The following is a 72,089-nucleotide window of genomic DNA, read 5'->3' on the forward strand; positions in this document are numbered from 1 at the left end:
TGTCAGCACATGCCTGTAAACACGTATATTTCCCCAACACCCGTGAGGCATTGGCCAGCAATATGCAACAGTTCCACCAAATAGCAGAATACCCTGAGGTAGTGGGTGCTATAGACTGCATGCACATATGCATCAAAGCACCACCCGGTGAGTGGGATAGGGTCTACATCAACCGCAAGGGCTTCCACTCCATCAACTGCCAGGTTGTGTGCGATGCCCAGGGCATAATAATGAATGTGTGTGCTGGCTGCCCTGGAAGCTATGATGCAGCTGTACCAGAGATTTGCCAGTGGGGACATCCTTTATGGTCACCTAGTGGGGGATGCTGGTTATGCACTGGAGCTGTGGCTGATGACACCCATCAGAAATGCACACACATGCATAGGTTCATAGGTAGATACTAGGCTATCTGCCCTAGGGCATTTATAAGCCTAGTCAGAGTGTATTTGGCTTCCGCCTCCCTATTAGATTAGCCTACTGTGCCTCTGTAAAGTAGGTCACAGAAGGTACCCTTTTAAGATTAGTTTACTGTGCCTCTGTCTAGCAGGGACACAGGAGAGATCCCAGGGGTGAATTTGCGATTTCCCATCCACGCATCCAAATTTCGCTTGAAGAGGGTCAGTGAAGGGCTATGTCTAACATGAATTGGGATTCTATTCCAGAGTGAGGGGAGCCTTTGGGAAATGAATCTGTCCCTCCAGCATGTCCTATTTATTTTTGTGCTGAGGTTTAGGTCCCCGGAGCATGTAGCTCTAAGGGACTTGGATTTTTTTGAGGTGGAGCATGTCCATTAATTCTGGGTTTGACATGGCTTTGTACGTCAGGCATAGATCGCCTCTGAGTAGGTGGTAAGCAACTGAGTAGAGCTGGAGTTTCTTTAGTCGAGCTGCATAGGACATCTGTTTGTAGCCCATGATCCTCTTGGTGAGGTACTTTTGGGGTCTCTCCAGTTGCTGCAGGTGTCGGGTAAGGTACATCCCAAAAGGGGCATTGTATTCAATTATGGGCCTGATGAGTGATGAGTAGAGGGGCACAATGACCTCTCTTGATCTAGATGCGAACCCTTTTGTGATAAGGTGGGCTATATAGAAGGTCTTTCCAACCACTTTGGCAACGTGATTATCAAAGGAGAGATTACTATCTACATTGGTCCCCAAATCTCTAATTACTTCTTCCGCACTTAATGGATTACCACCTATGTGGTAATTTGTGGGCACCTTGTTTTTCCTAAAAGGGATGACTATGCACTTTTTAGCATTTAGCTTGAGGCCGTGGCTCTGGCACCGAGCATCCATCTCTGTGAGACCCTTTTGGAGGATGCTTGTGTCAGCTGGAGATTCAATTATGGCCCCCAGTTTGTAGTCATCTGCGAACTTTGTCAGCCATAATCCCCCCGTGCTAGCCTGAACCTCAGAGAAGTATATACCGAACAAGAGAGGTCCCAGAACTGCACCCTGTGGGACGCCACTTGTAACTTATTTGGATTCGGACATGGCACCTGCGATTCTGACCATGTGGGTTCTATCTCTGAGCCAGTTTGCAACCCATCTTGTGATATAGGGGTTGATATTTAAGTTGGTAAGCTTATTTATGATGCCCGAGTGGGGTATTGTTTCGAAGGCTTTTGCGAGGTCCAGGTAGGCTGTGTGGACTACCTTGCCCTCATCTATGGCTTTGGTAACTGTTTCAAAGAAATCAACTAGGTTTAAGAGGCAAGATCTGCCCTTAACAAAGCCGAATTGGGTAGGGTCCAGTGTCTGGAGGCTTCCAATGTCTTTGTTTATGAGTTCCATGATAATACGCTCCATAGCTTTACAGACCAGACTAGTCAGGCTTATGGGGTGATAGTTTCAGGGGTCCGTTGTGGCACCACCTTTGTGGAGTGGGACCACTGTAGCTGTACGCCATTCTTTGGGTACATATCCTGTAGTAAGGCTAAGTTTGAACAGTGACTTAATGTGAGGGTTCAGTTCTTCTTGGAGCTCGTGTAAGACACAGCCTGAACATGAACAAGAACTCCATAATGAGGCACACGCACAGACCAGAATTATAATAGATCATGTGTTTGGGATGCTCAAGTCACAGTTCCAGTGCCTGGACACATCCAGTGGAGCCTTGCAATACTCACCAGCTACATGTACCCAAATTTTCATCGTATGTGCCATGCTACACAATATGGTCTTGCAGAAACAGCTGCAGCAGGAAAAGCACGGGGCAGGGCCACACAGCCCCCCACCATTGCCAAGGCCTGCACACGCAGAGTGACTCAGAGGAGGATTAACCTGAGCCTGCCCCAGTAGGCAGAAGGAGGCATGCCCAGTATGCCCTGGCCTTGGCAAAGAGGCAATGCATAGCACATACACTGACACAGGAGGGACCGAGGGAATGAAACGTCTCTCTGCCTCGCACATACAGTAAAAGGGATGCTAAACATGACATTACCTGTGCTCATAGAACCAAAAAACGAACCAGCACAATGGGGAAAAGTGCTAAAATATTATTTATTCGTGGCAAAGTTTAATCCATATAACCCATGTGTTGCAAACCGGTTTCAGCTATCTTTAGCCTTCTTCAGTGCATAAAGAGAAAGTAGTATGTTAACAGCACATCCTGGTAAACGCTTATATACCAAATAATTTAAAGGTGTATATACACCAAAAAACTTTTCTCATTTGTTAGGAATTAGTTCATAAAACTCTAAGCTTGTCTTGGTCTTCAAAAGATAATAACATCAATCTTAACAAATATAAATATAAAGATGTATGACAAAAGATGCATGAAAGAAGAAGCTGACAAAGACTACTCTATTTCATTTAAACCAGGTTTGAAAAGTGCCCCTTACCTGGTAATCCATGAGGATTCCATATTATTTAATTTGTCATGCCAGCCTGCTTTAAAGTTTCTATGCAAAACAATTTTGTCAATAATCACAAATTTGAACTGCACAGTTTGATGAGTTATGGTATGTTTATATAGAGCATTGGAAATGTTTTGATTTCTAATGGCACTGAGATGTTAACTTATCCTATGTCTCAGTGGTCTGGATGTTTGGCCCACATAGAAGGAGGAACATGTACAAGTGGCCAGATAGATCCCCCAATCCGTACTGCAATTGCCAAAAATTCTAATCTGGTATACCTTAGGGGTATTACTGCTAGAAAATTCTTTGGTCTTAGAAATATGTCTGCAAGCACTACAGTGATTGCAGGGAAAACATCCTACCAAAGGGTCACCAAATAAGGTGGTTTGAATAGATGTAGATGGCTTATATCTTTTATAGTGTGCGAAATGAGACTGGATCGTTCTGCCCCTGCGGTATGAAAAAGCACATTTATCAGGTAATATTTCATTCAAGTGTTCATGGGCCTTCAAAATATCCCAATGGTTATTAATAATATCTCTGAATAAGGATGTGTTGCTGCCAAATGTAGTGACAAATCTAATGGGCTGAGATATAATAGGTTTATCATCATCTTGTGAGTGTTTGTATTGTAATAATGTAGATTGGGGTACATCTTTGATCTGATTAATAGTTTGAATCATATGATATGTCTGATATCCTCTGCTTATGAGTCTACTAGACAAGTCCTGTACACATTCAGAGTGGTTTTCTTCGGATGAACAAATACGTTTCATCCATAAAAATTAGGATTTTGGGATGTTGTTGATGATGTGGCGGGGATGATAGCTGGATACATGTAAGAGTGTATTGTATTGTGGAAATTTTCTATGTACCTTGGTTGCCAAGGTGAGTTCAGCTTGTCGAAAAACTATCACATCCAAGAATCTCGACAAGCTGAGCACACCTTGGCAACCAAGGTACATATAAAATTTCCACAATACAACTATCACATCCAAGAATACAATTTCTTCATATTGTTGATTTAAAGTAAACTGAATGTCCCATGGATTGTTGTTCAAATATTTTACAAAATCCTGTACCCGTATACTATCACCCCACCACACCATCCAACAATCATCCAAGTATCTTCTCCAAATGTCTAAATGTTCCATGTAGTGATTATTGCAAGAATCATATATAAATTGTTCTTCAAAGAATCCCATAAATAAGTCTGCATATATGGGAGCAAAGGATGCTCCCATAGCAGTACCTCTGACCTGCCAATAAGCCTGTCCCTCAAAATAGAAAATGTTATTAGTTAACACATATTCTGTTAGTCTGATGAGGAAATTCTTAAAACCAGTGGTGTACAATTGAGATCTGTCTAACCAATAGGAAATGGCTGATATACCTGCATCATGTGGGATGCTGGTATAGAGGGAAGAGATATCCAATGTGCATAGCCACCAATCTGATTCCAGTTGCGTATCCTGAATTATATTTAGAAATTCTGTAGTGTCCTGTAACCTCGATCTTACCATAGGTAATAGAGGTTTAAGATAATATGTAAGGAAGGCCGATAAGCGTTCCGTAAGGGAACCTCTCCCAGAAACAATCGGCCTACCGGGGGGATTAGTAGGATGTTTGTGAATCTTGGGAATTAAGTATAGGTATTGAGCAATTGGTTCAGCAACTTTTAGTTGTTTGCATGTTTGTTTATCAATAATCCCCTCCTCTATAGCTAAATCCAAAAAAGAATCAATATGTGTTTTGAAGTTAGGTGGTGGATCAAGGACCATGTTGATATAGAACTGGGCATCAGACAATTGTTTGTGGGCTTCGGCTTGGTACATAGAATAATCCATAATTACAATGCCCCCTCCCTTATCAGCTGGTGTAATCACTATATCATGGTTGGAACTAAGTTCCTGTAGTGCTTGTTGTTCCTCCAAGGTTAGATTGTGTTTAACAGGTTGGTAGCCTAGAGAAAAATGTAGATCTTTGATGACACATTCTTTGAATATGGCTACGTTTGTCCATTGGTGGTTGAAAATCAGATTTACCAAATTTAAACCCAGTGGATCTTTGAGAGTTGTCACCATCTGAAAAAAATATTTTGAGGTTAATCAATCTGCAAAAGTCATTAATTTCATTAACCAATGTATGTTCAGGAACAAATGAAGTCGGTACAAAGTTTAGACCCTTGTTTAACAATTTATTGTGAACAGATGACAATTCAAAAGAAGATATATTGTGCACATTGTTTATTAGCTCACAATTTTCTGTAGTAGCAGTTGTAAACTCTGTGTGCCTGTGTTTGTGTTTTCTACCACCTCTACGTGTCCTGGGTCTAAAGGGTCTGATGGTCTCCTCTTAGCCATTGGGGACGCCTGGTTGGAAGGGTAATCATAGTCTGTGGCTGAAGATGTGTCATCTTCGAAAGTGCCACTTGTTGTTTGATTGTTCTTTCTTAAAATAGACCTAGGTCTTTTTCTCCTATTACTAGTGTTATTATTAGAATCGAAAAACCTAACATTTTTCTGTGTGACAAATGGTTTCCCCTTTTCATAATCAGTAATATCCTGCTGAAATTTATATGTTTTCTTTTTGATTAGTTGTTGTTGAAGTGTTGCTAGATCTTTAGCCAAGTTTGCTAAATGATTTTTTAACACTCCTCTGACTCACAGATATTAGCCTCAAGACAATTGTTGTGGATCTCAACAATCTGTGATTCAATTATACGCTCATAATAAGAGATCAAAGTATCAACAAATAGCATGGAAGCTTGATGTTGGGCATCTGCCCAATCTTTAGAAAGTTGGGAGTCAATCAGACTCACTAGGGGTTGGATACGAATCCTTAATCCCTGGGGTGTGATATTTTTCGATTTGTATGCCTTGAATAGCTTCAAATGCCAGATGTTGGTTCTTAGCGTTTTCATATTTCTGGTTATCTTTTGAAACAGTATACCACAGCAATATTTGGCATCTCCATTATTAATATGAGAATCACTAGGGCCAACTGAATTAAGGCCAAAAGCTTCCAAATTATCTTTGTCTGCCGATAAACCTTGTAAGATGCCTTTTAAATCCACAGCACTGTTCATTTCTGCAAGTAAGTCTAGCACAAAATGGACCAAAATTGTATATATATATATGTGTATAACAGGTGTTATTATATGTATGACTTGCCAACTAATTGAGAGTCGACTGTCATGAAAGACCAAAAAACATGTGTATACCAGGATATAACCTGTACGTCTTATTAAATTTATGAAGTGTAACAAAAAGGTCCACCTATCTATGATAATATTCAGAACCAAAATTGAAAAAAAGAGGGAAAAAGGAAAAGAATTGTAAATACTTACTTAAACAGCATTGTATTGTAAGTAGTCGAACTTCATCTCAACTACTATACTTTAGATAAATTTCCTATATATTTTGAGATGTCACTTATATAATGCTATTGGCAGACCTTCGTCTCAACCATCCTATGTAAAAATAAAGACTGCTGGCCAACCTACGTTTCAACCAGTATCTTATACCATAAAAGACAAGTCTAATTAGAACTTGCCCAAGGTTGGTATTCATCAAATACGCCAATCCTGGTAGTATTTAAATAAGATGACTATTTGTGACTGAAATATAAACAAAAGAATCTTTTTTATAAAAATGATAAATGGAAAGTTTACATATGTGATTTGGTCAAGGATTGTCAAATAAAATTAAATATATGTTTATATAGATATATATATTTATATATATATATATATATATATATATATACATTGTGTCAGAAGTCCTGCGAATGCTTTTATAGTTCAAATTAAAGCCACAGGAGTGAACCATAAGTCCAAAACAAAATAAAAGTTCTAGTTCAATTCAATCTTGTAGATGGCACCCAAAAGCTGTAAACCTGTTTGAGCGAAATAAAGTTCCTAGTTCAATTCAACTTTCTAGATGGTGCCCAAAAATAGTAGAACAAAGTCTGACTGCAAAAAAAAGTTAGTTAATTGAGGAAAAAGTATATCTTAAAGGTCCCCTTAAGGCACCCTAGAAATGTAAATAAGTCTATATTATGTAATATAATGATCAATAAATAAAACTTAATGTATCCTAGGAAAGTAAAGTATTGACCAACCACCAACCCAACAGCCTACTTTACTTCTGCACTGTATTTTTCGTTGCAATGGGGAAAAGTGCTAAAATATATTTATTCATGATAACACCAATCTTAACAAATATAAATATAAAGATGCATGACAAAGATGCATGAAGAAAAGAAGAAGCAGACTACTCCATTTTCATTTTAAACCAGGTTTTGAAAAAGACCCCTAACCTGGTAATCCATGAAAGTTTCTATGCAAAACAATTTTGTCAATAATCACAAATTTGAACTGCGCAGTTTGATGAGTTATGGTATGTTTATATAGAGCATTGGAAATTTTTTGATTTGGTAGGATGTTTTCCCTGCAATAACTGTAGTGCTTGCAGACATATTTCTAAGACCAAAGAATTTTCTAGCAGTAATACCCCTAAGGTATACCAGATTAAAATTTTTGGCAATTGCAGTACGGATTGGGTGATCTATCTGGCCACTTGTACATGTTCCTCCTTCTATGTGGGCCAAACATCCAGACCACTGAGACATAGGATAAGTGAACATCTCAGTGCCATTAGAAATCAAAACATTTCCAATGCTCTATATAAACATACCATAACTCATCAAACTGCGCAGTTCAAATTTGTGATTATTGACAAAATTGTTTTGCATAGAAACTTTAAAGCAGGCTGGCATGACAAATTAAATAATATGGAATCCTCATGGATTACCAGGTTAGGGGCTCTTTTCAAACCTGGTTTAAATGAAATGGAGTAGTCTTTGTCAGCTTCTTCTTTCATGCATCTTTTGTCATGCATCTTTATATTTATATTTGTTAAGATTGATGTTATTATCTTTTGAAGACCAAGACAAGCTTAGAGTTTTATGAACTAATTCCTAACAAATGAGAAAAGTTTTTTGGTGTATATACACCTTTAAATTATTTGGTATATAAGCGTCTACCAGGATGTGCTGTTAACATACTACTTTCTCTTTATGCACTGAAGAAGGCTAAATATAGCCGAAACCGGTTTGCAACACATGGATTATATGGATTAAACTTTGCCACGAATAAATAATATTTTAGCACTTTTCCCCATTGTGCTGGTTCATTTTGTGGTTCTATGGTCACTTTGGTTTGAACTGTGCACTCAGTCTTTCGTGCGTGGAACTTGGTTTGGTCCAATTACCTGTGCTCAACCATGTGTAGGGAGTGCACTATGTGCATCCAACATAGGTTGCCCTGCAGCACCACCCTCAATACTAGGACACCCACAAGGTAAGTCACTCAACCTACCAATTGCCGAATGGAGTCGAATGTGTTGTTACCTGTATCTGTGATATGGATGTGAACATGCAAGGGAATCTAGTGGGTGAATGGTATGCCATCAGATAGTAGATACCTATAGTGGCATCATGAGATCTGTAACAAATACTGGTGTCATCATAGTAGCCAGTACTATACAGAGCAACAAAACCCACTGCAAGAAATGTGCTGGGCCACATGAGTATCCATATGACACATACATGCCAGTCAGGAAGGTTCACATACCCAACAACAGTCTCAGCCAGCAGGACAGGTGTAGACAAACATAAACAAAGGCTGTGCTATTGCATCTGAATGATGGCTATGGGTAACCTCCCCCCCAGGCCTATACAGACAGACTACAGCAGGTCTGGCAGTGGGATGTTAGTTCTGAAGGGTAGGAAGTCATAAACTAATATGTAGGTCAATCAAAGCTAAGACCTGTAGTACACTGATATGCCTCTAGTCAGCATGATAGATTAGAATACAGAATGACATGGAGTACCTGACATGCCACTACAGTCATAGCAAATGTGTACAAGTGTCAGGTGTGCCCTCCCATCCTATGTAGAAATGTAGAAACAGTCAGGTGTGCCCCCCAATCCTATGAAGAAATGTAGTAACAGTCAGTTGTGCCCCCATCCTGTGTAGAAATGTAGAAACAGTCAGGTGTGCCCCCCCAATCCTGTGAAGAAATGTAGAAATAGTCAGGTGTGCCCCCCCCCAATCCTGTGTAGAAATGTAGTAACAGTCAGTTGTGCCACCTCCTAACCACTGTGTCGAAACGGAGAAACAGACAGGTGTGCCTCCTCCCCCAATCCTGCATAGAAATGTAGTAACAGTCAAGTGTGCCCACCTCCCCCCAATCCTGTGTAGGAATGTAGAAACAGTCAGGTGTGCTCCCTCAACCCAACTTAGAAATGTAGTAACAGTCAGGTTTGCCCCCCAAACCTATTTAGAAATGTAGTAACGGTCTGGTTTGCCCCCCCAATCCGATGTACACACTTTGAAACAGTCAGGTGTGCCCCTCACAACCCTATGTAGAAATGTAGTAACATTTATGTGTAGGCATAATAACAGTGGAGAACAGATGCCCAGAGGTGGCCAAGGTAGCAGGATAGGTTGTAGCACTTGCACAATATGCAGGTATGTGTGTGTTGGGTTGGTGTTTGTTTCATATTGTGTGAGAGTGGTCAGTATGTATGTATGTTGAGGTAAGACCTGGTGGCCATTGCCCACTACTGCTGATGACAGGGACAAGTCCTCACAACTGCAGTGCCAAAGACAATTCCCACCAATATAACACATGCTAGCAGTAAGCCATTGTAAATGTATGGTGGTAATATGTGTAACCATCTGAAAGATTGACATGGCATGGCTGTTGGGCTAGCTACACAAGCAGTACACAGGGGAAAGTACCCCAGACATACAGTATATATTGTGTCACTGTGAAATGGAGACACCCCTGGAATTGTACATACAGGTATGCATCACATTATCTTATTTATTATTATTATTTATTTATTTAAATTTGTTGACCGGGAGTGTCCGACTGGACGTAGGTCCATTTTCAGCGGAGAAAAGCTCCACAGTTAAAATAAACAGACAGTATATACATTGGATTACATAGTGAATAACAATTTACATAGCAATTACTTACAACATATTTACAGATGAAGAACATAGTACATCAATAGACAACTAGAATCTTTATCTGTGAAGTGCATACCAGACATCAACAAATGTTACAAGAAGAAGTTTGTGCTGTATAATAAGTACTGGCTTATGAGCATCTGAGCTTGCTATAATCAAAGTAGTTAGTGGATTGGAAAGAAAGGTAGTGGTTGGATGGGGTGGATGATATTAGAGTGGGAGTTGCAAGGGCATAGCCAGCATGTTTTTAGTTGCGCTTTTAGTAAAGTTTTGAAGTGGGTGCATGATGGTATGGAGGTAATTGTGGGTGGGAGTGAGTTCCATAATTTGGCTATGGCACAAGAGAATAGTGCTTCACCAGCAGAGTTATTGGCTTTAGTGATCTGCAAGTGATTTTTGCTGCTGGATCTTAGTGGTCTGGTGGTGTGATAGGGTTGGAGTAGATTCTGGAGGGATGGGACATTTAGTGGATGGGTTACTAGTTTGTGGGCAAGTGAGAGTCCTGTAGTAGGGGATACTGGTGTTGTCTGCCCGAACACATGCAGATCACAAAGGAGGTAGGACGGATGTATTTGTTAACACCTGTTGTAACTGCACATGCCAGCATAACTGGAATGCCGCATGCATATCTGTGTGTCAGATGTAAGTAGTGTCAAAGCACACATGCACCCAGCTCACACAAACACCACCCACAGGTACCTCTGTGGTCGTATCCCTGCTGTGGGGAATGGGTACAATATGACCCCACCTGTATATGGCAATAGTGAAGGAATGCAGCATGCAGTGCAGGTGTCCTATACAGGTGTGTCACTAGCCATAGGTAGCACCCTGCCAGCATCCACATCACCTGATTAAGACTGATAGAAGGTATTGGCATGAACACCTAGTGCACCTACCCTGTCACCCCAGGAGAATATACTGTATGGCAGTCTGAGACTGTAGGACTGACAGAATGCAACGGCCTGTCACATCTGGCCTGCAGCAACACCTAATGGCCCACAGGCCTCTGCCAAAGGCCTGTGTCTCACACGTACTGCCAATGCATGTTATGTCATGGACACCCAAATAAAAATATAACACATTCCACATAAGCCATATGCAAGGCCATGTGGACATACCTCAGTAACATATGCACCATGTCCCACTGCATGAACTGTGGGCCAACACCAACACACAACTGTGATGGGGTGATAACCTTAGGGAAAGTATCAGAGAATGTATGCATAATGTATGTAAGAGGATAGAATAACAGAGGGTGGGTGGGTGGGAGCATGGGCAGCATGTAATGTGCAAGGTCCAACACAAAGCTGTGTGCACACACTACCCCTGGCTGCAAACACATAAATGGGTGGCTACATACCTGCCCATACACCACAATAGGGGTAATGTCCTGACTCATGGCCCCTGCCTCTGGGTAACCTGTGCAAAGCTGTACAGCTGTGAGGTATTGCCACAGCAAGATAAGGCCGTATTGTCATGTCAATGGATGTACACTTATGGGATCCTCTGCCAGCACTGTACCAAGGTGCTGAACTGGATACACAGACCCAGCAGCAAGTGTCTCCAGCTCTGTGGACCAACACCAACACACAGCTGTGATGGGGTGATAACCTTAGGAAAAGTATCAGAGAATGTATGCATAATGTATGGAAGAGGATAGAATAAAAGAGGGTGGGTGGGAGCATGGGGAGCATGGAATGTGCAAGGTCCGACACAAAGCTGTGTGCACACACTATCCCTGGCTGCAAACACATAAATGGGTGGCTACATACCTGACCGTACACCACAATGGGGTAATGTCCTGACTCATGGCCCCTGCCTCTGGGTAACCTGTGCAAAGCTGTACAGCTGTGAGTTATTGCCACAGCAAGATAAGGCCATACTGTCATGTTGATGGATGTACACGTATGGGATCCTCTGCCAGCCCTGTACCAAGGTGCTGAACCGGATACACAGACCCAGCAGCAAGTGTCTGCAGCTCCCCCTCCAGAATGGCATAACTTACCATGAATATGTAGTCATCTCCCTACAATACTGGAGACAGCTGTAGCCACCCTTGTCCCCCAAGGCATCACTGTGAGCAAGAATGTCCACCTGACAGTACATGAGGACAGAAAACATCACAGTGTATAACAGTATACATATCTGAATATCTCTGCTAACAGCAGTACCATGCAGCTGAAGCAGCACAGACACAATCACCTACAGTACACATTATCTCCTGCTGTTTGTCCACATATTGCCAAATGATCGACGGATACCCTGCAGAAAGAGTTTGCTACCTGTTGGTGTACAACACAAAAGTCTGCACTGGAGTACAAACTACCTGGAATTGATCCACACATCCAATAAAAAGGGCATACTGGGCATGCTCACACACAGAGAAATTAAGGCAATATCAGACAAGAACATACTGAAAAGTCATACTGGGCATGCTCACACACTTAAACAAATGAAGCCCATGTCTGCAAACAACAGTGGACCATACATATCTGTCAGTTGCAGATGTTAGTGCATACACTCCTCAGTATGCACCAGTCATGTGTTGCACACACAGTAGATAGGAATACAGACATATATCCAAGGACAACACACTATAATAAGCCAAAATTAGACATACATAGATGTGTGGAAGAGAGTAATTGTGACAAGGAGCCATCCATTATGAGGCCTGTCCCACCCAGCACACAGCCAAATGGCTACAACCACATGAGGTGTAAATGTCACTCACTGTAGACATTAGCCACCAGTATCCATCAGCATTACAGACTATGTGGTGCAAGCGCTAGTGTACAACATGACTGCACAAGGAAGTAGACATCTAGCAGCTGTATGCACGTACTTGTGGAATTTAACTCTGAGTATGCCCACATGTGGTGTGTCAACCTCTAGATGAATGGGTTATTGCTCATGCACACACACTGCCCTCCCCAAAGCCCTACTATGACAAGCCTGCTAAGGTTATCCACTTTGAATTACACCTTTGGGAAAGGTGTAGCCCAGTAATCTCTGTGGCGCATCCTATAACTGTGTACTGATGTAGTGTGATAAACTATTTAGGTAGGAGTTCTAATCCCAGATAGAGCAACTGTGTGTGTGTGTGTGTGTGTGTGTGTGTGTGTGTGTGTGTGTGTGTGTGTGTGTGTGTGTGTGTGTGTGTGTGTGTGTGTGCCTGTGTAGACAACAATGCTTTTAAGGCTAGTCACACTCACTACAATTCAAATGCCCTACTTTGGCAAGGCTGCTGATGTCATTCACTGTGAAATACACCTTTGGGAAAAGTGCAACCCAATAATCTATGTGCTGTGTCCCATAACTGCGTACCACTGTAGTGTGATAAATTAATTAGGTAGGAGTTCTAATCCCAGATATGACAGCTGTGTATGTGTGTGTGTGTGCCTCTGTCTGTGTAAAGAGCAAAGCTTCTTAGGCTAGTCACACTCACTACAATTCAAATGCCCTACTTTGGCTAGGCTGCTGATGTAATTCACTGTGAAATACACTTTTGGGAAAAGTGTAGCTCAGTAATCTCCTTGGTGTGTCCTATAACTGCGTACTGCTGTAGTGTGATAAACTGGTTAGGTAGGAGTTCTAATCCTAGACATGGCAACTGTGTGTGTGTGTGTGTGTGTGTGTGTGAGCATGTATGTGTATGTCCCTGTCTGTGTAGAGAGCAATGCTTTTTAGGCTAGTCACACTCACTGCAATTCAAATGTCCAACTTTGGTAAAGCTGCTGATGTCATTCACCAAGAAATACACCTTTGGGAAAAAATGTAGCCCAGTACTCACCATGGCGCATCCTATAATTGCATACTGCTGTAGTGTGATAAATTAGTTAGGTAGGAGTTCTAATCCCAGACATGGTAGCTGTGTGTGTGTCTCTGTCTGTGTAGAGAGCAATGCTTTTTAGGCTACTCATGCTCACTACAAATTAAATGTCCTACTTTGGCAAGCCTGCTGATGCCATTCACTGTGAAATACACCTTTGGGAAATATGTAGCCCAATAATCTCCATGGTGCATCCCATTACTGCGTACTGCTGTAGTGTGATAAACTAGGTAAGTAGGAGTTCTAATCCCAGACATGGCAACTGTGCATGTGTGTGTCTCTGTCTGTGTAGAGGCAATGCTTTTTAGGCTACTCACGCTCACTACAATTCAAATGCCCTACTTTGGCAATCCTGCTGATGTCATTCATTGTGAAATACACCTTCGGGAAAAGTGTAGCACAGTAACCTCCATGGCATGTCCTATAACAGCTTAATGCTGTAATGTGGTATAGAACTATGGTACGGGTTATATTCCCACACATGGCAGGTGTGGATGTTTGTGTGTGTGTTTCTATGTCTGTGTAAGGAGCAATGCTTTTTAGGCTAGTCACACTCACTACAATTCAAATGCCCTACCTTGGCAATTCTGCTGATGTCATTCACTGTGAAATGAACCTTTGGGGAAGGAATACTCCAGTAATCTCTTTGGCACATCCTATTACCGCCTAATACTGTAGTGTGATATAGAACTCTGATAGAAGTTCTATTCCCACACATGGTAGGTTTGGATGTATTTGTGTGTGTTTCTATGTCTGTGTATGGAGCAATGTTCTTTAGGCTAGTCACACTCACTACAATTCAAATGTCCTAACTTGGCAATCCTGCTGATGTCATTCATTATGAAATGCACCTTTGGGGAAAAATACTCCAATAATCTCCATGGTGTGTCCTATAACAGCGTAATGCTTTAGTGTGATATAGAACTCTGGTAGGGGTTCTATTCCCACACATGGGAGTTTTGATGTATTTGTGTGTGTTTCTATGCCTGTGTAGGGAGCAATGCTTTTTAGGCTAGTCACACTCACTACAATTCAAATGCCCTACTTTGGCATTTCTGCTGATGTCATTCACTGTGAAATACAACTTTGGGGAAGGAGTACTCCAGTAATCTCTGTGGCACGTCTTATAACTGTGTACTGCTGTACTGTAATAAACTAGTTAGGTAGGAGTTCTCATCCCACACATGGCAGGTGTATGTGTGTGTGTGTGTGTGTGTGTGTGTGTGTGTGTGTGTGTGTGTGTGTGTGTGTGTGTGTGTGTGTGTGTGTGTGTCATTCGTACTCTGGATGGAGGTGGCTGTGAGTGTGTAATAAATGGACTCATTGGGGAGTGGGTTTTGCAAGTTTCTTATATTGTGGTCCTAGTATATGTCACAATGTCCACCATACAGGGATAACAGATGTAAAAAAGCCAAGAGGCTGGAGTGTGAATCCATACCCCTACATGTAACATCAAGGCCAGGCGAACAAAGTTAGCAACCCATGCATTACCCAGAGAACACTCTCAACCCATGTCTCATATACACATACATGCACACACACACACGCACACTTGCCTAGGCAACAACTGCTATGTTGGTAGTACCCTGCATATTGCCCACTGATAGTAACCATGGTGTGATTGCAGTGAGCTACATAGGGCATGGAACCCTGTCCATCAGTCCAATAGGTACGTACATGCAGACAGTGCACCTTCCCTATGTTCCCCACTGGACAACTCCTCTTTCGATCTGGATGCAAACCATTTTGTGATTAGGTGGGCCACATAGAAGGATTTTTTAACCACTTTGGCAATGTGATTATCAAAGGAGAGGTTACTATCTACTTGGGTCCCCAGATCCCTTATTACGTCTTCCATATTTATGGGGCTACCACCTATGTGGTAGTTTGTGGGTACTTTGTTTTTTCCAAAGGGGATGACTATGCACTTTTTGGCATTAAGCTTGAGGCCATGGTTTTGACAACAGGTATCTGTCTCAGTGAGACCCTTTTGGAGGATGTCTGTGTCAGCCAGAGAGTCAATTATAGACCCTAGTTTGCAGTCGTTGAGGACTTGGTCAGCCATAGTCCTCCTGTGCTTGCCTGTACCTCTGAGAAGTATATGCCGAACAGGAGGGGTCCTAGGACTGAGCCCTGGGGAATGTCACTTATAACCAGTTTAGAGTCAGACCTAGCTCCAGCAACTCTTACCATGTGGGTTCTGTCCATGAGCCAGTTGGCAACCCATCTCGTGATGTAGGGGTTTATGTTCAGGCTGGTGAGCTTGTCTATAATACCTGAGTGGGGAATGGTGTTGAAGGCCTTTGCGAGGTCTAGGTAGGCTATGTGGACCACCTTTCCCTCATCTATAGCCTTGGTAACTGTCTCAAAGAAGTCCACCAGGTTTAGGAGGCATGATCTGCCCTTAACAAAGCCAAACTGGGTAGGGTTCAATGTTTGGAGGTTCACAATATCTCTGTTAATGAGATCCATGATGATGCACTCCAGAGCTTTGCAGACCAAGCTAGTCATGCTTATAGGGCGATAGTTCCTGGGGTCCGTTGTTGCTCCACCTTTGTGGAGCGGAATAACCATTGCTGTGCACCACTCTGTGGGCACATAGCCTGTGGAGAGGCTGAGTTTAAACAGTGCATTTAGGTGAGGGGTTAGTTCATCTTTGAGCTCGTGTAGGATGCAGCCTGGGACACCGTCCTGTCCCATTGATGCTGTGTTTTTGGCATTGGAGAGGGCTGTTTTAACCTGAGTGTCTGTGATTTCAGGAGCACTACATTCTTCTGGTATAGTTATGGGCCCTCTTGGGAGTGAGAGGGGGGTGAAGTTTGCACTGAACCTGTCTGCCAGGATGATGGCTATATCGGTTGGGTCAGTGTATTTTGTGCCATTCTGCATTAACTCCGAGCAAATCTGAGAATTGCCACTTAGATTCTTGACATAGCTAAAGAATGCCTTGTGGTTATCTTTGGAGTCCATAGCAATTTTTCTTTCGAAGCAAGCCTTGGATGATTTTATGAGGGAACGTAGTTTTTTGCTGATATTGGTCAGAGATGTCTTCCCTTCTTGAGATTTTACTCTTTTCTGTACTAGTTTACTCCTTCTATTGTATAGCTTGTTTATGGCAGGGGTCCACCAGACTGGTTTCCTTTTCTTGAAGGAGTGAGTCTTGGTTTTGTTTGGGATAACACAATCCACGCATTCTTGTAGGTGCCCATAGAGTGCATTAGTAAAGGATTTTGCAGCTTGGACAGTGTTATCCTTTAGTATGGGGGCTTTGAAACTTCCCACCTTGGTCTTAAGTAACATGAAGTTTGTTTTTGAAAAGGTTTTCACTGTGGTTTATTTGACCGGGGCTGGTGGCAGAAAGTGGATATCCAGAGTGATTAGATTATGGCCATATCTAACCAACAAGGGGTTGACGTCCAGTGTGGAACACTGGTTGCTCATGTTGGTGATGACCGGGTCCAATATGTTATCACCTCTGGTGGGGGTGTTGACCAGTTGATCCAGGATGTTTGAGTTTATAAATTCTAGGAAATGTTGGGCAAGGGAGTTTGTACTTGAGTAGTTCTCCCAGTTAATGTTTGGGTAATTGAAATCACCCAATATCAGGGTGTTTGGTAGGACCTTTATGTTTCCCAGTGTTTCCAGGAATGTGGAGTGGGGGTCCTGGGACATGGTGGGTAATCTGTAGCAAGCTATAATTTGAATAGCAGTTTTGCCCATTGTTAGTTGTATGTGGATGATCTCTGAAGCATCGTGCTGTGCCACTAACCTAGAGGTGTGGGTATCCTTGATGAATATGGATACTCCCCCGCCTTTTGTATTTTGGTCCGGGTTTTGTGGCCGAAATGTATGGTATGAGTTGTAGCCTGGTAGTGCTGGGGTGCTATCTGGAGTCTTAAACCATGTTTCTGTTACTGTACATATATCAATTTTCTCCATACTGAGGAGTGCCTCGAGTGCATGCAATCTGAGATTTAGACTTCTGGCATTGAGTAGCATTACCCTCAGTTTTTTGTTACTTGTGCTATTTACACCAGTGGGTTTGTCTTTTGAGCCTTGCCTAAAAAAGGCACTATGGGGATGGCAAGAGCCTTGGCCAGTATTCAAAAGCCTAAGTGTGACAGGTACAAGCCATCTCTAGTGAAGCAGCATGGCTTGTTGAGCATGTCATCCCAGGCTGACAGACACTGAATCCCCTTTGAATGACACCAGAAGCTTAGCCAATTGTTGAAATTTATAATTTTTTCTCTATACCGTGGTATCATTCTTGGTGATGGCAGGATGCTACTCAGGGTCAGGGTCATACTGGTCTAGGCTACGTGATCAGAGAGCTCCTCCATGTCTCCTTTCATGTAGTCCAGGGAGGTATGGCTCAGGTCATTCACACCAACATGGATAATGACAGAGTCATATTTGTACTTGTTCTGGAGAGACCTGAGTGCTTTTGTTATGTGATGGATCCTGGCACCCGACAGGCAGCTAACAGTAACCTTCTCCTTGTTCAGCCTAGTGAGTGGGACGTCAGTATGCCTGACTATAGAGTCACCTATTACTAGTGTGTTGGGTATGTTATTTTGCCTTAAGGGCTGTGATTGCATGACACACTGGTTTTGTGAAGTATGTGTTTCATGGTTTGTGTTGGGGGGGTGGAGGTTGCTTGGATGTCTGCTTTGGAGGTCTCTGTTGTTTTTACAGATTTTTATTTAGAGCCTTTGAGTATGTTTTCGTGTATTTATGTGTGTTTTTTGCCAGTGCTGGTTTCATAGGTCTATGTGAGACTGGTGGTGTGATACAAGTAATTCCCTTCTCCTCTTGACTGCCTGGTCCAGTCTTGCATTGAGAGAGCTTAGCCTCCAGTTTGGCTGTATATTTGCATCTCTTGCATGTATTAGTGTTTGGTGGAAGGAGGAGAGGGTTGTCTGTGTACATGAGGTAATTGTAACATTGCCTCAAAATGCCCAGATTCACCAGTTGGACCGGAGAGTTCACCTGAAACTGCGCTTTGGACATGCCTGAATAGGTACAGAGAACTGTTTTACTGACTGGCTGGTAAGGTCGAGTAGAGAGCCTTGTCCTTCTTTACAGTATAGGGGGTCTGGTGCTAAGGTTTATTAGTGCTTGCTATGAGTTTTGAGCAAGTGCCGGGATGAGAAGTGAATGGTTTGAGTGCTTAAGTTGAAAGTTTGTCTAGTTCCAATTGAAAAATTAAAGAGTAGACTTTGTGAAGCCAGGAATAGTTATACCCCAGCTAACCGGGGCTCCCCGGTGTGCAAAACCACACAAATGTGGGTTCTAAAGCAGGGAAATGAAAGAGATAGAAATTAAAATGGCCAATAAACTACTAATTTCTGGGCTGAAAACCACTCCTCCAGGGACAGACAGGCTGCTCAAAGCTCCCTCTCTCACAGTGAACAGAGAAACTTCCTTCTATCCAAGTAAGGTATGGGCAAACACAGAAACTTGTAACACAGCCCTGAATTCAGCACTAACCTGAAAACTGGACTATACTAGCTTAGAAAGGTGGGAAAACAAGTATATATATATATATATATATATATATATATATATATATATATATATATATATATATATATATATATATATATATATATATATATATATATATATGGTTTACTATCACAATGCCGTGCACTTAGACGGCTATGAAATTCAACAACAGATGTTGAATACTTCATATTCGCAGGTGATGTGAGCGAACGCTACCATTGCGAATGGACTGTGCATTCGCAATTCTAACGCTCATGTGAGGATCGCGGTACAGTGCGGTTAGGGAAATACATCCCTTTCCTCACTGTAGTGCGATCTCAGAGTTGGAATATTAAGGTAGGGTGTGGGGTGCAGGGGGCTTGCCCTCATAACTGTGAGTTTAGGCTAGGTAGGTAGGTAGTTACGAACGGGAGTGCTGTGTATTGCCGTAAATGTCGGCGACATTTTCGACAATACACAGCTGTTCGACTTTAGGTTAATTCGAAATGTTCATTTCGATGTATAAATCAAAATGCAGACACATTTTTTTCTGATTTTCGAATTTATGATAGTAAACCTATATATATATATATATATATATATATATATATATATATATATATATATATATATATATTTTTTTTTTTTCAGAAAATAAAGCAGATACAATCAAAAAACACTTTAAATGCACAGAAATGGCTATTACACTTGAGTGTGTAGCCTACAACAGTTAAACAGGTAATTTAAACACACAAATGACTTTGTTAAAGTGCAGGCAGTAAAATAATACAACATATAGCTGAAACAAGCTTTTTAAATCACAGAAACTCTAGAAAATCAGCATTTTAGGCTGAATTAGCTAAAGGCAGCATGAAAATGCAGAAAAATGAAACTTAATCACTCCAACATCTCTCTTTTGTCTCTCTGCTGTTGCAGAACTCTGCAGGGCTCTAGGCAGGAGCTTGCTGAGCTGTATACTAGCCCAAAAACCTTGCAAATATGGGTTTTATAGCAGGGAAATGAAAGATAGAAATTAGCCCAAAATGGCCAATAAACTACTAATTTCTGGGCTGAAACCACTTCTCCAGGGAAAGATAGGCTGCTCAAAGCACCCTCTGTCACAGTGAATAGAGAAACTTTCTTCAATCCAAGTAAGGTATGGGCAAACACAGAAACTTGTAACACAGACCTGAATTCAACACTAACCTGAAACTGGACTATACTAGCTTAGAAAGGTGGGAAAACAAGTATATATATTTTTTTTTTTCAGAAAATAAAGCAGATACAATTAAAAAACACTTTAAATGCACAGAAATAGCTATCACACTTGAGTGTGTAGCCTACAACAGTTAAATAGGTAATTTAAGCACAAAAACAACTTTGCGCACCTACGGTTAGCTGTGCTCGGGGTCTTAAAAACAATAAATACAGGGGTTTCTTCATTTTATTTCAATGTACTGTTGCTGTTGAACACATGGGGACTGTTGGTGGGGATATGTGGACACCTATGAGCAGTCTCGCTCATTTATTTGCACTTTCTTCTGTTCTACTTTGCAGGGGCGTGTTTATTCTGAGAGCTCTGCTTTCAGACACGCCCCCCTGCACTGGTCCACGCTCAGTGCAGGATTTTGAGCTCAGGCAGCGCTCCTTCTTTAATATGCATGGCGCGCTGCCGTCCTCCTCTTAAACTGCCGATTACATGCAGGACTAGTTTAGTCCTGCACGGCAGATTAGTAAGTCCAGGGAAAGAGCTAGAGTACATGATGAAGTCCTTGACAGATCATTAACAACTTCTGGTGTTCATCAGGTCTATGTTCTAGACCCTGTATTCTTTAATATTTTCTTTTTTTTTCCAACATCAGAACAACACTGGGTTACCAAATATGATGATGATGATAAAAAGTTTGAATTCTGACAAATAAGTAATGATTTTGGTCACATAAAACCAATTGCCTTCCATGTATATTTCCATAACGCACATCTTTAAATATTTATAGGTATTAATAAGCAATATATAAGATGTCAGATATAATGTGGATTTTATCAAAAATGTACATTATATGTAACAGGAATAAATCTGAAGCACTGATTTCCTAAGTCACCACATTTTTAACAAAAATGTACACTTCTTCTGTGATACAAGTGAAAGAGTACAAATCCGCATCGTACTTGCAATCTATATGAAATTTACAGTCATTGGAGAATGTACAGAAGAGGAAATATGCTAAGCCTATTCCAACATGCAAGGACATGTCTTATCTGGAGGGACTAAGATCACTTGGTTTATCCATGTCCTCCTTGAGACAAAAAAAAAAAAGAAAAACAAATGCGTCATCACACCCAGTTTATTTGCATAAACATTGCATATATATTACATACTGGAACAATGAATAATTCAACTAGGGATAAAGCAATAAAATCAAATAACAGCAATTAGAACTTGTAGGCAACATTAAAACCACTCACCTTTTGTCATTTGCCTTAACTACAAGCAGCATTGCATTCTTCCACTCACTCTGACCATATTTATACTTATGAGGCAAAGTACCACAGTACATCTCACTACTGACCTGAAAAATCCACCAAAGTAGGTAAAAAGTGGGGGACAAAAGAGGGGCTCAAGCTGAACCTTCCTATTCCACTCACTGGTTACACAAATCTTAACTCAATGAGCTTGGGAGGGAGGGATTAAAGCAAAGCTGTGCCGGAAAGGCCATACCCTCCCCTGTTTAAACCTAAAAACCCTAAACCCTACCCCTGACTAATTTCTTCCTTCTCAACTGTTCTCCCTCATCCAAACTTAACCCTTTCCTAATTAGCTCACCCTACCATTCCCTACCTAATGCTCCTATAGCCAACAATTCCTTGATTTCTCTCCACACTAAGCCCCCACCCACTACGCTGCCCATATGAGGTGTCACCTGACCAATATGCTTGCATGCAAACTATATTTGTTCATATCCACCTTGAGACATAAAACAGAATAAATATGCCATTGTGGCCATTTTTTATCATGAACATTGCATACACAGCACACACTGAAACAATGATTAATTCAACAAGAGCAATAAAATCACAAAACAGCAATTAACATTTAAAGGCAGAGTACCATCCCTCTCCTCACCACTGACCTGACCAAATCCACCACAGTAGTGTAAAAAGGGGAGGACAGAAGAGAGTCACAGACTGAACCCTTCTTACTCTGCCCACCAACTTGACATGGCAGGTTATACCCCCCTCTTACAAATTCTTAACCAGACCTTGCAAAAATAAGGTTATGGGCACATTAAACAAATCCAATCCTATCTTTGTCAAGTGAACCACATCCTTCCAATACCAAATCAGATCCCTGTCATCAAAATCTCAATGACCAATTGCAAACAAACCTAGCTCCTGTAATGGTCTGGCTACTCTGTCATTAAGAAACTGTCTGTCTCTAAAAACTTATCAGCTTGTCTCCAAACTATTCTTGAGACAATCTCTGACCACACTATCAAAACCCCCAGACATTTCTGTTTTAGCCTCATCATGTCACCAATAATGCATGCTAAAAGCCTCCTTTTATGGACCTATCCCATATCATTGCCTCTTAAATGAATTACTAAAATGTGAGGAACTCATAATGCTGTCTATATCATTCTTAACATCCTATATATTTTTGATAAGTATGACCCATTATTAGTTAAATTACTATTAATGTTAAATAAAAATTCTAACAATTTTGGGAAATTTATCACAAGTGAATCTAAGGGCAGTTTTAATTTATCATTTACAAAATCTTTACAACTTTGCAAACTCTACCAATAATTCTCTCTTAAATTATATCTGGCTAATAAATATTCCCCCGGATTCTGCAAGCCCTGAACGGTCTGCAGGACTAGTGTAGGAGCTCCAGGAGGCAATATGTCTGCTGTGTGATCCAGGAATAACCTGTAGGGGTGTGCACGAGCACTCCTGCACGGACTCACCCCTGTATGCAAATTACCCCATTTACAGGAAAAATCCATGCAAATGAGGTGAATTTTTGATCCAAGAAAATTGGAAACCGGCCGTGCAGGACTAATGTAATCTGCAGAAATGTACTCCCCCAGTAACAAAGTACATTTCCGCAAATTACAAAACAGAGCCATGACAGCTCCAAATAAAGGGTGGATATAATGTATAGAGCATGCCAATGGTCAACTATAAGGCCATTGGCATGGAAAACACTTGCAAAAAAAAAATCCACTTTTATTATTTTTTAGCCGATCTTGGTTGTTTAAGCGTAGGGCAGCGGCGCGCAAATGGGATCGGGGGAAAATAAGAAAAAATACCTTAAATAAGCATTCTAACCAAAATCACTATTCTGCCATTATACTCAATAGCAGGTAGAAGACAACATGCCCAGTGAATAGTAGTTGCTAAGGGGGGAGGCACAGTATGGGACATGTAACTATGCATTAGCAGGCAATCCTATGCAAATGAGAGGAATGATAGTAAATCCCAGATTACCCCTGTATGCTAGGCAGCTCCCAACAGTGTAAGAGCAGGGATAGTTTGGTGCAAGCCTAGGAGTTTGCAGACATCATAGGGAGGTGTTGCAGGCATACTGTAAGTGGATTGGAGCCCCGTGGCTCGGGTTTGCTCCTAGCTTAGCACAGCTAAGCAAGGGTGTGTGGCTGAGGCTGCCTAGCACTCTTTACATTGCCTAAGTGGGTGTGCATGCCGCGCACTGGGTTTTAAAGGAAAACAAAAAAAGTAAACCAGGGAATATCAGCTCTGTGCACATTTGAGCACTGTGCTTGTGCAGTCCACCCCCGGGCTTAAATAGGAAGGCAATGGGAAGGGAAAACAGCAGTAGGAAGATAATCTAGGAGAACTAGCATAGCTGGCAGGTGAAATGTGTCAGAATCAGCCAATTACACAGGCAGCAGACCAGCCCAGCCCAGAACACTACTATAAACCATGCAAACACCTTTCCTCTGGTTTTTCCCATACTCTACACCACTGATATATACAAGCGTGAAGGTTTTAACAAACAAATCAGCAAAATGATAGGGGCTGCAATACCTATCATACAACAACATGTGGAAGAGGCTGAGGGTGGTGAGGATGTGAATGCTGAAGACCAACCTACAGTGAGGAGACGGAGAAGATTGTACAGACCCAGGGTAACCTACCAGGAGCTACATGAGCTGGAGATAGTGTAGCGCTATAGGGTGGACAGGGACCTCTTACAGCAAATTGTTGAGCTTTGCAGGCCATGCCTGACACACAGAACTAACAGAGGGGAACCCATCCCAGTGGATACCAAGGTATGTATAGACCTAAGAATACTAGCTACAGGTACCTTCAAAGGCCAACTGGGGCTATGATGGGAATCTCACAGGCATCAGCATCCAGGGTACTCCACCAGTTCCTGGATGCCATGTCAGCACATGCCTGTGAGCACGTATATTTCCCCAACACCCATGAGGCATTGGCCAGCAATATGCAACAGTTCCACCAAATAGCAGAATACCCTGAGATAGTGGGTGCTATAGACTGCATGCACATATGCATCAAAGCACCACCCGGTGAGTGGGATAGGGTCGATATCACCCGCAAGGGTTTCCACTCCATCAACTGCCAGGTCATGTGCAATGCCCAGGGCATAATAATGAATGTGTGTGCTGGCAGCCCTGGAAGCTATCATGATTCCCACATCTGGCATTTGATGCAGCTGTACCAGAGATTTGCCAGTGGGGACATCCTTTACGGTCACCTAGTGGGGGATGCTGGTTATGCACTGGAGCTGTGGCTGATGACACCCATCAGAAATGCACACACACACATGAACAAGAACTCCATAATGAGGCACACGCAGAGACCAGAATTATAATAGAGCATGTGTTTGGGATGCTCAAGTCATGGTTCCAGTGCCTGGCCACATCCGGTGGAGCCTTGCAGTACTCACCAGCTACATGTACCGAAATTGTCATTGTATGTGCCATGCTACACAATATGATCTTGCAGAAACAGCTGCAGCAAGAAAAGCACTGGGCAGGGCCACACAGCCCCCCACCATTGCCAAGGCCTGCACAGGCAGAGTGACTCGGAGGAGGATTAACCTGAGCCTGCCCCAGTAGGCAGAAGGAGGCATGCCCAGTATACCTTGGCCTTGGCAAAGAGGCAATGCATAGCACATACACTGAGATAGGAGGGACCCAGGGAATGACATGTCTCTCAGCCTTGCACATATAGTAAAAGGGATGCCAAACATGACATTACCTGTGCTCAACCATGTGTAGGGAGATCATTGCCTCTTAAATGAATTACTAAAATGTGAGGAACTCATAATGCTGTCTATATCATTCTTAACATCCTATATATTTTTGATAAGTATGACCCATTATTAGTTAAATTACTATTAATGTTAAATAAAAATTCTAACAATTTTGGGACATTTATCACAAGTGAATCTAAGGGCAGTTTTAATTTATCATTTACAAAATCTTTACAACTTTGCAAACTCTACCAATAATTCTCTCTTAAATTATATCTGGCTAATAAATATTCCCCCGGATTCTGCAAGCCCTGAACGGTGTGCAGGACTAGTGTAGGAGCTCCAGGAGGCAATATGTCTGCTGTGCGATCCAGGAATAACCTGTAGGGGTGTGCACGAGCGCTCCTGCACGGACTCACCCCTGTATGCAAATTACCCCATTTACAGGAAAAATCCATGCAAATGAGGTGAATTTTTGATCCAAGAAAATTGGAAACCGGCCGTGCAGGACTAATGTAATCTGCAGAAATGTACTCCCCCAGTAACGAAGTACATTTCCGCAAATTACAAAACAGAGCCATGACAGCTCCAAATAAAGGGTGGATATCATGTATAGAGCATGCCAATGGTCAACTATAAGGCCATTGGCATGGAAAACACTTGCAAAAAAAAAAATCCACTTTTATTATTTTTTAGCCGATCTTGGTTGTTTAAGCGTAGGGCAGCGGCGCGCAAACGGGATGGGGGGAAAATAAGAAAAAATACCTTAAATAAGCATTCTAACCAAACTCACTATTCTGCCATTATACTCAATAGCAGGTAGAAGACAACATGCCCAGTGAATAGTAGTTGCTAAGGGGGGAGGCACAGTGTGGGACATGTAACTATGCATTAGCAGGAATCCTATGCAAATGAGAGGAATGATAGTAAATCCCAGATTACCCCTGCATGCTAGGCAGCTCCCAACAGTGTAAGAGCAGGGATAGTTTGATGCAAGCCTAGGAGTTTGCAGACATCATAGGGAGGTGTTGCAGGCATACTGTAAGTGGATTGGAGCCCCGTGGCTCGGGTTTGCTCCTAGCTTAGCACAACTAAGCAAGGGTGTGTGGCTGAGGCTGCCTAGCACTCTTTACATTGCCTAAGTGGGTGTGCATGCCGCGCACTGGGTTTTAAAGGAAAACAAAAAAAGTAAACCAGGGAATATCAGCTCTGTGCACATTTGAGCACTGTGCTTGTGCAGTCCACCCCCGGGCTTAAATAGGAAGGCAATGGGAAGGGAAAACAGCAGTAGGAAGATAATCTAGGAGAACTAGCATAGCTGGCAGGTGAAATGGGTCAGAATCAGCCAATTACACAGCCAGCAGACCAGCCCAGCCCAGAACACTACTATAAACCATGCAAACACCTTTCCTCTGGTTTTTCCCATACTCTACACCACTGATGTATACAAGCGTGGAGGTTTTAACAAACAAATCAGCAAAATGATAGGGGCTGCAATACCTATCATACAACAACATGTGGAAGAGGCTGAGGGTGATGAGGATGTGAATGCTGAAGACCAACCTACAGTGAGGAGACGGAGAAGATTGTACAGACCCAGGGTAACCTACCAGGAGCTACATGAGCTGGAGATAGTGTAGCGCTATAGGGTGGACAGGGACCTCTTAAAGCAAATTGTTGAGCTTTGCAGGCCATGCCTGACACACAGAACTAACAGAGGGGAACCCATCCCAGTGGATACCAAGGTATGTATAGGCCTAAGAATACTAGCTACAGGTACCTTCAAAGGCCAACTGGGGCTATGATGGGAATCTCACAGGCATCAGCATCCAGGGTACTCCACCAGTTCACGGATGCCATGTCAGCACATGCCTGTGAGCACGTATATTTCCCCAACACCCATGAGGCATTTGCCAGCAATATGCAACAGTTCCACCAAATAGCAGAATACCCTGAGATAGTGGGTACTATAGACTGCATGCACATATGCATCAAAGCACCACCCGGTGAGTGGGATAGGGTCGATATCACCCGCAAGGGTTTCCACTCCATCAACTGCCAGGTCATGTGCAATGCCCAGGGCATAATAATGAATGTGTGTGCTGGCAGCCCTGGAAGCTATCATGATTCCCACATCTGGCATTTGATGCATCTGTACCAGAGATTTGCCAGTGGGGACATCCTTTACGGTCACCTAGTGGGGGATGCTGGTTATGCACTGGAGCTGTGGCTGATGACACCCATCAGAAATGCACACACACACATGAACAAGAACTCCATAATGAGGCACACGCACAGACCAGAATTATAATAGAGCATGTGTTTGGGATGCTCAAGTCATGGTTCCAGTGCCTGGCCAAATCCGGTGGAGCCTTGCAGTACTCACCAGCTACATGTACCGAAATTGTCATTGTATGTGCCATGCTACACAATATGATCTTGCAGAAACAGCTGCAGCAAGAAAAGCACTGGGCAGGGCCACACAGCCCCCCACCATTGCCAAGGCCTGCACAGGCAGAGTGACTCGGAGGAGGATTAACCTGAGCCTGCCCCAGTAGGCAGAAGGAGGCATGCCCAGTATACCTTGGCCTTGGCAAAGAGGCAATGCATAGCACATACACTGAGACAGGAGGGACCCAGGGAATGACACGTCTCTCAGCCTTGCACATATAGTAAAAGGGATGCCAAACATGACATTACCTGTGCTCAACCATGTGTAGGGAGTGTACTATGTGCATCCAACATAGGTTGCCCTGCAGCACCACCCTCAATACTAGGACACCCAAAAGTAAGTCATACAACCTACCAATTGGCGAATGGAGTAGAATGTTTTGTTACCTGTATCTGTGGTATGGATGTGAACATGCAAGGGAATCTGGTGGGTGAATGGTATGCCATCAGATAGTAGATACCTATAGTGGCACCATGAGATCTGTAACAAATACTGGTGTCACCATAGTAGCCAATACTATACAGGGCAACAAAACCCACTGCATGAAATGTGCTGGGCCACATGAGTATCCATATGACTCATACATGCCAGTCAGGAAGGTTCACATACCCAACAACAGTCTCAGCCAGCAGGACAGGTGTAGACAAACACAAACAAAGGCTGTGCTATTGCATCTAAATGATGCCTCTGGGTAACCTCCCCCAGGCCTATACAGACAGATTACAGCAGATCAGGCAGTGGGATGTTAGTTCTGAAGGGTAGGAAGTCATAAACTAATATGTAGGTCAATCAAATCTAAGACGTATAGTACACTGATATGCCTCTAGTCAGCATGATAGGCTGGAATACAGAATGACATGGCGTACCTGACATACCAGTACAGTCATAGCAAATGTGTGCAAGTGTCAGGTGTGCCCTCCCATCCTATGTAGAAATGTAGAAACAGTCAGGTGTGCCCCCCCCCCCCCAATTCTGTGAAGAAATGTAGTAACAGTCAGGTGTGCCACCCATCTTGTATAGAAATGTAGAAACAGTCAGGTGTGCCCTCCCAATCCTGTGAAGAACTGTAGAAATAGTTAGGTGTGCCCCCCCAATCCTGTGTAGAAATGTAGTAACAGTCAGTTGTGCCACCTCCTAACCACTGTGTAGAAATGTAGAAACAGACAGGTGTGCCTCCTCCCCCAATCCTGCATAGAAATGTAGTAACAGTCAAGTGTGCCCACCTCCCCCAATCCTGAGTAGGAATGTAGAAACAGTCAGGTTTGCCCCCCAGACCTATTTAGAAATGTAGTGACGGTCTGGTGTGCCCCCCCCCCCAATCAGATGTACACACTTTGTAACAGTCAAGTGTGCCCCCTCACAACCCTATGTAGAAATGTAGTAACATGTATGTGTAGGTATAATATCAGTGGAGCACAGATGCCCAGAGGTGGCCAAGGTAGCAGGATAGGTTGTAGCACTTGCACAATATGCAGGTATGTGTGTGTTGGGTTGGTGTGTGTTTCATATTGTGTGAGAGTGGTCAGTGCGTATGTATGTTGAGGTAAGACCTGGTGGCCATTGCCCACTACTGCTGATGACAGGGACAAGTCCTCACAACTGCAGTGCCAAAGACAATTCCCACCAGTATAACACATGGTAGCAGTAAGCCATTGTAAATGTATGGTGGTAACATGTGTAACCATCTGAAAGATTGCCATGGCATGGCTGTTAGGCTAGCTATACAAGCAGTACACAGGGGAAAGTGCCCCAGACATACAGTATATATTGTGTCACTGTGAAATGGAGACACCCCTGGAATTGTACATACAGGTATGCATCACATTATCTGGTCCTGTAGTAGCGAACACATGCAGATCACAAAGGAGGTAGGACTGATGTATTTGTTAACAGCTGATGTACCTGCACATGCCAGCATAACTGGAATGCCCCATGCATATTTGTGTGTCAGATGTAAGTAGTGTCCATAGCACACATGCACCCAGCTCATACAAACACCACCCACAGGTACCTCTCTGGTCGTATCCCTGCTGTGGGGAATGGGTACAATATGACCCCACCTGTATATGGCAATAAAAAAGGAATGCAGCATGCAGTACAGGTGTCCTATACAGGTGTGTCACTAGTCATAGGTAGCACCCTGCCAGCATCCACACCACCTGATCAAGATTGATAGAAGGTATTGGCATGAACACCTAGCACACCTACCCTGTCACCTCAGGAGAATATACTGTATGGCAGTCTGAGAATGTAGGACTGACAGAATGCAATGGCCTGTCACATCTGGCGTGCAGCAACAACTAATGGCCCACAGGCCTCTGCCAAAGGCCTGTGTCTCACACGTACTGCCAATGCATGTTATGTCATGGACACCCAAATAACAATATAACACATTCCACATAAGCCATATGCAAGGCCATGTGGACAAACCCCAGTAACCTATGCACCATGTCCCACTGCATGAACTGTGGGCCAACACCAACACACAGCTGTGAAGGGGTGATAACCTTAGGGAAAGTATCAGAGAATGTATGCATAATGTATGGAAGAGGATAGAATAACAGAGGGTGGGTGGGTGGGAGCATGGGCAGCATGGAATGTTCAAGGTCCAACACAAAGCTGTGTGCACACACTACCCCTGGCTGCAAACACATAAATGGGAGGCTACATACCTGCCCGTACACCACAATAGGGGTAATGTTCTGACTCATGGCCCCTGCCTCTGGGTAACCTGTGCAAAGCTGTACAGCTGTGAGGTATTGCCACAGCAAGATAAGGCCATACTGTCATGTTGATGGATGTACACATATGGGATTCTCTGCCAGCACTGTACCAAGGTGCTGAACCGGATGCACAGACCCAGCAGCAAGTGCCTACAGCTCTGTGGACCAACAACAACACACAGCTGTGATGGGATGATAACCTTAGGAAAAGTATCAGAGAATGTATGCATAATGTATGGAAGAGGATAAAATAACAGAGGGTGGGTGGGAGCATGGGCAGCATGGAATGTGCAAGGTCCAACAAAAAGCTGTGTGCACACACTATCCCTGGCTGCAAACACATAAATTGGTGGCTACATACCTGCCCGTACACCACAATAGGGATAATGTCCTGACTCATGGCCCCTGCCTCTGGGTAACCTGTGCAAGCTGTATAGCTGTGAGATATTGCCACAGCAAGATAAGGCCATACTGTCATGTTGATGGATGTACACGTATGGGATCCTCTGCCAGCACTGTACCAAGGTTCTGAACCGGATACACAGACCCAGCAGCAAGTGTCTGCAGCTCCCCCTCCAGAATGGCATAACTTACCATGAATATGTAGGCACCAGAGACAGCTGCAGTCACCCTTGTCCCCCAAGACATCACTGTGAGCAAGAATGTCCACCTGACAGTACATGAGGACAGAAAACATCACAGTGTATAACAGTACACATATCTGAATATCTCTGCTAACAGCAGTACCATGCAGCCGAAGCAGCACAGACACAATCACCTACAGTACACATTATCCCCTGCAGTTTGTCCACATATTGCCAAATGATCGACGGATACCCCGCAGAAACAGTTTGCTACCTGTAGGTGTACAACACAAAAGTCTGCACTGGAGTACAAATTACCTGGAATTGATCCACGCATTCAATACAGAAGGGCATACTGGGCATGCTCACACACAGAGAAATTAAGGCAATGTCAGGCAACAACATACTGAAAGGTCATACTGGGCATGCTCACACACTTAAACAAATGAAGCCCATGTCTGCAAACAACAGTGGACCATACATATCTGGCAGTTGCAGATGTTAGTGCATACACTTCTCAGTATGCACCAGTCATGTGTTGCACACACATAGATAGGAATACAGACATATATCCAAGGACAGCACACTATAATAAGCCAAAATTAGACATACATAGATGTGTGGAAGAGAGTGATTGTGACAAGGAGCCATCCATTATGAGGCCTGTCCCACCCAGCACACAGCCAAATGGCTACAACCACATGAGGTGTAAATGTCACTCACTGTAGACATTAACCACCGGTATCCATCAGCATTACAGACTATGTGGTGCAAGTGCTAGTGTGCAACATGACTGTACAAGGAAGTAGTCATCTAGCATCTGTATACACGTACCTGTGGAATTTAACACTGAGTATGCCGGCATGTGGTGTGTCAACCTCTAGATGAATGGGTTATGGCTCATGCACACACACTGCCCTCCCCAAAGCCCTACTATGACAAGCCTGCTATGGTTATCCACTTTGAATTACACTTTTGGGAAAGGTGTAGCCCAGTAATCTCTGTGGCGCATCCTATAAGTGCGTACTGATGTAGTGTGATAAACTATTTAGGTAGGAGTTCTAATCCCAGAAAGAGCAATTGTGTGTGTGTGCCCTACTTTGGCAATCCTGCTGATGTCATTCATTGTGAAATACACCTTTGGGAAAAGTGTAGCGCAGTAACCTCCATGGTATGTCCTATAACAGCTTAATGCTGTAGTGTGGTATAGAACTCTGGTAGGGGTTCTATTCCCACACATGGCAGGTTTGGATGTATTTGTGTGTGTTTCTATGTCTGTGTATGGAGCACTGCTATTTAGGCTAGTCACACTCATTACAATTCAAATGCCCTAACTTGGCAATCCTGCTGATGTCATTCATTATGAAATGCACCTTTGGGGAAAAATACTCCAATAATCTCCATGGCGTGTCCTATAACAGCATAATGCTTTAGTGTGATATAGAACTCTGGTAGAGGTTCTATTCCCACACATGGGAGTTTTTAATGTATTTGTGTGTTTCTATGCCTGTGTAGGGAGCAATACTTTTTAGGCTAGTCACACTCACTACAATTCAAATGCCCTACTTTGGCATTCCTGCTGATGTCATTCACTGTGAAATTCAACTTTGGGGAAGGAGTACTCCAGTAATCTCTGTGGCACGTCCTATAACTGTGTACTGCTGTACTGTAATAAACTAGTTAGGTAGGAGTTCTCATCCCAGACATGTCAGGTGTGTGTGTGTGTGTGTGTGTGTGTGTGTGTGTGTGTGTGTGTGTGTGTGTGTGTGTGTGTGTGTGTGTGTGTGTGTGTGTGTGTGTAATTCGTACTCTGGATGGAGGTGGCTGTGAGTGTGTAATAAATGGACTCATTGTGGAGTGGGTTTTGCAAGTTTCTTATATGGTGGTCCTAGTATATGTCACAATGTCCACCATACAGGGATAACAGATGTAAAATAGCCGAGAGGCTGGAGCGCAAATCCATACCCCTACATGTAACATCAAGTCCAGGCGAACAAAGTTAGCAACCCATGTATTACCCAGAGAACACTCTCAACCCAAGTCTCATATACACATACACACACACTTGCCTAGGCAACAATTGCTATGTTGGTAGTACCCTGCATATTGCCCACTGATAGTAACCATTGTGTGATTGCAGTGGGCTACAGAGGGAATGGAACCCTGTCCATCAGTCCAATAGGCATGTACATGCAGACAGTGCACCTTCCCTATGTTCCCCACTGGACAACTCCAATTCCTATGGTGCCATCAAATGTGACCCACAAAGGACATACCATGCCTGAAATGCATGTCCTGCATGGACAGATGCCTCTGACACCAGGGAATACCTGTATCATGCTATCAGTGTAGGTGCATGGTCAACCTGCTGTCCATTAACAGTTCCCACCACATGAGGTCAGGACTGGCACATCTGATGATAACAATCTTTGAACACAGCATGGACCAGACACCTCAGGTGCAGTTCCACATGGCACTGTACATGCATGTTGGAGGTGTGAACATCCCAGACACTGTCCATGTCTTGGACTAAGGAATACATACATGACAAGCAATGCACAGCAATGACCACATGCAATAGTTACCCAGGTGACTGGATGGTAAATACAATAACCACCTGTTTGGACAAATCCAGACACTTCACCCCTGAGCCACACTGCTGATGCCAAGGTATACCCATCAACTAGCCTTGCATAGCCATCTGGCAAAGTCGACCACTACACACCCATGAAGCAATGCACCCATGCATATCAGTACTGGCATACTGTGTCTGTGCATGTGGTGTATGATGCCTGTGACCACATTCACACTCACTACAACCCCCATTGGCATACGGAAGCATGCTGTCTGATGTCAGACACCTCCACATACCCTTTGCCAATATAACCTCCGTATAACCCCTGTGGTGCATGTGATACCTGCACAGTACTGTGTTGTGGCAAACTATCAAGTGCTGAGTTGTATTCCTGACCCTGCCAAGTGTGTCAATGTGTGTGGGTCCCTGTGAGAGTGTGGCTGTGCTGATGCTGACACCTGTTTATGCGAAGAGGCACGTGTACTACACCTACCATATAGCTACCATATCACTGTTGCAGATGTCACTCACCATCACATATACATTTGGAGGGCTCTTCAACATGTTACCTATGTGGCGCATCCAATAAATGCATAGACATGTGATAGCAATGCATAGTTAGTCAGGGGTTTGATACCCTGTACTGGTAGGTGTGTGACATAAACATGCTTAAGCTTCACTCTCCTACCCCTCCCTGACTTATCTTTGCCTCTGTCTGTCTCTCTCACTCCCTCTCTGGTGGATGTGGAGACTTACACCTGCTTTGCTTAGACAGCAGCATTTGTATTGTAAGTGATGCTTATGATCAGCTGATGGCCTCTGTACAAATTGCAGCTCTAGCTGATTGCATGTGGAACAGCTGTGGTAACATTCCCATAGCCAATTGCATGGAAACACACTCCAGTATCTAGGAACATCATGTTGGTGTTGGGCCTTTTCATTCAGTGTGAGCAGGAACTAGATCTGTTGTTTGGCAAGCAGGATCACAGATGGAGTGGGGATTTAGCTCTAACAACATACACTGTGGAAACAGGCCAACACACAGGAGGGGGATGTGCCTGATTTGACTACAGACTGTAAGTGCTGCTATACTGCATTTGGAGTAATGTTGGTTTAACAGGGTGTATGTGGATATGGCTGCCCTACATGTTTTCATACCTGTCATGTCAATGCTATGTTTATGATGAAACCCCCATCTGAAGGGTCATCTGCAGACTGGGCAGTGTGTGGTGCCTTTTGTTTCTTGTGTTACCCACAGAGCACCTATCTGTGAACTGCAGAAGGTAGTGTGAGGATTGTAGCCGTGAGTGTTTCTGACTTCATATCTTTCATAGGACGTATGTTGCAACAAACCCTGTTACAACAGTAAATGTATGAGGTTATCACAGCAACTTGTCAATACTGGCCATTTGTTTGTTGCCAACAGCCACAACTCTGTCAACCTTTGTACATATGTCATGCAGTAAGAGGTGCATATGTGCTTTACACCATATTTATTGACATTGCATCTAATAACAAGCCAGTGAGTTATCAGACTGCTACACATGTTATGTATAGTAGGGGTTATATTTGATGACATAACCTGGACATTCTGTGGTTGTGTGTACAGTACTGAGGTCTGTGTACTTATGGTGATTGTCGACAGTGTGTGTATTGTTAATATGTACCTTGGCCTGTGTACAGACTGTGGTAGATGTCATTGTTCTTGGTCCTTTTCTAGCTGATGTTCCATGCTGCTCCACTGTATGTTACCCTATCAGCTTACATGTTTGTAGGGCCAAATACACACATGTCCCATACCACAGACAGGTATCAGACCACACTGTGTAGTGGCCCAGTATATGTAGGGTTAGTGTGTGAGTGGCACATATGAAGATGGTGTTGAACAGATAGTCCATATACTGTAATATTATGCTAGCTTACCATATGTGGCTGTGGCTGTGTTCACATTGGTTGTGGTTATGCACTTTCACACAGGTGTCTGTTACTCTGTGCGGTGACATGCCTGTAGAGCCTGCTATATATGCAGGTACATGTGTATTTCCCCATAGGAAATGTAGGTCAGTGTTGAGCCAGTCTGCCTGTAGCCTGCACAGTGCTTTGTTACATGCCTAGCAGCTTAGTGTACTTACCCAGTGAGATGTCATATCCAGATACTTACCAGATGTACTGTTGCCGGGCCACCAGAACAGTCATGTATGTCAGACAAAGCAGTGGGATGCTGTGCAGATGTATGTCACAAACTAGTGGGTAGTATGTGGCCATGGCACCTCTGTATCAGCAGTTATCATGTGTCAGGACAGACAGGGGTGTGTGAATGCATAACCTATGGGGCAAATGTATACCAGTAGGTAAGTGATATACCCATCTATATGGCTGTTAACATCCACATGGTCAGGCTTGGTCCACATGTCTTGCACTAAGGGGTTCTATGTATACCTCTGGACTGTCCAGAGTGTGTCAGACTGTCCACATATATTGGCCATATCTCTGCTGTAGTCCACAGGAGCATTACTGTGCTAGCAGTGGTACTGTACTATGATGTCCTTAGGATGTCTGTCAGTAGCCAATGGCGCACATGTTAAAAGCAGATGTGACCTCCCACACACACCATGTCTGTAAAGACAATCCCTACTACAGTAGCAATAGTCTACAATTATATGTGCAATACATACCTGACATCCCCTTGCAGTAAGAGGTTGGGACTATTGGGGCTGAGGTGGGGCTCCACTCCATGTTCAGGACATACAGTGAACGTATATGTATATATAATTATCCATATATCTATATAGATATATACACATATACATATCAACATACATAGATGGATAGGTATATGTATGTATATATATATATATATATATATATATATATATATATATATATATATATAAAAGACTCAGATATATACATATACAGAGCAATATATGTCTACACATATACAGATAGAGATACATATGCACATATACGTATGGATATCGGGTTCCTATTAGAATGACGAAAACGCATTTTGTCGAATGCGTTTACATCGACACATGTAGGGCGAACAGGCAAAACAGTGAAGCAGCTGTTCAGCTAATTGTTTCCCTGGGAAAGAAGTCACTTTACCGCTTTGTTGCTTTGCCTGTTCTGAAGTGTAGTGTGGTCCCTTGTCCAGTATAGCTCTTGAGCGTGATTGTGCAACAGTTACTGACCTTAGGGTTAGGGTGCAGGTTAAGGTAAGTGCATATGTATGAAAGTGTTTACTGTTTTTTATTTTCGTTAGATGTATGGTTGGGTTACATGCATATGTGTATTTAGTTGTTTACTGGTTTTTGGGGGGTATAATTAGGGTTAGGGTATGTGTGTATGTGTTTGTAAGTGTTTAATGCTTTTTTTTGGGGGGGGTTTAAAAAATCACTGTGTTTCAACATTTTCAGCTTTTGCTGAATATGTGTCGATGAAACACCATTCGCTGTTTTCAAAGTTCGGTGTTTTAATATGAACCCTGAATATCTACATATATATTGACAGTAGTAGGTATATCAGAATAGATATGTATGCACATATAGTTATAGATATCTACATATATATCAACATAACTAAGCATATCTGTACACATAGGATGTGCATACATCTACAGCTATATATACATATATCTGTATATACATATATGTATATACATATATATATATATATATATATATATATATATATATATATGTATATATATATATATATATATATATATATATATATATATATATATATATATATATATATATATATATGTGTGTGTGTGTGTGTGTGTGTGTGTACATACAAAGAGATGTACACATGGCCATATATATGTTGCACTATACAGATGTGTATACAGACATATGTATGAGTATACATGTGTATGTACATGTAGACATATATTGACATATTATATGTATATAACCATATTGCTGTCATGTGCAAACCTCACAGTTGTGTATACCCTCCCAGATGTATCTCACCGTATGCATCTGATATGTGTACATTATGATAAAACAACATATGTGATGCAACAGTCATATTAATAACAAGGACTACACAATTTTGGAATTAAATGCAATTGTTCAATACTACTCAATATGTGTATTGACAGCTATATTGGTAAAGCAACAGCTGTCTTCACAGTGGTCATGGCATAGTGGTTAAGTGTTGTGACCCTAGTGTATAGGGTCCTGGGTTCAAGACCTGCCAGGTCTGTTCATTTTGTTGCTGGGCAGAACAAGTGCTTTCAGATACAGAGTGGTTAAGGCAGTTTTCAGCAGCTTTATGTGGGTTTGCGTAGTAACCTGTGACATGTTCAACTGTACCCCAGATATGTCACAGCCATGGGGTCACCACAGTGCCATACCCAGTTGTGAAATATGACTGCAGACCATCCTCGTGCTGAAACATGTACACCTACAACACAAATGGATAACATTATAGGGACCGCAATCAACCAGTGTTACTAACAGCTATAATGCATCATTGCTGGATGGCTACACTACCTGACATATATGCATTACACTTTACTCCTTACAACATATTACACTGCAGTACTGTGGTACACTGTAGTACAGTCACTGTGTGCATCAGCACCATATTAGCTTGTCAGTGCATTGATGGTATGGATGACAGGGATGTGGCACAGGTATCATCATATGCACAGGGCATCCTTGTGCTGACACATGTACACCTACAACACAAATGGATAACATTATAGAGACCACAATCAACCAGTGTTACTAACAGCTATAATGCATCATTGCTGGATGGCTACACTACCTGTCATATATGCATTACACTTTAATCCTTACATGTTACATTGCAGTACTGTGGTAAACTGTAGTACAGTCACCGTGTGCATCAGAACCATATTAGCCTGCCCCTACATTGATGGTATGGATGACAGGGATGTGGCACAGCTATCATTTATTTATTATTTATTTATTTATTATTTTTATTTAATATTTGTTGACCGGGAAAGTCCATCTATGTTCCACAGAGCCTGTTTTCAGCGGAGGCCCAGGGAGAAATGCTCCAGATGCATGTCTTTGGAATGTGGGAGGAAACCGGAGAACCCGGAGGAAACCCACGCAAACACAGGGAGAACATGCAAACTCCACACAGAAGGCGCCCCAGCCAAGAATCAAACCGGAGAACCTCTTGCTGTGAGGCGACAATGTTAACCCCTGCACCACTGTGCCGCCCAATCATCATATCATCATATGCACAGGGTGTGATGTTGGTTTGCCAGAGGTCAAGGGTGGGCCATACATTTGACACCATATGTGTGGGTGAAGGGTGTACTGCGGTGAGCTGGGCATGGTGCTGTGGTGTGTGTAAGTATGGGGTTGCCCTAGCTGTGTTTTTATAGTGTGTGGTTATGCATGCACACAGTTCTGCCATGTGGCTGCCCTACACAGGTGTTTATGGACTAGCTGCAGGGTGTGCAGTTCATTGACTCCAGCCACAGTCACATGGACTGTGCCTGCCTAGGGTTCCATGGACACTTCCTGGTACAGGCCATGATGTGCTACTCTCACCTACTGATGACAAATGTCCGCCGGTACCAGGCCCCTCCTGAGACTGGCCAGAACCATGTGCATGTGGCCTGCTGTGTTGTGGTGTGGACAGCACTCACCCACACTGCCGGGGCTGGTACTACCACTACAGGAGCCCCATGGTGTCCTAGCATGTCCATGTTGACTGCCAGCTGTTGGTCTTGCTGGCCTATATCCACATGGCCGTCGCCTCACCCTCACCATACGTTCAAGCACAGACACACCATGGCTGATGAGGGCCATCATCTCACCATGCCGTCTATCCATGAGCTCGATATAAGCACGGATGGCAACACACAGTTCATGGATGTTGTCACTTACAGATGTGAGAGCAGCCTTCTGCAGCCTCAGGCCCTTTCTGGTGTAACGTTCCATACGTGTCTGCACCACCATGACAGCCTGATACATGTGCCTGCTGGTACCTGCTATGTCGCCTCTGCCAGGAGCATGATGTCCAGTGACCCTACCATGAGCACCGTGGGACATCTGCCTATGTGATGCCCTGCCAGACATCCAGCTATGCCTGCTGCAACGAGACACAGTAGGCATGGTTACCACACTTTCCAGTCCACTGCCACCAAATGCCAGCTGTCCCTCCACTATGGCCACTGGTGATGGGGTATGTATAGGCACTGAAACTGTGTATGGGGTCTGCGTGGCTAAAAGGGGGATGTCAAATGATGGCACAGTGTCGGCCCCTGACAACCTCACCTGTGCCTCAACAGTACTATCATCATCTTCAATGTCTGTATGGACACCATCAGATTGCATGCAGGAGGGACCATGACCCACCTCGCCACCTGTGGGGGGAAACAATAAATGCACTTTAAAAGCTGTACAGCATTACCTAACAGTACACACACACACACACACACACACACACACACACACACACACACACACACACACACACACACACACACGCACACACACACACACACACACACACACACACACACACACACACACACACTTCCATAATACCTACCTGTCCATGGCTTTACAGACAGTAACCAACACTATGCTACGCAGGGATGGCGTGCAAGGTCAAACAACCGTCAAAAATCCACCAACGACCAGCAAAAGAAGATAGCGAACACTTGGTATTAACAACCTTTTATTCCTGCTTTGAGTCCAGCACCAAATCTAGCACCAAATCCAGACTGGTTTCGGCTATGAATCCTTTATCAATAGATACAAAATTTTATTATATGAAAGAAACGACCTATATATATAGTACTTCAAATTATCTTGAAACAGTAATCTAGCTCCACCTAATGGATGGAGTATCCAAAAACATGTATCCCCTTGGTAAGCAAAACCTTCCCTCAGGAGAATATACTATTATAAAAATAATACCAGATGATATCAAAATACATTTCTGCATATAGTTCTCATAATTAAAGACATATGATAAATATTTTTATAAACAGACCTCTGTGTACATTTCTATATGAATAAAATCATGGTTACACTACACCTGATGTATATTTTATGATGAATATGCACTATTTTTAACCCCATCTGTCATCATCGTTTATTTGTATAAATCATATCTATAACTGATATATCAATAATAATAATCATCACTACCCACTGTTAATAAGATCTTAGAATATCGAGTATATTCACCTAGCAAATGATGTCTATATAATATAAAGTTATCATAACAATCCCAACATCATAACAAACATAGATTTCCAGACTAAATACTATATATATATATATATATATATATATATATATATATATATATATATATATATATATATATATATATATATATATACACACACACATATATGTGTGTGTATATAGACATACACATACAATATCCAACACATATAAAAATATAAAGAATCCAGAATAAAGAATAGATCCTAGATCCCACAACTGGTACCTGAATACAGTTGACCTGACCTGAATGCATATCTACATACATGTTAATAACCATTATATATAAAATTATAGACATTAGTGGAACCCCCTTACACCGTGTAACATTCACAGATGATCATTCAGACCTGGTGGGAATAAACAACCCAGGTTGGTAATCCAATATTGTTCCTTATGATTTAAAATGGAGTGCCAACCCTGTGGATTGTTTCTATACCCCTGAATTTTATCGATGACCATGAACATGAAGTGAGCTGTTGGATGTTGTATTCTGTGTCTATATAAGGCATTGGTTTCTTTTTTATTCTTAATCTCACTTCTATGTTCAGTCATACGTATTCTCAGAGATCTGGATGTTTGACCCACATAAAAGGCTTTACATTGGCAGGTGGCTAAATAAATAATCCATGTAGTACTACAATTGCCAAAGACCCTCGTTTGGTAAACACGGCTCATGTTAGCACTGGTAAATTCTTTTAACGTATTAACTTGCGGGCAAGAGCAACAATGACCACATAGGAATGTACCAATAAGTTTGTCCCCTGTAATAGTTGCCTGTTGATATATTGCCCCACCCCCTTCTCTTCGTTTGTAATGTGAGAATAAGCCACCCAGGTTCTTTCCTCTCCTGAAGGACATCTGGCATTGAGGGCCTAAGACTGTTCTTAAAGTTTCATTAGCCAAAAGAATGCTCCAATTGGAATTCAATATATCTCTGATTTCTTGTTGATTCCTGCCATATGTGGTGACAAATCTCAAGATGGATTCTTGGTTACCATGCCCTGGGTTCTTATATTGTAATAAGGACCTTCTATCCTTAATACTGCTCCATGAACTTGCTTGATGTATATCTATGTCTCTATATCCCATGTCTTGAAATCGATAATATAAATCCTGGCTGGCATGGTGATACTCCTCATCTGATGAACATATGCGTCTAATACGCATGAAATGAGATTTAGGGATGTTGCGGATAGTGTGGTTCGGATGCATATTAGAGGCATGTAATAATGTGTTATATTGTGGGTATTTCCTAAATGTTTTAATACTTAAGGTGTCATCTTCATTACGGTAAACAGTAACATCCAGAAAATCTATAGTATTGATGTTACTTGTACTCGTAAATTGACTATCCCAAATATTACCATTAAGGTAATCAACAAATTCTTGCAAGTATATTTCATCCACTTTCCACACCATCCAGCAATCATCCAAGTATCGGCGCCAGATATCAATTTCAACCAGGTATACATTATGTGATACATCATAAATCATACATTCTTCAAGGTATGCCATAAACAAGTCTGCATAAATGGGGTCTGGATTTGGTGCTAGATTTGGTGCTGGACTCAAAGCAGGAATAAAAGGTTGTTAATACCAAGTGTTCGCTATCTTCTTTTGCTGGTCGTTGGTGGATTTTTACAGACAGTCCCACGTATATGTCCATGTGGTACCCCATCCTGCATCACACTTGTTAACATATACACATTGATACCACTCATTAACATATCAGTCCTCTAAATGCCTAAACAAGAAGACACAACACAAGACCTGCTACTACATTACCTGCCTGACCTGTGTGTAGTGGTTTTAGATGACCTCACTGCTGTATATGTCCGGACATCATGAGCATGGCCCCTATATGTGTGCGCTACGATGTTCTATCCATAATATCACACACTGGTGTCATGTGTATGTAATTCTCATTTCATGCCAGATATGCTGCTCATTCAGCCTATCATTTGACAACTGTAATATTTGGATACACTCCCTGGTGTTGAGTAGTACTTCCCCAATGCATCTGTAGTGCTGCATACATGGGTTGTAGGTGACCTCTCTGCTGATTGTGATATTAAGGGTGTACCTGGTGTCTACCTTCCCTCTCGATGCCTGTTCCATGCTACAGACCATATTATACTATGAGTTGTCCTGTGATTACACACATGACAAGTATTCCTGGTGTGTAATGTGGCAGTCCATGTACATGTACATGTACTGCATGATCCCAGAGGGAGGTACTGCTGTATGAACACCCCACAATCACACATGTGCATACATGGCCAGCCACACACACACATGCACACAAGCATCCTACATGCATCATCCTCCCTACACTTCACCAGAGTGACCCTATAGACAAACTAACTACCCACCAGGATGCACACACACACATACAGGTGAGGTTGCACAATGATACTACACACAGTCATCCTATTACCCCTCTGTCAACATGCATAGCATATGGTACCCGACAGCATGCAGTGCAGCTATAGTCAATCCATGCTAGCAACAGTATACATGTGAGTGATGCATGTGCTGTGTCACTAGGTGAAGCCCTTTCCCCTTGATACCACTGCACCCATGATCACGGTATTTCTGTGCACCTGTTCTGCACCCTGCCATGTACTGTGCACCACACCTCACAGGTGTACAGCCCATTGCTGAATATGTACTACTGTGTCAGTTATGTCACCTTTAATGCTCACAGCCCCTATGTTTTCCAGAAACACATACCTGGTATGATATGTGGACAGATGTCATTTATGAATGCCTGATGTCTGATGCACAGCTCTCAACATCAGCGGACCATGTATGACCAATCCAATACTCTTACACTGACAACCATCAGAGCATGCCATGGCTATGTGGGGTGTACACACCCTCATTGATATGACGCACCCATCCTTGATATGCCATGGGACCACATCACTGCATATCTTAGCAGTACATGAGCTCGCTATGTGACATATGTCCTGTGCTTTCATATGCAGTGTCTACGGAATGTGTTAGGTGTGGGGATGCTGACCATGATGCATACACACCATGTGGGCATATGTGTGCATATCCTTATCATGACGGTTTGTCGCAACTCTTGTTGTGTGTACTACATCAGTCACTACTCCTGGCAGGGGTATAACAGCAGGGGCCATCTGCATTTGCCAGTGTATGTTCAGTCTTCCCTACACATGCCCCCCTATTCTGCATGATTGCAAGGTCTACTCATGTGCACATCCCTTGGTGTTCACACACTGCCATCACTATTGCTGTGGGGGTAGGGTTACGGCTGTCACAGGTCCTGAACCTATGTGCAGATACAGCCATTCTTAGCATCCTTAGGATCCCTACTGCAGTGCACTGGTGTGTCATGCTGACACCCCTCCCCCCTCCTTCAGCCTTTTTGCAGATGCATGACAAATAAGCCCTACACATGCGTGTCACTTTGCAGTGTCCCATACACTGAACACCACATGTTACAGCCTAGTCCCAGCTGATAATGTGGACCACTGTAATGATTTATGCCATAGTGTATCTCTGCAGCAGTTGCCTTTGTCCTACAGGTATATACACTGGTGTTGCACTGTATATGGGTGTTTTCCAAACATGTCCCTACTGTAGGCCATGTCTCCCACCATTATGTTACTGCCTGTGGACACATTCCACAATGACAGGATGTTAGTTATCATGCAGTTTTCTGACATATCCTTCCAATACCCCATCATGGTCACCCCTGTGATGCCGTGCATTTCACATCAACAATACGTGCAGGTGTACAGCATGCATTCTGGGTAGGTGTGTTAGATGTGTGCATGGCATATACCATAGACATTACATGCCCGGTGTATTGGCAAGCATCTACATGAACCATACTCACCAGCTACAGGCTGCTGTCTTGGTGGTATCCCAGAGGGACCTACATAAGAGAGTAAGAGATGCAAAGTCAGTGGCCACAACTGTGGCAGTGCTACAGGGTGGGTGCAGTATTACAGTACATCAACAGTACATTTCCACAATACTACCACATATGGACATCTGTTTATCACTACTATGCAGCAACAAAATATATATATGACATGTCAGATATACCTGATCTACCTGTACTGTTGTGGATGTATACGCAACAGTGTTCTATGGATGTATCTTGTGGCCTTACCTGCACGCTCCTCGGCCAGTGTGTGGGTAGCACACACCTCCACAAATGTGTCTGGCAGTTGGTGTATGGCCGGACGGGAAGGTGCCACGAGGCTGGCCAGGAGCTCCTCCACAGGTATCAAAGGGGGATGGATGGCATGGCCCCTCACTGTGGCAATGTGCTCCCCCCTGACTGTAACAGCATGCCAATGGGCATTGTGAAGCAGGTCAGAACAATGATGCTGGACCTGCTCATAACTGCGGTTGTGCAGTTCAACATTATTAACCCTGTGGACTAGGTCGTTCCACAGGGTGGTCTGCTCCTCCTGATCATGGGCAGCCTGGACAAACAAGATTGCATAGTGATGAATTAGTCCATTCAGCAGGATGTCATTTTCTGCTGCTGATTAGGCTGGCAGCCTTGCATGAGACATCGTGACTGAAAGACATAAAGATGGACACAGGTGTGAGCAGGTCATGCAGCAAGGTTACCACAGTTCTTAATACACATCACTGTCACCCCCCACCACATCAGTGACAACAAACCGTACACCCATCTCAATATGTATGGCTACAGCATACCTACCAGTGGGACAGATATTGTACTGTACCACACTTTCTGCAATGTGTTTGTAGCCATGTTCCCTGTGTGGACACTATCATTGCTGGCCTGTTACAGACTATTCACCTGCATGCCATTGTCAGGGCCACAATGGTTCCATATATGCCTGTGGTATGCCTGTTATGTGTGTGCTGCACATCTGACATACTGTGTTATTGCTGTTATCTATGCATGCTGTTGGACATGTTCTGGGATTGTGTAGACTATTACTACCATCATATCTTCTATAACAGTGACATAATAGCATGTATATGTACTATTGGCCAGCAGAACCATCTCTCCAAACTTATCTGACCATGTTACTCTGCCACATCACATGTGTGTCTTACCCCTGGGACCTCCTCATGTACTGGTCCAGCAATACCGTCAGGTGGAACCAACCCAGGGGATATTGTCTCCCCCATGGGGGCACACACGGACATGTTCCTGCCCCTGTGGTCAGGTCTAGGGTCTGTTCCATAACGGCCTCCACATACACATGTGGGATGTGCTACATCACTCTGAGGCAGCCATTACACATACACAGGCCCAACATGATCCTCCTGCTCAGCCTGAGGCCAGGCAACTTCAGGACATGGACTGCTGTTGTGAGTAGCAGTGGGTGGGAGGCTTGTTCCCATTGTGTCCATATTGGGGCCCATGGGGCATCCACATCACAGACCACACACACCATCCAGGGTGTTTACCCACCACATGTGTCACATACCACCCCTGTGAGCTGTCCTCTATACCTACCAACCTGACCCCCTCCACAACTATACCTGCCATACTTCCCCATATTCCCATTCCATAATTCACAGACAAGGGCAATGTGGTCCCAACAAGGGGTTCACATGTGACATACCCACCCATGCTGCACACACTGACAGCTGTAGATATCTGTGTGTATTGCTATGTGTGCTGTTTCCTCATACATAGCATGCAGCACTGTGGTAGTAATATAGGGGACATGTATTTACATACATATATGTTTGTACATGTGTTTGTATATACATATATATATATATATATATATATATATATATATATATATATATATATAGACGTGCATATAGATATATATCTATATATGTGTAGATATATGTGATGTATATATGTGCTCATATATATGTCTACACATCTGTATCTGTATATTTGTGTACATACATGTAGATATATATAGATATATATATATATATATATATATATATTTATTTATTTATTTATTTATTTTATATTATATATGTGTACATATCTATACATATGCATACCCAGCTCCACAACCTCACAACACCTTCCTGCACAGCTGCACTGTTCTGCCTTGCTACAACACAGACAGGTGCCACGTATGGACACAGCCTGACATAATGGGGGTATATGTAGGGCCAGATTGCAGGTAACCTTATTCTACACCTGTGACATTCCTGCATGCTACAATAAAGATTAACCTGAGTATCCTGCAAGGGGTGGGCTGTGGATCCCACATGTCCATCATAATGGCATTACTTCCACCACCAGCTATTGGCCACGTAATACACATACTTCCCATTACACAACACACACTATGATGGCTTACATCTTATCAGTCAGTGCTGCTCTGCACGGTTGTGGGGTATGGCCCACTACCCACAGGGATGGACTCTATTGTCCTTAGCAGTTGTTCAGCTGAACATCATTACAGCAACAACACCTGAAGGCACATATAAAGCATTCCACATCATCTATCTCATTATTATGGAGCAAGTACTATGGTCAATTGCATACATATATACTTCACATTCCTTTTCTGGGACTGCAGAATCTTTTTGAGTGTTTGGTATTCTTCTTTTTTTTTTTTCCTTATACGCACTCTCTCTCTCACTCTCACTCTCTCCAGTAAATGGAATGAGCTGCTTTGCATAGATTGCAGCATGGAATTTGTAGGTGATGCACATGATCAGGTGATGGCCTCTGCACCAATCGGTGTCCTCCACTTGCTACCTGCATGCAGCATGCTGTGTAGTACTTCAGTTACCACTTTTATGGCAACCAACTACTATAAATCCCTACATCATGTGGGCAAGGTACCTTTACCTTTCCTGTATGATGGACATCTTTCCTGTGTGTGGGCATCAGTGTTACAGACAAAAGGTAGCAATACCTCTTACAGGAGTAACTACAAACTCAGGGCAGCTACATATTTGTAGGAGGTTCCAGAGCTGCAGACAGAGTGTGAGTAGTGTTATTGTATGCATATTATAGCACTGATTTTACAGTGTTTGTGTGTACATACTACTTTAACTTGGAATGCAGTCTGCCTGCATAGCTCTCAACTGTGGGTCTATCCTCTTGATGGCCAGAGGTGTGCCTATTATGTTTTGTCTGTCCACCACACAGGTCTTGCATCAGATATATCACTGGCAGTGTGTGTGTTGAGTGCTATCAGTACATGGCTACACCGATTTATGTTTCTATCTTCATATTCCTGACTAAGGGTATGTTGCAGACTATCCTGTAACACCAGTGACTTGCTTAGTGTTTTACACATATGGGCCTGTGTTCCAGCCTCTGTCCCCCACCTTCTTACCATTTATTTTATTTTATTTTTTTATTTTACATTTGTTGACCGGGCTAGTCTAGCTGGAGAAATTTCCATTTTCAGTAGAGGCCCGAGGAGAAAAAGTCTTCAGAAGTACAAATTAATACATATGTAAAAATCAACATACATAGCAAGAAAACAATTAGTACATAGGTTAGTAATAGTTAAAAACAGCAAAATTCTTAAAACTCTTCAAACAAATTAGTACAACAAGAAAGAGTTACTACCACACACAGAGAAATACAAACAGCATTATACAGGATAAAAATTCTTATAGATAAGAATACAAAATAAGAGGAAATAAAAGTAGAGTAATAAGAATTAGGCAAGGAATAGGATGGGTTAGATGAGAAGAGAGCATGTTAAGATAATTAACAGGAAAGGAAGAGGGCAAGGTGAGAGGGGAGAAGAGAGAGCTGCTAAAAAAAGAGTGAAACAAGAAGTGAGAGAGAAAGTTTAGGTAAGTAGTAGTAATAGAAAATTAATCGGGTTTACAACGTGAGCAAAGCCAGTGATTCTGGAAGTGTAGTTTAATGTTTTGTTTGAAGAGAGGTAAAGAGGAAATCATTGTTATGTTTGTAGGTAACATATTCCATTTTATACCTACAGAATTGGTGAATAGGGAGTCACCAACAGTGTTATTAGATTTTATAGACCTAGTCAAGAGTTTACTAGAAGAGCGGAGACAGTTTAGGTTGTTAGAGTTATAGGAGTGTTGTTTGAATGGTACAATATTTTATGGGCCAAAATGAGTTGATGGAAAGCAAGAAAGTTTTGAATTTCTAGCCAGCCAAGTTGTTTCAGGTTAAGACAATGATGGGTTCTGTAGGGGTTGCTAGTAGCAAAGCGGGCAGTGTTATTATAGCAGGTAGCCAATTTGTTAAGGTTGTTTTTCTTGAGGTTGGTAAAGATGGGTGAAGCATAAAGAAGAGTAGAAATAAGATGGGAGTGAGCAATCCTAGTTCTAGTAGTTGGTATAAGAAATGGTCTAATTCGGTAGGATCCTATTTTTCTGTTGACTACTTTAATGGAGTTGTTAATATGTTGGTCGAAAGAGAGATTATTATCGATGGTAATACCTAACAGTTTAGTTGTAGAGTCAGGTGAGATGACAGTGGCACTGTTGGAGGAGATAGTAAAGTTTAAGGGAAGTCCTGAAGTAAAAGGGGGTAAAGAGAAGAAGTTTAGTTTTTTTAGCATTTAGTAAGAGGAGTCTACTAGAGAACCATGTTTTTACGGTATTAAAGACTTTTTGCGTAAGAGAGATAAGTTCAGGAGTAGAAGATGCTGAGCAGATGAGGGTAGAATCATCAGCATATTGAATGCATGTTGCTTGAGGGATTGTTGTTTGAAGATCATTAATGAAGAGGGAAAAAAGAAGTGGGCCAAGGATAGAGCCTTGTGGAACTCCGATAGAAACAGGCAGAACAGTCTGTATGGCAGGAGGCAGTAGGCCTGCATTTACCCAAGGTGGACTGTATGGTAATGTACATCCAGATACCAGGCTTTGCACATATGACATGCTGTCAGGGGGTGTTCTGTAGTGCACTGTGAGTATGTCATGCTGCCATTCCTGCCATCAGTCCACTGCTTTTGTGTCCCCCACACATACTGTGGGGTTGGGGCCATATATGTGTGGGCTTCACCTACACAAACATGTGTGCCATTATGCACTCCAAAGGCCAGTGTATGTAACAGTGGTATATGGTCCTGTATTATTGAGTCTGGGGGGGGGCTGCACCATAACTAACCTAGGCTGCTCCAACATGTGGGGGTATTAGGGGTAAGCTGCTTTAAGGTATCTGGATGTACATTACCATACAGTCCACCTTGTGTAAATGCAGGCCTACTGCCTCCTGCCATACAGACTGTTCTGTTTGTCAGTGTGATTGTGATGGTGTCAGTTATGCCTTGTTATGTAACAGATACATCCCATTGTGTCAACTGAGGTCTTTACTCCCTAGGGATTGTGTACAGAGGGTAGATAGAGGCTGCTGGAATATACATCTGCATTACTTACTGTTGATTGTTTGGTATCCTGTGGCCCAGTCTGCCTTTACTATTGTACTACTTGAAGGCCTCGGCCTGGACAGCAACATATGTAAAGCTTTCCAAAATACTGTATTAGTATAACTATTTCACAGTTGCATTACTCTGTTTATATGGATATCAGTGTCTAAACAGCTATATGACATGGCATATACAACTTTAATAGTATACAAAAAAAGCTTTCCCGTGTATACAGACCTGTGTGTGGTGTTATATCCTTTGACCTCTCTGTGGGTATATGTTCCAGGCAACGATTGTCATTGGTATGGGTGACTCATACGGTGTCCATTTAGTAAGGTGGTAACTGTAGGCATAGTGGCTGTTCCATATTGTGTGCACCTTCTACATATGTATCTTCCTATACATATCTGTGTGTGTATGTGTAGTTACATATATATCTATATATATGTATGTATATATATATATATATATATATATATATATATATATATATATATATATATATATAGATAGATATATATATATATATATATGTATATATATATATATATATATATATATATATATATATATATATATATATATATATCTATATCTGCATATATGTATCTGTGTATATGTATCCTAGGGATGTGTATTGCTTCCACATTGTACATTCCCTATGGGAGCCAGACTGTACTGCATGATATGTTACTGATACAAGCCTGACATCATACAGGTGGGATGGAGTACTGTTAACATCTTGTGCCATGTCATGTCAGGTTCTGGTTATGGGATCTGCAACACTTGGTAGTGTATTGCAGAGCAGACGTGTTTGGCTGTGGGGGGATACCTATTTGTACAAGACATATGTTGTTTGTTGCCTCTCAACCCCATTAACGGTGCATGTGGACATATATGTTTTTGTTATGTTCCCATTTTTATCTACAGATGAATGTCTGTATATACCTACATAGATATATATATCTGCATATATTATATATATATATATATATATATATATATATATATATATATATATATATATATTGCTGTATATATATAGATGTAGACATATATCTTTAGACGTATCCATATGTATGTACGTGTGTTTAAATATATATATATATATATATATATATATATATATAAATATATATATATATATATATATATATATATATATATATATATATATATATATATATATATATATATATATATATATATATATATATATATATATATATATATATATATATATATATATATCTACATATATAGATATGCATATATCTATTTAGATATTACTATATGTGCACACACACGCATACATCTACATGTTTAAATACATTCCCTGTACTGTTTTATGACTGGGCTGGATGATATTTTTGTGAAAACATCAGGTTTACGTATACGTGACATTGCTTGGTGGGCAATCACTTTGCCTATGTTGTGCAGGGTTCTGGGTTCGAGCCTTGCAGAGGCAGTTTATTTTGTTGCTGGGCAGAAGAAGGGCCATTGGATACAGAGTGATTAAGGCACTTTTAAGCAGTTGTAAGTGTGTTTGCGCAGGTTTGCATTGAGGTAAGCACTGCTAACTTCCAGTTACAGTTTCTTATACTCAGTTAGCTTCTAAATTGCTTAACCTGTGTAGGCATTGCTTACCCCCATGCAAACAAGCTTAAACCCGCCTACTGCTGCTTAAAAGTGCTTACTCCCACTTACCCCCACGCTAATTTCTTTAAAAGAAAAGAAAAAAGGGTTGATAGGAAAGTTTTGAAAAAGGGGCACAAAGAGGGAAAGACAGTAAGGTAAATAGCTAAGGATGTGCAGGAAGGTGTAGGGAACGTCCATAGCTGCCCACTTCTTTTACAGCAACAGCTGTGCATATGCACTGACTTTGGAGGTAGATTTGGACACTCAAACTCTTGAGAGAGGTGTGAGGACAACATTAATATGTTGTGATGCCAACTAGACCAGATTACATGTGTCCAGTGGACACATGCGAAATGGACATCTATGTATCGGGTGATATTATTTTTTTGGGAATAGATTGCCTTTTTTTTTCAGGTGAGAGTGGGATGTTGGAGAAGGATAGTAGGTATATTTGGGGAGGTAGGTTGGGTAGGTTAATGGTCAAGACAAACAAGATGCATACAGGGGTGGTACATGATACATGTGGGGGGTAAACACCTTGATGAGGACAGGGTGTTGGGAAATCAGAAGTTCATGACCCCCCTAGTGGAAACAGTGGAACTGAGATCCCCACTCATAGGCAGTCACCACTGCACCTTCACAGCCCCAAAGATGGCTGTGCTGGAGGCTGAGTCAGAGAGCCAGGCTGACCGTCTAGTCATGACACGTGGCCCTTGAGCAAGTGTAGAAAATCTCTGAACTGCTGATGGAGCTCTATATGCACCACAACCCAGACCTGGCGATAGCTGACAGGTTCCTTTCCTTGCCCACTCCCAAGGGGAGCAAGCCCCATCCCCTGAGGCAGTTCCACCTGAAAGTGGTGTAGGACCAATGGATGAGGAGGTCCCAGGTTCAGCCCCAGATATGCTGGTGCCCGGTGCCACGGCCAGCTGAGGTGGGACTGGTGGGTCCGCTGGGACCCACATTCCCATACGTGCTATGGTGTTTATGGTGTATCAACATATGTGGGTTAGTAATAGTCAGCACATTACAGGGTTAGGTATAACAGCATGCATAGATAGTCCCATTAACCCAGACACCAGCTACGGAACAGTTGCATAGTAAACAGAACACATGCATATATGAGACCGTAAGTGGTAATAACAACAGCATGCAGGTACATTGATGGCACCATGCCACCAATGTTGGAGTATTTCAATGTAGCACATGCATGGAAACAGATTTAAGGAATTATCAACCAATAGGACATATGTCCCAACAGAACAGTGTAGTAATTACACACCAGTTGAGGTGAGTATGTAGTTTATTGTTGGAGATATGGTGGGGGGAGAGAAAGATGTCAATTAACAACTAGTATATTCTTGTAGTCCACATTACTTTCCCAGTCAGTGCTGTTATCTGTACCTTACAAGTATTACTACACTACCCTATAGCCTTAGTTTGGACAGTGATATGGCTGTCATCATCTTTATACATGAACTGGTTTTACCTGCAGTATACACCTCTTACCTGATATACCTGTGGGGGAAATGTTTGTTAACACTAGCTAACTGTTTCTACACATGCTCCCAGATTCCAGGTTGATGTTGTGCACATAGCTGTCCATCTCTTTTTGCACAGACTCTGGCCATGTCTTGACCACATGCAGGTGAACCAGGACATATTTAAACTATTGCCCTCTTCAACCTTTAGTGATATACCACACTCTTATAGAGGTTTCCCTACATAGTTATATTATGTAGCACAGTGTGGGTGACAGTGATCAGTAATACCTTATTATTCAGAGCAACTGCAACACTCACAATTCCATAAAATACCAGAGTAAATAATACCAGTACAGTGTATCAAGCTTTTTATTTCTCGGCAGTGTTCGTATCCAATGTACCTGTGGGAGCAATGCTTGTTAACACTACCTGAATGTTGCCACACAAAGTACCAGATTACACATTAGTATTATGCACATACATCTCACTCTCTTACCATACACACTCTGGTCACAGCTTGACAACATGGGGGTGTAGATAGGACATACTTGGCTTATTGCTCTCATAACAGTTTTGGGAGTTGCTAGAGTGACAGGTTTGTTCTCATAGATGTGTGACAATCAGTTGTATTACCTGTTTGCCTAAACATCTGGGATCATCCCACAGAATTCCCAGGGGGACAGGATGACAGGCAGCAGATGGGTTTATGTTAAATGTTCAAACATCCAAAATGTCGAACATTACATGGTCGAGACCAAATGTTCGACATTTGGATGTTCGAACATCAAAAAAAAAAAAAAAAAAAAAAAAAAACACTTTAACAGTGTAGGCAGGGGGGCAAGCCCCACTGCACCCCCCACATGGGGAGCTGCACCCCACACCCCCCCCTACTTAAATATACCAACTCCAAGACTGCACTTCAGTGCAGAAAAGGGAAATTCTCCTTATCTGCACCGTACAATGTCATTGAAAGTCTATCTTCGAGCACTCAAAATTTCGAACGTTTGGTCTCGACCATGTAACATTCGAAATTTTGAGTGTTTGAAGATTTGACAGGTACCCCAGCAGACCATGGCTGTGTCTGCTACAACTTAAACACTGTTCATCAGAGTTGTGTGTGCTACATAGATATTGCTGTATATCTCCTATTTGCTTTCTGTTTTATAATTCTCCTGTGGTTTTGCATTCGGACCTTGTATTACAACACTCTTATACAGGATTTTCCTAGACAGTTATATTTTGTAGGACAGTGTGGGCGATAGTGATGAGTAATACATTATTATTCAGAGCATCTCATCAGTCACAATGCTATACAATACCAAAGTAAACAGTACCAGTACAGGGTATCATTCATGTATTTCTGGGCTCAGTGTTGGTATCTGACAGACCTGTGGGAGAAATGTTTGTTAGCACTACCTGAATGTTGCCACACACAGTGCCAGATTCCACATTATTATTATGCACATACATCTCACTCTGTTACTGTACACACTCTGGCCACAACTTGACAACATGGGGGTGTAAATGGGGCATACGTGGCTTCTTAATCTCATAAGGTTTTGAGGAGTTGCTAGTGTGCCACTTTGTTCTCATAGATATGTGTAAATCAGTTGTATTTCTTGTTTGCTGTCTATATGTCTGGGATCATCCCACTGATTTCCCAGGGGCACAGATTGACAGGCAACAGATATAGGCAACTTTGCTGGACATTCTGGACATATCTGTACAGTTGTGGGGTATGATTCTGTATGCAGACTACTACTACTGCCAGGATTCGAACCATGGCTGTGTGTGTTAAAAATACAACAGTTTATGTCTCAGTTGCATGTGCTATTCGGATTTTGATGTCTGCCTTTTCATTGTTTTCTATGCATCTCTCAGTTGTACTGAATGGCCTCTGGGGATTACAGCAGTCATATACAGGCATTCCTACACAGTACTATTACGTGATTGCAAATCTACATTACCATATGATACCAGAGTATACACATGCAGTTCAGCAGTTAGACCTTTATTGTCAGGCTATAATGCTTTTATGTACATACAAACTATATGAGACTCTTCCTGCCATATTCTCTAGTGTATGCAGTACTTGCCTTAAACAATACAGGTTTTATACAAGCAATTAATTTACTAATACTTTTAGATTTATTTCCTATGACAGCACATGCAAGAGTATTACTGAACTGCCTCGCATTGCAACCTCTCCAGGTAAATTACATGGGCCTCCTGGTTTACAGCCTGCTCACTTGCAGCTGTGAAGGACATAAGAGGAATATTTAGCCATACCTATCCATGATATACATAAGCTGGAAATTATTACACACATAGTGGAGTGATACTTACACACAGCTGGGACAGTCCCTGCAGTTCTAGCCTCTTTGATCCACTGCTCAAAGAGGTCCTCCTTACGCCACTTCAGGTCAGCATAGTGATGCCTGACCTGCTCACCAGTTCAGGATATGCCAGTGGCACTGGTGAGGTCATGGGCGAGATGGTCCCAGACGTCCACCTTATATTGGGAACTCTGGTACTGGCCCTGCAGCAGTCTCTGCTCATGGTCTTTGACAAGGTGACTCTTGACTCCTGGATGCACCAGCGCTGAACCCGGAAGCACACACCTTCTCCCATTTCTGCCATTGTGCCTGCAAGGGGAAGCTACAACCAGTTATGAGATGTATTCCAACCTGTTAGGTTTAAGTAGGGCCAATTTCCTGCACTTTTCTATGATTGGCTGGTTTTGAAAAGGCTAGGCTATGGGAAACCTGCTTACCTAAGGTTGGCATTGTTTAAAGGGGTATACTACTGGGCACATTGAGTTAGCTGGCCTACACATTGCTTACACCTCCTAAGCTGGCCTGTGCAATGTGTAGCATTGCTTACATTAGACTTTGCATTATATTTTCTTTTTGGCATTGATTATTCATTACATCTTATATATATGCCTGGTATCCATGATCCATGTGTACGTACACTGTATGGGGTCCTTGTGTTTTACTGGGGACTTCAACACTCTATTACAATTACACCTCATATCTAGGCTTACTGCAGTTCTCCTGTTCACATATTTATGTTATGTTGTGGGTTATAGAACATATGTCTGTATACTGATTCCTTTAACAGGTTCAGTTTGATTTTACTGTAGTTCGGACTTGTTTGTTGATACCACATTCTTCTGTACTGCTGTGATGGCTTTGTGGTCAACTACTGTGACTATAGTGTTTAGGGTCCTGGGTTCAAGACTTGCAAGACTGTTTATTTTGTTGCTGGGCAGAACGCAGGTCATTGGATACAGAGTGATTAAGGCACTTTTGAGCAGTTGTAAGTGGGTTTGTGCAGGTTTGTGCGAGGGTAAGCAATACTAACCTCCGGTTAAATATGTTTATAGAGAGTTAGCTTCAATATTGCTTGACCGGTGTGAGCATTACTAACCCCCATGCAAATGGGCTTAAACTTGCTTACTGGTGCTTAAATATGCTTACTGTTGCTTATCAGTGCTTACAGTTGCTTACTAGTGCTTACTCCTGCTTACAATTGCACTGATTTAGAAAGTAATATCTAATGGTTCTTGGGAAGTTGGGGGATTTGGAAGCTGTATGGAGTTGTGTTTCATTACACATTTTACCTTCCATTTGCATCCATGATTCCTGTGTACATATACTGTATGGGGCACATGTGCTTATCTGTGGACTTTGCAACATTATGACCCTGACACCTCACATCTGCATTTAATGCAATACTCCAGTTCACAAATATATGTTATTTAGTAGGTTATGCAACTGAAATATTGGTCATAATGTGATTTGCCAAGGAAAATGGAATGTGCTGCAATGGGATTCGAACCAGGAATGCCTGTTAGTAAGGCACATGCTCTGCCCACAATGCTACTGCTCTGCTGCTTCATTTGCATATATCTTCCTTGTTATCCTCCTCAGCCATTTAAGCTGCATTAACCTTAGCTAAGAGATTGGTAAACCCGTGCACCTATGGTAAGCTTTAATCAGATTCATAATAAAAAAAGGTTTATTTGATTTGTATTTACTTTTGCTGTTGTACACGTGGGGGGATGTTGCTGGGAATATACAGACACCTATGAGAGGTCTCACTCATTCCTTTGGCCTTTCTGCTGTTTTTCATTGCTGGAGCGTGTATATTCTGAAAGCTCTTCTCTCAGACACACCCCCTGCACTCTTACATGCTCAGTGTAAAATTTGGAGCTCAGGCAGCTCGCCATCATTAATATGCATGGTGAGCTGCCATCCTGCCCCTAAACGGCCGCTTCCATGCAGGACCAATATATAAAACTACTATCTTTAAAATGTAACATTTCATCAAAATCATGGCTTGTTAAACAGTGAATAGTGAATGCTATTAGAAATAATAAGAAAACAAGCCCTGGGATTTGTGCACGGCCGATTTCCATGGAAAAGGAACCAGGAAAGGGCCATTTTCACATGCACGAGTGGCCCTACACTGTTCCTGCACAGAAAGCCATGCAGGATGAAAATCCTTTCCGTGATTCACAAAGCTGGCCGGACTTCATGCAGGAACAGTGTCAGAGCAGAAATGTATCCGGTTAGTAACTGAATACATTTCTGCATCTGAACAAATGGAGGCAGGACAGCTCTTGGAAAGCATGTATTACAAACACACATGCCAATGGCCAAATATAAGTCCATTGGGATTAATAGCAGTTTACTTTTTCATAAAATGAAACTTTTTTTTGGCCGATCACTGCCATTTAAGCTTAGGGCAGCCGGGATAGTGCCAAAAATAAATAAAAAAAATGAGAAAAGTAAATTTTAACATAATTCTGCATTTTGCCATTATAGTCAATGGCATGCAGAATGTAAACACTACCAGGGAGCACTGGTTGTCAAAGGGAAAGGATCCATCTAAGTGCAGTAACTAAGGACTTACACACTAGGGTATGCAAATGAGGGGAGTTATATTGAATCACAGATTTCCTCAAAGTGTCAGCTTGTACCTAACCATGCAGGTGCAACAATACAACAGTGCAAGTGTAAGAGCTGAATGACTTCATAAGGGGGTGTGTCATGCTTACTGTAAGTGCACTGGGGCTCTGTGGCCTGTGTTTGCACTTAGCTAAGCACAACTAAGGAAGGGGGTGTGTCAGATGTGCCTGAGCACTATGTATATAGACTAAATGAGAGTGTGCACCACGCACCGGGATTTAAAAAAAAAAAGTGGAAATGTCAGCACTGCTTACATTTGAGCACTGGGTATGCACGGTGTGGCATGCCTCAAGGCTTAAATAGGAAGGAAATGGGAAGGATAAACAGCAGTAGGAAGGCAATCAAGGATAACTAGCATAGCTGGCAGGTGGAATGCATCAGAATCAGTCAATTACACATCCAGCAGCCCAGCACACTAATATAAACTATGCAAACACCCTACAGACCTGTTTTCTCTACAAACTCTACACCACTGGTGTACACAGATGAGGGATTTTTAACTGGAAAAACTAACTAAAAATGTTAGAGGCTGCTACTGCTTTACTCCATCAATATGTGCTAGAGACTGAGGGTGATGAGGAGGAGATTGCTGACAACTGACCCACAGTGAGGAGGAGGAAAAGAGGGTACAGACCCAGGGTAGCCTATCAGGGCCTACATGAGCTGGAGATAAGAGTGCTACAGGGTGGACACAGACATTCTGCAGCAAATTGTTGAGCCGTGCCAGCCACGCATTACACACAGAACTAATAGAGGGGAACCCATCCCAGTGGATACCAAGGTATGTCTAGGCTTAAGAATACAAGCCACAGGTACCTTCCAAAGACCAACTCTAGATATCATGGGGGTCTCACCGGCATCAGCATCCAGGGTACTCCACCAGTTCCTGGATGCTGTGACACAACATGCCAATGTGCACATATTTCCCCACCATGTGTGAGGTGCTGCCCACACGTATACGTCTCTTTCACCGTATAGCAGAATACCCTGAGGTAGTTGGTGCTATAGACTGCATGCACATCCACATCAAAGCATCACCCGGTGAGCTGGGCAGGGTCTACATAAACCACAAGGGCTTCCCCACCATCAACTGCCAGATCATGTGTGATGCCCAGGGCATTATCATGAATGTGTGTGCTGGCAGCCCTGGAAGCTATCACGACTCCCACATCTGGCATTGCTCACAGCTGTATCAGGTGTTTGCCAGGGGGGACATCCCATATGGCCATCTAGTGGGGGATGCTGGCTATGCACTGGAGCCATGGCTGATGACACCCATCAGAAATGCACACACACCCGAACAAGAACACCATAATGAGGCACACGCATAAATTAGGATCATTGTAGAGCGTGTATTTGGGATACTAAAGTCACAATTCCCTGCCTTGACATATCCGGTGGAGCCTTGCAGTACTCTCCAGCCACATGTACACAAATGTTCATAGTATGTGCTATGCTACACAAGATGATACTGTGGAAATAGCTGAAGCAGGAACAGTACGGGGAAGGGTCACACAGCCCTCCACCATTGCCAAGGCCAGCACAGGCACAGAGGGACTCGGAGGAGGAACATCCTGAGCCTGCTCCTGTAGGCAGAAGGAGGCATGCACAGTATGCCCAGGCCTTGGCAAAGAGGCAATGCATAGCACACACACTGACGCTGTAGGGACCCAGGGACGGATACCTCTCTCCGACTCGCACATACAGTAAAAGGATGTCAAACATGACACTACCTGAGCTTTGCCATGTACAGGGAGAGTACTATGTGTATTGAACATAGTCAGCACTCCAGTACCATCCTCAATACTGGCCAACTACAAAGTAAGTTACTCTTCCTATCAATTACTGAATGGTGTAGTACATTCTCATACTTTTATGTATGATATGGATGCAAGCATGCAAGGGAATTGGGTCACTGAATGGGATAGCAATAGACAGCTATATGGGACAACAGGAAATTCATAACAAATACTGATGTCAACATACTAGGCAGCACTACACAAGGTTACAACCCCCACTGCAGTACATGTGATGACCCAAAAACTGTGGATGTCAATAGGTCACACACATGGATGTCAATGAGGGTCACATATCCACCACCAGCCTCAACCAGCAGGACAGGTGTAGATGGCCATAAAGAAAGACTGGGCTAAGGCCCCCAAATGATGGCAATGGTGAGCAGCCTCCCACCAGACCTACACAGACATTCTGCAACAGGTCTAGCTGTTGCATTCCAGTTCTGAAGGGTAAGAAGTCTGAAACTGAAATATATCCCATTAAGATCTGACATGTGTACTCTACTGATACTGACTCCTGTCTGCATGATAGGTCACAATACAATATGAAATGGAAGCCAACAGAGTAACTGAAATACCAGTACAGTCATTTCAAATGTTAAAGTCTGTAGCTGTGCACCCCCAACACACAATCCCATGTAGAAATGCAGTAACAGATGGCCTGCAGCACTCTCAAATGGCCTACAGTCCTCTGGAAAAGGCCCATGCCTCACCCATAGTGCCAATGTATGGAATGTCCAGGGGCTCCCAACTAACAACCTAATACAGTAAACAGAAAACAAATGCAGGGCCATGTTGACAAATGCCAGTAACATGCCTCCCCCATGTCCTACTACAAGGACTGTGGATCAGGTCATAAATACTACTGGGATAAAGGCCCAACCTCTGAGATATTGCTTACATAATGTTAGGTGGAGGACAGAACAATGGGGGGTGTAAAAGCATAGATGCCATGGAGTATGTGAAGTCTGAAACTCTAATCTCCACCCATACTACTCCTGACTGCAAACCCTTGAATGAATAGCCACAAAACTGCTTCTAAACCACAATGTGAAGGTAAACTGACCAGATGTATAAGTCCTGCCTCTGGATAACCTGTGTGTATCTGTACAGCTGAGAGGTATGACCCCAGCAGGATATGGCCATTCCATGAAGTTGAGAAAAGCACATGGAGGGTAACCCCAGCCAGCATTCTAACAAAGTGCTGCACCATTTACACAGAACCAGCAGTCTATTGTCTGTAGCTACCCCTCCACAATGGCAGGTGTGTGCCAGAATGTGTAGTGTATACGACTCAGAATATTGTTCTCAGCTTCATTCATCTTGTATTTCCCGGTAAATAACTGTGAGCAAAAAATAATAACTGTCAGTAGTTGATGACATGACACATCACAGTGTAAAACAGTACATATGTCAGAATATCTATGCTACAACCAAACATGTTACACAAGCAACACAGACAGCAATATTCACAGTATCCCCTGTATGTTAAGCCCATTGTGTCTCCATATTGGTAACCTATCTATGGATATCCTGCAGAAACAGTTTGTTAGGTGTAGCTGTAGCACACCAAACCCTGAACTGGAGTCCAACCCACCCTGGAATGGCTGCACACACTCAATATAGAAGGTCATACTGGGCATGCTCCTACACTTAGAGAAATGAAACCCATGACTCACAACACAGTGGACTACAGATATTGGTTATTTGCAGCTGTCTGAGCACACACACCAAATTGAACACCATTGATACCACACACACACACATACACACACACACACACACACACATGGTGGTCAATGGATGAGGCCATTCACACTCACTAAACATCCTGTTCCTCTCCTTCAGCACTGCTCCTGATCACTCACAACACTTCCCTTACACCTCCTTTAGCACTGCTGCTGATGTCACTCACCTTCAAAGATACCTTTGCACAACACTCCAACATGTAAGCTCCATAGCGCATGTGATAAATGCAGAACAATGCAGTATCAATAATTACATAGGTAGGGGTTTGAATCTCATCCCTGGCAAGTGTTTGTGTGTGTACATATGTATGTCTGTATCTCAAAGATTTTGGTCCCATTTACACCCAGTACACATCTCAGTGCCTGACTGTAGCAGTCCTGCAGATATCATCCACCTTAGAAGTACCTGTTGGCAATCCTAAACCACAGAAGGTCAGTGGCACATGTGGTAAATGCATAACCATAATGGTCTGAAAAGACAGTAAGATAAAGGTTTGAACCTCACACCTAGTAAATGTGTGTGTAGGGTAAAATATTTTTTGGAATGTCTCACCCACTACATCACCCAATGCCAGTATTTACAAGAGCCGGTGATGTTCTTCACTTTGTGTGATTGCAGTGGACCACATGCCTGTTGACCACAACAGTGCCACTGACATCAGAATATACTTTAATGTGTTACATCTCTTGACTGAGTGTGTGTTATCCAGCAAGTAAAAGGACAATGGCACCCTGTTCCATACCCTCAGTACCCCAATCAATGTGTACAGTGGCCCTTTTCCCCACTGGATGCCTGCAACAGCTGTATAGTCTGCAAACATACCCACAAAGGGGAATCCCATGCCTTATACACATGCCCTGTATGGACAGACGCCACTAACTCCACTGAATACTCTTATCATACTGTCAATGTAGGTGCAAACACTACCTTAGTTACATAGCCAGGTCTCACCAAATGAGGTCAGGAATGCTACATCAGAAGATACCAATCTGTCCACACAACATGCCCCAGAGACCTCAAGCACACTTCAACATGTCAAAGAACATGCATGTGGGACATATGCTCAACCCAAACACTGTCCATGTTATGGAATATAGATCACATAAATGGGAAGCAGTGCACATCACTGGTCGACCACAATAGAAACCTGGATGAGTGGATGGGGAATACAATATCCCCCCCTGGGGACCACTCCAGTGACTATACTCCTGAGCCACACTGGGGACTATTGGCATGTGGCTTCATGCCAGGGTATTCCCATTGTGCTAGCCTTGTAGAACCTTCAGGCCCATTCACCTACTATACAACTATGAAGCAATGAACCTATGGATCTCAATACTGGCAAGTGTGTGCATGTGTGTGTGTGTGTGTGTGTGTGTGTGTGTGTGTGTGTGTGTGTGTGTGTGTGTGTGTGTGTGTGTGTGTGTGTGTGTGTGTGTGTGTGTGTGTGTGAGTAGTAATCCCAGTGTGTTTGGTTGGTGAACATCCCCTGTGGCTGTGGTTATTAGCAATCGGAGGTGTGTCCAAATCAGAACATGTACCATTCTCCATTCTACAATAGATGTTGTGCATCAACATGTACCTATGCACAACCCTTAGCCCTATAATATGTAAGGCATATGCAATCACTGTGAACAGACCGGGGTTTACCATGCACATACTGTACCCTGCCTATGACATGATGGATGTGTCACCACACTACCATATCCTGTGGCCTTGCTGCAGAGCCACATCCTGGTGACACACAGATGCCTAGAACAAAAATGGGATACAGCATGTGAGAACATATTCACTCAGCACTTCACATGTGAGGGGATAGAGGGGTAAAGCTGGCACTGAATGTGTTGCCAAGACTGTGGCCAATATATGTTGTCTCAGAATTGGTATTAGCTTTGTGCAGTAACTCGCAGCACTTGTGTTTAATGCTGTGGAGGTTGTTGATGTAACTATCAAAGGCTATTGTGAATGTCGCCAGTGTCTGCTGCATCTCTGCTGCCATAGATGCCTGTTGGGGATTCCATGAGGGATCCAAAGTTTTGTTTGAGGCTACTAAGTGAGTTCAACAGTCATGGGACACCACCTTTCCCTGCAACAGTGTCCTCCTTCTGATGTACACTTTAGTAATGGCAGGGGACCATCACATTGTCACCCAGTGTTTGGAGGACAGTGTCTGAGTTCTGTTGACTCTGGCTAGTACCATGCATTCATGTACCTGTTCATACACTGCCTATGTGTATGATTCCATAGACATGCAGCTACTTCCCATTGCCATGGGTGCAGTGGAGACATCCACCCCTTTTTTCATGGCTGCAAAGTCAGCTTTGGAGAGGTTTTGCCGGGTGGTTATCTTTGTGGGGTGTGTGGCTGACATGTCGAGTTCCATGTTGATTACAGTCTGTGTGAATTTCACCATGCAGGGATTGACATCTGCGGATGAGCAACAGTCCCATATTTAAGTGGTCAACACAGGTCAAAGTTGGTGCATCCTCTACCAGGGGTCAGTACGAGCTGGTCTAGGGCAATGGAAATGATGAATCCCAGAAGTGTTGGGCCACTGTACTGGTGCTTGGCTACATTCACCAGGTGATGGAGGGGTAGTTGAAGACTTGTACTATGTCAGTGTTGCATTGGACCAGCAGAGATGGCAGGGTGTTCAGGAATGTGCAATGACAGTATAGGGATATAGATGTGGACCCATAGCAGGCTATGGTCTGAATTGCACTATTATCCCAATGCAGTTGTATCGGAAGTATCTCCAATGCATTATGATGTGATACTAGTCTAGAGGTGTTCCTATCCATAATGAATATGGAGACAACACCACCCATTGAGGTGTGGTCCACATTTGGGGGCTGACAGCTGTGGAATGCATCATAGCCTGATAATGCAGGTCTGCTGTCTGCTTCTGTGAATCACCTCTCCATTACAGCAGACATGTGTCCTCCACTCCAACAACTGCTATGAGTGACTGCATCCTGACAGTTCGATGTCCACTGTTGAGCAGCATGACCCTCAGATTGCATACATGTGTAGTTATGGTGGTAATAACACTAGGAACACTGCCTAATAAGGCACCATAGGGGTGGAAAGACACTTAGCCAGTACCTGGTAACCCAGTGGTGACAGATGTAGGAAATCCATGGCAAGTCATTGGGTTCTGTCAATCATGCCATCCCAAGTAGAGAGGTCCTAGATCCCCTGAGAATGACACATAACACATAAGCCAATGTTGCAGTCAACCATCTGTTGATAGTACCACAGCATCATTCTGGGTGACAGCGGTACACTGCCCAGGGCTACTGTCACACCTGCCTGGACACATAATCAGAGAGTTCAACCATGTCTCCTGTCATGTAGGCCAGGGAGGTATGTCCCAAGTCATTCACACTCACATGGATACGGAGTGATACTCATAGTTGTTGTGGAGTGACATGACTGGCTGCGTCATGTGTTAGATGCTGGCATGTGATTGATATTTGGCTGTTACCTTCTCCATATTCAACTTAGTGAGTGGGATGTGTGTGCCTCAGTATTGAGTTACCCATGATCAGTGTATTGTGCAAGGTGGTTAACCTTAGGGGTTTAGGTTGAAGGCATACTGTGTAGGTTAAATATGTGTCCCTTGGCATGTGCCATGTTGCAGTGTCTGAGTGGGTGTCTGTCTGGCTAGTCTGTGCTGTTTGGGTAGATGTCCATTAAGTGCCTCTGGGAAGGTGGGTGTGTGGCTTTTCACTGTATGTCATGCCTGACAAAGTGGGTGCCATGGTGAGCTACGTGTTCCACATGGTGTGGTGCAGGTGTTGATCTTATCCTCTTGACCTACTAGTCCAGTCTTTGCTGGAAAGTGCATATGTTCACATTGGGTGATATATGGGTAACCCTCACAGGTCTGAGTGTTTAGAATTTAGAGGGGAGGGTTGTCTGCATACATGCGGCAGTTGTAACAGTGCCCCAGAATGGACAATAGCACCAGGTTAATGAGTGAAAGCACAGATAACTGCCCTTCAAACATGCTAGGAGGGGTGGACATAACTAGTAAGTACTGGGTGCCACACTTCTTGATACAATAATCTGGTGAAGTGCCAAGCCATAATGCTAGCTGAAGTGCAAGATAGAAAGAACTAGCATGATGTACAGGTGGAACAGAAGGCAGACTGCCACCTATAATACTTTACCACAGCTGTGCAGTTATCAGCAGTTTTGGCCATATGAAAATTCAGTAAGCTCTGTAGCATGTGTGGTAACTGCGTAACACTATAGTAGACATGCTTAGATAGGCAGGGGTTCTAATCCCAGTTCTGGTAAGTGTATATGAATCATGCACTGTCTGGCTCATACCATTTTTGACCTGTATGCTACCATTTACACTTCCCTTCCCTCCATTTTAGTAGACCTGTTGATGTTATCCACTTTAGAAGTACCTTTGGAAGAGGTGGAAATGTATAAGCTCTGTAGCACATCTGATAATTGCATAGCACTGTAGTAGGAATACCTAGATCAGCAGAACTTCTAATCTCAGTAATGGCAAGAGTGTGTGTGTGAATCATCTAATGTCTGGCTTATACCATTTCTGACCTGTATACTACATTTTACACTTCCCTTCACCCCAGTTTAGTAGACCTGTTGCTGTCATCCACCTTAGAAATACCTTTGGAAGAGGTGGAACTGTATAAGCACTGTGGCGCGTCCGATGATTGCGTAACACTGTAGTAGAAATACCTAGATAGGCAGGAGTTCTAATCCCATTACTGACAAGTGTGTGTGTGTGTGTGTGTGTGTGTGTGTGTGTGTGTGTGTGTGTGTTCTAATGTGTGGCTTGTGTGTGTGTGTGTGTGTGTGTGTGTGTGTGTTTGATACCTGCATAGTACTGGCAAGTGTGTGTCTATGTGTGTGAATTATGTACTGTCTGGCTCATACCATTTTTGACCTGTGTACTACCCTTTGCACTTCCCTTCACTCCAATTTAGTAGACCTGTTGATGTCATCAACCTTAGAAGTAGCTTTGGAAGAGGTGGAAATACATATGCTCTGTGGCGTGCCTCATACATATGTAACACTATAGTAGGAATAGCTAGATAGGCAGGAGTTCTAATCCTAATGCTGGCAACTGTTTATGTGTGAGGATTATATCATGTGTGGCTTATACCATTTTGATGTGTATACCATACACGGCTGGTGATCACTTCCTGCTGCCATTACTTTACATAGAGTGGTAACAGCATCTGCTCCACATGCAGCAGGTACCATTTTGATGTGTATATCATACATGGCTGGTGACCACCTCCTACCATTACTTTAGTGTGATAACAGCATCTGCCTCACATGCAGCAGGTTAAACCATTGTACAGTCCTCTGTACAGATATGTCTGGAATATCCATATGTTTGAAGCCTATACATGGTTGGAAGTGGTCTGTGTGCCTTAGGAATGCACATGTTATATATATATATATATATATATATATATATATATATATATATATATATATATATATGTTTAAATAAAGGATCAGGATCAGTCACCTCTCGAAATGAATGCTCTAATAGCGAAAAAAAAAAAAAAAAAAAAAATGAAGCAGAGAGCTGGCCGCAAGCAAGCAGTTAAAGTCCAATTCCTTCCATATTTCCAACTTCCAGACAGCACACTGAACACATGGTGAACAATGGTGAACAGATAACTTTATTGGAACCAAATACTTTTATTGGTACCATTAACAATAGCTTCCACTCTATATTATAGCTTCCTAGCTAAATCAGGTCTATATGAAATAACACAACTAATAATATATATAAATATATCAAAATAATACAATTAAATTAATTTTAAAAATAAAAATTTGCATTTAAAACCTTATTTAATTTTCCTTCTCTTTCTTAATCCATTAATAAAGAGTTGCAAAAACAGCTCTAACTGCTCCATTGTTGTCCCTTTCATCAAATATAAAAATATTGTTGTCAAGTACTAATTCCTATCAGCTTATTCTTGTATAAGTCTTATCTGCAGGCCTGACTACAATAGTGTTGTCACATATATATATGTTGTTGTGTCTTTTGGCTTTTCCCGGTTAGGGGTCACCACAGCAGAACTCCGGTCTGCTAATGATTGGCAGTAGATTTTTACGTACCGAGTTGCCAGCTCTGACACACAACCTTCAATGAAGGTACGCCCATTCACGCATGTCTCGGCACAGAAGACGCTTTAGCTGAGAATCGAACAGGACATCATCTTACTATGAGGCGGCAACGCTACCGCAGCACCACCACCACAGTCCATATATATATATATATATATATATATATATATATATATATATATAAAATATTATATTATATTATATTATAGCCAAATAGGCCACAGTGAGTGTACTGACACATATGGCAGCATGAGGTATCATACCTGACTGAAACATCATGCTGATAGGATGTCTGCCACCCTCACAGGTGGCCTGCCTTATAGGTGCAATAAATGAGTACAGATGCTTGGTTTTACAAGTGAACTATACCTGTTATGGGTCACATTAAATGTTGGAAGAGGTGTGGACTGTCATATTGTGGTCCTAATTAGTATGCAACAGGAACACCTATCATCTTAAGTGGGGTGTGTACACAATTTATATCCAATGTATACCAGTAATATGTCACGCATGACCTTACCTTAGGCCGTTTCTCCAGCACAATTTGCTTGCCTCTGTCCAGACGTCTTGGCACTGACAAGTTGTGAGTTATGCTACAGGAATGTTGAATTCACGTCATATAGGCCCCAGTGGTGACCACGGTGATGCAATGTATTGTAGTTAACCCCAGCACAAGTGAGCATGCACAAGGAATATAGCTATTACATAAAGCAATATAGCTATTACTGATGGTTCTGTGTATGTTAAATTGCATGTGCTTCACATGCCTGTGGTATTGCCAGACAACAACAGAACAATGTCAGACTCACCAGCTTCAGGCTGTTGTCCCATATGCAGACCAGAGGGTCCTAGGTAGTTGTGAGAGGGAGTTATTGTCAGCAGACGCACATGTGGCCTTGGTATAGGATGGATGCAGCATGTCTGCATATCTACAGTACTAACCACAATAATACACAATGTCCTGTCCTCACCATAGATGTGCACTTCTGTGCATTAGAAAACCCCATCCACAACTGAAATCGGGCCTAACACATGCATGTAGATACAATACAGATACATGTATGTCTGATACATTAGTGTACTAATCCCCACTTGGCCCTTACCTGCACACTCCTCATTCATTGTGTGTGTGCAACCCACCTCCACAATGCTACCCTCAGCATCATGGCTTGTGCATTCGGCATGTGGCCCAAATGTGGTGAGGAGCTCCTCAGTGGGTGTCAGTGGGGGCAGGATGGCTGGGCCCCACATGTGACTAGCCAGTCCCTTGTTACAGCAGCAGCCCATTGACAGGCATGGCATTTGAGGTCAATGGCCTGATGCTGCACATGCTCATAAGTTCTGCTGTGCAGGCCGGCATCATTTACCCTGTGGACCACACTGTTTCACAGGGCAGTCCTCTTGCACACATCTTCTGCTTCCATCCACATGACAGGGCATAATGTCCAATCACATATTGGGCGATGATGTCTGATTCCCCAACAAAGAATGCTGGTAGACGAGCACTCTGCATGTTACCTGGAAGACATAAACAGGAAAAGGTCACAGGAACTCATACGATTGTCAAAATGTACATCAACAGTGGATATTACTTGCAAATAATCCAGACTACATCAGAACCCTCCAAGCTATAATGGCTATAGCAGCTTATATTACACGCCTGTCCCTGAGCTATCTTATTCCCCCCAATGTTGGACACTTGATTGCATAATCCTCTATCCTCCATTCATTTCTGTATAGAGGGTTGACAGTGGTCATCTTCTATGTAGATGGTGACTGGATGGTGGCAGGTCTGTGTTTGACTGTGGTGTGTGATGGAGCTCTGAGCACTTGCCTGAATTCATGTAGGAGGCCGACACTGATGTTATGCCCCATGGAGATATACTGTTGTTGCCATCAGTAGGCAATATGTACATGCTCACCATTGCTGAGGGGTGGAGTGTGGTTGATGTGCATATCTCCATGTACAACTGGGGTGGACAGGCTGGCGATGGTCCCACCTAACCTGTGTGATGCAGGTTGACTATATCCTCAGCATGTGTGTATGAGGTGCTCTTTACCCCCAGTAAAGGGTGAATTGTATTCTTTCATCTGAGATTTACAACATATGTGGATATGTCTGATTCATAGTCATAGTCAGCCTTACAGGACATGACCTGTGAACTTACATGCTTGCTCAGATATAGGTGGACTTGCTTCAAAGTTGTTGCCTGTACCTATGTGTCCCTGTACTGCCAATGTAGCAACCTAGTATGTGGTTTGTGTATTGCTGCTGTCCACAAAAGGGGATTTATCTACCTTGGTGGAGGCTGGATATACAGGTCAAGTACTGCTGTGTCCATATAGCTACAGTGGATATAAAGGGTACACACCCCTGATACACTGCGTGGTATTTGTGCAATTGGAACAAGACATCACAATAACTCATTTCATACCAATCCCCACCTGTAGTGTGACCTATAGCCTGTACAATTCAATTGCAAACATAACAATTGGGTCTGTGAAAACATATGGAAATACTACTCAGCACAGTAAGGCAGTTGAATGAGCATGCGCACCCTTAAACTGATATGTTGTGTATGCACCTCTTGAGATGGTTACAGCAATCATCCATTTTGGTCTGGACTCTAACATCATGGCACATCTTCACTTGGCAATAGTTGGTACACCTTCCTAGAAACACCTTTGATTGTATTTCAATGGAATTGTACAGATTAGTGGTCACATAAAGATGAGAAACATTATGAAATTATCTTCTGTGTTTTGATTGTCATACAGCACACATACCTGGCATGACCTTTGGCCAAGACATCAGAGTATAATAAACATACTTGAATTACTGGCTGGTTGTATTTTTCTTTGCTATGTTCAGACATTTTATTTGTTTTGCTAAGAGATTCTTGTATGTCTGGCCATTGTGTATGGCTTATCATTTGTAGCAGTGTACTGTTCACTTATTTATTTGGACTGTGGGGGTGGCAGATGTGAGTGTCATGGCTGCTTTTGTATCCAACTGTGCATACTGCCCCAGTTGTAGGTGGGTGGTCTTTCAGCAGCATATATTTGTATGGGCATTTGGGGACATGAATGCATATATATATATATATATATATATATATATATATATATATATATATATATATATATATATATATATATCTCTAGAGATACCAATCCTTCCTAATTGCACACTTGTCTCTTCCCTATTGTAAACTGGCTGTAAAGAAGGGTATTTTGAGAAAACATTCTCAAACAATACAGTTGAGTTGGCTTACTGGTAAATTGCAAAGGCTATAGTGTGCAGCGTCCTGGGTTCAAGACCTACAAGGGCTGTTTATTTTGTTGCTAGGCAGAACAAGGACTGTTGGATACAGAGTGGTTAAGGCAGTTATGAGCAGCTTTGAGCATGTTTGCGCAGGTTTGCACAATGGCAAGTGGTGCTAAAGTATGGTTAAACAAAAAGGCGCTTACACCGTGTAGGCTTTGCTTATCAGTGCGCAAATCTGCTTAGCATTTACTTTTAAGCCATGCTGAAACCTGTTAAGCATAGCTTAGCCCTGGTAACCAGTGATCACATTCCAGTCTGATAAACTAGCAGGGTAATGACATCTTTAATAAGTGTATTTAATTTCCTGTACATAACATGCTTCTATGTGCTGTCATTACAGTAGCAAAGGGTGTGAGTATACTGTATGGGACACCTGGGTATACATGGGTAGCACCGGTAGTACCACAAACTTTTCTCTTTGGATTTGTTTCATAGCATGGGTAGTATCCCAGGTTATATGCAGTCACACTTGTGCGTTACACCAGCTACACTGCACTGGTTGACAGAAATAGTGTAATACATATGGTATCATTACGTTAGTACTTGTAGCAGTATTTTTCAAGTAAGAGTAGATTGCAGATTGTAGTACTGGAACCAAACACTCCTGCATGCAAAGCTGGACTCTGATAACTGAG

This window comes from Protopterus annectens, chromosome 14.part0, assembly GCF_019279795.1.
Source record: "Protopterus annectens isolate FY-2018-M chromosome 14.part0, PAN1.0, whole genome shotgun sequence".
NCBI classification, from domain to species: Eukaryota; Metazoa; Chordata; order Ceratodontiformes; family Protopteridae; genus Protopterus; species Protopterus annectens.